At 44.5% G+C, this 72,089-nt stretch overlaps 2 protein-coding genes across 4 annotated transcripts; one reads left to right on the top strand and one right to left on the bottom strand.

Moving 5' to 3' along the window:
* Window positions 1-15,463: 15,463 nt before the first annotated feature.
* Window positions 15,464-54,786, bottom strand: LOC147616584 (FKBP-like peptidyl-prolyl cis-trans isomerase family protein). Of its 3 annotated transcripts, none has more exons than XM_086777653.1 (6): window positions 54,386-54,786; window positions 33,852-33,922; window positions 33,659-33,745; window positions 18,532-18,681; window positions 18,315-18,374; window positions 15,464-15,678 (listed from the first exon to the last, which is right to left on the bottom strand). In XM_086777653.1, exons 1-6 carry the CDS (start codon window positions 54,714-54,716, stop codon window positions 15,616-15,618), a joined length of 762 nt encoding a protein of 253 aa, XP_086633779.1. In that variant the 5' UTR covers window positions 54,717-54,786; the 3' UTR covers window positions 15,464-15,615. The 3 variants fall into 3 exon arrangements, with proteins under 3 accessions (XP_086633779.1, XP_086633782.1, XP_086633780.1); XM_086777656.1 differs by having other exon boundaries at window positions 18,315-18,369; XM_086777654.1 differs by having other exon boundaries at window positions 18,544-18,681.
* On the top strand, window positions 46,406-47,809 carry LOC147616585 (uncharacterized). Its single transcript, XM_086777125.1, has 2 exons — window positions 46,406-47,116; window positions 47,220-47,809. The coding sequence occupies exons 1-2, from the start codon at window positions 46,821-46,823 to the stop codon at window positions 47,581-47,583; spliced, it is 660 nt and encodes a 219-aa protein (XP_086633251.1). The 5' UTR covers window positions 46,406-46,820; the 3' UTR covers window positions 47,584-47,809.
* Window positions 54,787-72,089: the final 17,303 nt, after the last annotated feature.

Below are 72,089 nucleotides of genomic sequence, written 5' to 3'. Positions count from 1 at the left end.
GTAGAATGTAAGCTTGCATGTTGAGCAAATTGTAAACATGCTTTATAGCACTGGTGGAGAAATGGACATGTTGTGGAGGGTGAGTTGCCATCGATGGAAACATGGCTTGCATGGTGGGAAGTGCGTGCAGCAATGCATTAGAGTTCTTATTTTTTGACATAAGAAAAAGATGGTCCTTTCTTGCCGACCACAAACCTTGCTGAAAACAAGCACTCTAGTATGAGAGCAGCTGTCGGTTATAAGAAACAATTGTCTTTGTATGAGGCTGCTACTGTTGAACCTTTCAATATGTGTTGTAGAGTACAAATAGTAATGCCTACTTGGTGGGTGGTTATACTAGGACTGGGACCGAGACTGCAAGAAATGAGGAAAAAATCCCTTTGATTTGACCCTTCGTATTCCATCTTCCATTCCTATGTTTCGCTTCTTAATGTCTTTCACATACCACAACACGCAGGTTGAGTACTAGGATGATACTACTTATGATATTGCAATGGAAAATGCCCACTCTAGGTGCCTCATTCATTTCATGCATCTCTTTTTCCAAGAATTCATCGCTCTTAATAATGCAATTGAAAGTAATTGTTTGCAAAGTAACCTTCACCAATCCCTTACAATTTTCAAGAAAGAGATGTCGCTTTGCGTTAACAACTTTAGTGTGTTAGAGCCAAGGTGGTCCATGTAGAAGGTGGATTTATGCTAGAGGAGGAATCACCATAAACACTTGGGGAGCTTAGAGAGAAAATCTTATTTAGTCAAGCCTTTAAAAGCTATGTACAATTGCTTTATCAAAGCAATTCATCTCAATAACCTTGGGATCACAATACCCTAGAGCAACATAAAGTTGTCCTAAGAGTCTCAGGCACTCCCAAAGATAGAAGCAAACGTAACAAATCTCAACCACAACAAGAAACCTCAAACGGTGAATCTTAACTTCTATTGAAGAAACACCCTGACAACAACAAGAAACCTTAAACTAGGAAACCCCCAACAATGAATTTTTAACATACTAGCCTTTAAAAAATAGTATTGAGCAACACGGGATCAAATATAAGGGTATTCTATATAGATACAGAAAGTACGACATTTCTAGATCCAAAACCCAAAAATAGAACTCAAACAGTTAATGCTACGCATGTTCTCCTCCCAAGACCAAAATGCAAGTGACCAAATACATTTTCCCTACCTTTGTAGCAACCCAAAATCTATGAATGCATATTCAGGCATCCCACAATGCCTAATGGCATTGCTACATTTGCATGGTAGCGGGAACCAAACAATGCTTGAAACATCTCCACTTTTGTCAAAGCCTGCTCTGGTGCATAAACTCATGCACGACCACATCAAGATTTAGCACTTGTAAAAAAATATAATACATATGTTTGCAAGGGAGGTATGTCTCAGGCTTGATTCTCTCTTTTGGAAATTTGGAGAAGAGCAGCTCAGACACATTCACCACACATAATTCACTCCAGCTGCACACAACCCCTCTGTGCTCACATAAAACATGTGCAATTCATTGTACAAAAAAAATTCTTCTCAAACAATGTAAGCTGAAATCGAATGACCTTTATGTACATTCGCTTGGAATTCTTTAGTGAGCCTCTTGCGCCAACGAACAACCTTACCAGCCCGATATCTAGGTCTGCATGAGCTTGCAACTATTTGTGATAGGCTGCACCTACTGTCGATGTTGGATTCTGAGGGATGGTGCTACCTGTCTCCAATAGAAACCCTACTCTCTCCAGATCGACCACCTCCTCCATAATGAGTTTTGTACCTTCAACTGGCCAAACATGTGGAGCGGGTCCAGGTGGTGCAATCACCCACTTGGTGTCCACATGCTAGCAATGTGTATTTACAGTAGAACCATACAAATCCCTCTCGAATGCCACCCAAGGCACCATCATGTCTCGGGTAAGTATGTCATCCCAAATAACAAGGCACAGGCACACCACCTTATTATGCTCCACCCTATGGATTAATTAGGGTACCACAATGCTGCTTTGTATCTTGCAGAAATCCAAAGAAGCATGTAACTTGAGACTTAGGTTCTGCCCGTCTTATCCCCCCCATAGTGCTTTCACTAGTGTCTTCTCTTAAATGGAGGGAAACATGGATTTTGGGGAAGTCGGAATAGTAGGTCCTTTTTTGTTAACTGTCATAGTGTCTGGCCTATGGCTATTATTCTCAAGCACAACACTTGGAGATGCCAAGATAGGTCTTTCATTGAATAGATTTTTGCTCTTGCTCCACTTTTGGGTAAGAAATCTTACGATAATGAGTAGATTTAAACTCTTATCCATCACATGTTAGCCATCGCAAAGGTCATCTGTCAAAGAGGGCCACTGCTAGAAGATTTCTAGAAAACCATAGTGGATTGCATCCACCATGTTGTACTTATATTGAAGGGAGTGCTACAAGACACCTAGCAAACATAACCAAGCAAACCCCAAACTTAAGCAACTGCAAAAACCCTATAGTACTCTAGGTGATGGATCCATCCGTACATCTAAACCACTAGGTCTTGTAGTAGCTTTTGAATATATTAACACGTATTGTCATTTAAGACTTCTCAAATCAACATGCAATCATAAAAGGCAAATCACGCAACATACTCAGAGTACTGAAATGATTACAAAAATACACGAAACAATCAATGCTTCCTCACCCTACAACCATGTGGTTTTCAAGCATTGATTCATATTGTCAATATATCAATACATGCGAGAGACATGAACCTAATAAAAACCAAATGGAATTCAAAGTGTACATCTCAGGACATCAAAGATAGCAAGAGTATTCATTCGAGAGGATGGTTGTTAGCACACTATCTAACCCTCCTCACACTCATCATCCACATAAAAGCACAATGCTTGATGATGTACTCATGACATCCTTTCATACTTCTTATCAACAAACCATTCTTTGAGTTGTAGCCTCTGCATAAGAGGGAAATACAATACAATGACAACAAAAGAACAAATGTGTCAACAATACAAAGCCTGCATTGAATCGCAAAGGGTTAATTCGATCAACCCGTCCGTAAATTCTCGGAATCTTTTGGAACTTGAAAATACACTATCATTCCTTCAAAGAACTGGATGGGTGAACGATGTCTATTAGAATAAAATATGTCTCTGTCTTGAGCACTTCTAATATATTCCTTCGCAACTTGTAACATTTCTTGCATATCTTGTAAAAAACTATGCGCTGCATCATGCTGAAGTCCTAAAAATCCCATGGTAACAAGTGATCTAGGTTGAAATCCATACATAAGCATAAAAGGACTAAAACCTATACTCGTGTGCTTAGTACTGTTATATGCAAATTCTAACATAGGAAGATAATCTTCCCATAAACTTGTCTTTTGGAGACATATGCACGAAGCTTTGAGAAGCATAACTTCATCTATAGGTGGCAGGCTCTATAGTTCAAGAATTGTGTCTCTAGCTTCCCAAGTGGTACAGTGGTCTCAGTTATTGCCAAGTTTTCTCAGAAAGACTCTTTTAAAGAGCAACATGAGATTAAGTCAATATACTAGCACTCAAGCTAGGTGACCATACTGCTTCACATCTCATATTCCCTGGGGTTAGGTGATGTGAAGAAGACTATACATTTCTTTGTCAGATGATAGACAACATGATACCTTATTTGTATAGCACTACTTTCTACTCCATGATAGGTGGTTGATGGAGTAAGGCTTTGTATTGAAGCGGCATTGGGTATGGTCCGATGAAGCTATATCTCAATTCAAGGCAAAGAGGCCTTTTTACTTTGTTACAAGATTCTACAATCTCATAGGACTAGAGATGTAATGGAGTTTTTTTTTGGTTCAAGCCATGGGAAAGGGGATCATGATGGAGCCAGCGCAGTCATCAAGAGGGCTCTTATCCACCATGAGCCCCATTTAAAATGTGTAGCTGATGTGGTGGAGTTTTTGAGGGTTCAATTCAACCAGGAATCCCACATTGGCATCTCAGCTAAAACCGTTTGATAAAAATGGCTAGATTTTTACCTACACGAAAGACTGTCTACACAATTAGCAAGGCAATTTATCGAGAAATTGTTTAGATTGTATGGTTTACCGTAGGACATAGTCAGTGATAAGGGCTCTAAGTTTACAAGTTACTTTTGGAGGCTTGTTTTTGAGAAGTTGAAAAAAAGTTTGAATCTGAGTTCCTCAGATCATCCTCAATCTGATGGCCAGACTAAAAGGCACAAATGTTTTCTAAATAAGCAAGTTAGTTCCATGCAGGTCATATTCTTCATAATAAGATCCTTCCTTTTCTTTTTATTTCCATCATCAACTTTTCCAATCTCTATATCCTTAAACACCTTGATGGAAACTTGCTTCTCCTTCTCCCCATGCTCAAGTGGACAGAATACCACCATATTGTCAATTGCACACTGACCACACTTTCCCATCAAACACTAATGTGCATGAAAAATTGAGTTTGTAGGCTTAGAGCACAGTATGGATTCCCACATAGCTGTAACACTATTGCAAGGAAAAATGTGCATGAAACATGGAGTTTGCAGGCTTAGAGCACAGTATAGATTCCTACATAGCTGTAACACTATTGCAAGGATCTTCAACAGTTGTGCAAGAAAGTGTTCCTGACACCTTGCATATTGAACAAGTACATGTGCATACTTGCCCATGGATCCTACGGCACATTAGATTAATTGTATCCTTTAAAGACATCATATGTACATACCAAATGTACATACCAAGCACAACAAGTATATTGATACCAAATGTACATACCAAGCACAACAAGTACATACTTGCCCATGGATCCTACGGCACATTAGATTAATTGCTCGGTGTGTACATACCAAATGTACATACCAAGCACAAGAAGTATATTGATCTTTCACCTTCCACACAAAATATGGCTTCACCCCTCGAAACTTCGTAGAGAGGTATTAAGCTCTAGATATTCCTCTTAGAATCTTCTATAGAGCTTAACCTGTGTGATAGATGTTACAAAAAAAGAAAGATCAAATCATGAAAGTTTCTAACTGCTTTAAAGCAGTGAGAAGCACTGAAAAGTAATTTAAAGCAGTGACAAGCACTAAAAAGTAGTTTAAAGCAGTCACAAGCACTGCAAAGTAGTTAAAAGCGGTGACAAGAGTTGCATAGTAATTTAAGGCAATCAAAAGCTGTCAAAAGTAATTTGAAATACCAAAAATCACATAAAAGTAGTCAATTGATTTAAAGCAATTCAAAGTACCAAAATACATAAAAGCAAAAACTACTTTTAAGCTTTGGACAAGCACTAAAAAGCAGTTTTAAAAGCACCAAAGTAACAAGCACTACAAAGCGATTAAAAGCACATTAAAAACATTTGAAAGTAAAGCACTTAAAAGAACATGAAAAGCACTTGAAAGTAGCCAACTACTTTAAAGTAGTGGCAAGCACTGCACACAAAAGTATGCAACTGCTTAACAACAGTTTAAAGCACATAAAAGCACTTAAAAGAACATGAAAAAGCACTTGAAAAAATCCAACTGCTTTTTTAAAGTAGTTGGCTGCTTTAAAGTAGTGGTAAGAACTGCAAAGCAGTTAACACCACATAAAAAAAGGCAACCACTTCAAAGCACTTGAAAATAGCCAACTGATTTAAAGTAAGGGTAAGCACTGTAAAGGAGTTAAAAGAATATGAAAGTAGGTAACCACTTTAAAGCAGTTTAAAAATAGCCAACTGTTTTAAAGCAGTGGTAAGTACTACAAAGAAGTTAAAAGAGTATGAAAGTAGGTAACCACTTTAAAGCAGTTAAAATCACATAAGAAGCACTTCAAAGTAGCCAACTACTTTGAAGTGGTGACAAGCATTGCAAAGTAGTTAAAAGCACATGATAATAGCCAAATGCTCTAAAGCAATTTTAAGCACCTCAAATTAGTTAAAAGCATATGAAAATAACTTGAAAGTAGCCAACTACTTTCTTAAAGCAATTTAAAGCACATGAAAGACACTTAAAAGCAACTAGTTTCTTTGAAGCAATGAGAAGCATTGCAAAGCACTTTAAAGCACATAAAAGTAACCAACTGCTTTAAGGTAATTTTAAGCACTTCAAAGTAGTTAAAAGCACTTAAAAGTAGCCAATTGCAAAGGTAAGAACTGCAAAGCAGTTTTACAAGCACATGGAGCAAAGATGAAGCATGTGCAAAGAGAGGGATGAACAATCAAGCCATGACTATGGTGGATAGAGGATAGCCATGTTACACATGGGGGGAGAAAGAAAGAGCGATGTGATAGCTAGCACAAGAGAAATGTGGCTAAGGTGGGGCTCTGATACCATGGTAGCATTCATGGAGCCAAGATGGAGCATGTGCAAAGAGAGGGATGATCAATCAAGCCTTGACTATGGTGGATAGAGAATAACCATGTTGAGTGCACGCGAGGAGAACACGCTTGTAAATTAAAGAACCTACCCCGTACATGCTTTTATAGGCATCAAACCTTATGTTATGACCTAGATTTCAATAACAGTTGTTCACACCAACTAACTCTAAAATACCCAATAGTAAACATGTAACATCTTTTTGGTCTTCTAGTACAGCGAGCTAAGATCTACTTCCTCGAACTCTGTTGCCACCCCCCCTCGCCATTGCCCCCCCTTCGTCTTGTTCTTTGCAGCCCTCCACCTGAGTCTCTCCCCATCTACACACTCCTGCTGCCTCCCCCTCCTCTCCCCACGTGCTACCCACCCACCCCCTCGCCGTTGCCCCCCTTTCAACTTATTCTTTGATAGCACCCTAACCCCCCTTGAAACACATCCACCAACAAGAGATTATCTCGTAAACCACAACTGTCGTGGGAATCTTTCCAATGGCGGAGCTTACAACCCTTGAGATCTCCAAGCTCTACAACTCCTTGAGAAGCAATTCCACCACACCTCGCGAGCGTTGTCACACCACCATGTTGCACTACGGGTACTCATCTCTCCTCTCACCTCACTTCACTCACACACACTCACTAGCATACATTAGAGAGAGATTAGCAAGAGCAAGACTCTATTGCACAATGGGAGAGAATCCTTCTATTATAGGAGATATTCACTTATATATATAGCCATAGGTGTTCACACTCACTTAAACTATGACATGTTGGGCAGTTTAGGCTCATAAGAGGCCTAATACTATTACAATGACTACTCTCATACTATATCCACTAATCTTTCCCTCTTTTAGACTAATCAAAAGCTCTAATTAATCACTAATTAATTCACACAATTGAGCACATCATTGGATAGAACAAAGAATTGCTAAGCTATGTACATCAACTAATGTGTAAATTAATGTATAATTAGATATTAATCACTCTTAATTTTGATCTCTTCTTTTAAAGCAAAATTAAGCAAAAGAAAGTCAAATGTTTCTTAATGATGAAGATATTGATGTAATTAGGTGTTTTGATACATATAGATGCTTTCAAAACACTCAAAAATATTAATTTCGACTACTTACGTGCGCAATTTGGATCCCAAAAAACACATGTTCTTAATTTTTTACCTCTTGAATAACATTAATCATTCTTAATGATAAAAATCAATCAATTAAGAGAGATTAGTCAATTTCAAGAGTTTTTTGATGATTTTAAAAAATTTGTTCAATGATTAAGCTACTCCTAATGCTTGCTAACACTCTATTGCATATAATTCCAATAAAAAACACACAAATTAAGCTAAAATTAATGATTCTAGTTCTATGTTTAACTCTAAAGAGAGCTAAAAACCACTAAAAATTACATACTATTGTATTGTTTGATATAATGGATGCAAACTAAACCTAATACCATCTATGTACAAGCTCTAGGAACATTAAAAATAACATTATCAATAACAAAAACAATAAATTAAGCTAGAAATTAAGCAAAAAGACATTCTTTAAAGAGAGCTATTTCTCACAAATCTCCATCAAATCCACATCTTTTTCATGGGAAACCATTAATCAAGACAATGGACAATGAGTAATGCGTAGATTAGAGAAAAACGATGGAAAAAGCCAAGGAATAACTCCCGATAATGGTGCCAAAAATTGTATGACTCACTCTAAACCCCCTTGAAAGACATTCAACAAGAGATTACCTGGTGAACCGCAACTGTCGTTGAGGATCTTTCCAATGGCCGAGCTCGTAACCCTTAAGGTCTCCAAGCTCTACAACTCCTTGAGAAGTGATTCCACACCTCCCGCGAGCATTTTCACACCACCGCGTTGCACTACGGATACTCGTCTCTCCTCTCACCTCACTTTACTCACATACACTCAACTCACTTAAACTGTGGCCGACCGGGCACTTTAGGCTCATAAAAGACCTAATGCTACTATAATGACTACTCTCATAATATATCCATGAAGTACATCACTTAGAACTTCATCCTAACTTACTACCACATGCTCTTGAAGCAAGAATCACCATAAGTATTCTGTCACACCATTACGGGCGCCCGTCCAAGTTGTAGCTTTGGACACCATTGCTTCATATCTTAAATGTATGACCTTTTGGTGTATCTACCTTGACTCTTTGATGTAAGATAATGGTAGTAGCTCTTGTTAATCCTAGGACTAGGTTAACATTCCCTTCGCATCTGTGACATCTCGCCAAAGCTTGCTCTCAGCGCCAGTCCAGGAGACCGCCTCAAGTGGGTCTCCCGCGACCCTAGCAAATCATCACCAAGGGACAGGAAGAGAGGCAGGCTCTCAGGCAGCCGAGCGCCAGCACCCAACTACGAACAACTCTGTTGTGCTGTCAGAAAGTGGCAGACCATTGGCCCGTGCCAAGACCACCAACCGACCTCCACCAGAGCTAAGCGTTGCCGCCATGCGCACCCCGGCTAGCAGAGTACAAGAGGATTCAGTTATGTCATAGAGCCGTTTTGAGCATTTATCGCAACACCCACCCGTTGGCGATGGCCCCCTCCAGTCACTGTGAGGGTCCCACCTCCAACCCCTTTGATTTGGCAGCTATTACCTCGCCGAGACGACTCCTCCGGTTCTCAGATTCTAGTGAGGCCAGCTAGCCCCACTGAATCCCCGGCGAGCCCCTCCCTTCACCCTCCCTCTCCGATGGATCTCTCCCAGCAACAACTCTTATCTCCCTCTTATCCACCTCCTCTCCCCCCCTCCTCTTATCTCCCTCTTATCCGCCTCCTCTCCCCCCTCCTCATCATCCACCATCCTCATCTCTGACTCTTCCCGTGCAACAATTCCCCCTGCCCTGTCCTCTTCCTTTGAGCCCACACTTCCCCCTCCCTCTATCTCTCTTGAGCACTAGTGCCCGACCCAGAGTAGAGGCAGTTGGCGAGCTCCATCCGCCATTTGATTCATTGATTCTGAGAGCGACAATTGAGATGACCATCGCCACTTCCGATGAGGGCTCTCCTGCCAGAGTCCCTAGGTGGGCTCCCCAGGATCTAGGGACTACCTGTGGATTACAGTTTCTTCCAATGTCTTTTAGTGGAAGGAACTGATATTTTTGAGGTGAGAGTGGCTCCCATTCGGATCTGTGTGGTGTTTCATCATTCCAAACCATCTACGCCAGAGAGTGGCATGAAGATCTTCTCCTTTCCCTTGAGTGCAACCCCCAGGGATGGATTGTATTCAGAGTCGGTGGGTGCCGCCATCTAGGGGCAAGCAGTAGAGCTCTTACAAAATCTTCATGATATTATGCACATCACCAACGTGCTCACCCATCTATGGGCCCTGGCTCATATGGAGCTGGGAGGCTCATGCCATAGAGATGAGGTGGTGTCTTCTAGCCTGGAGGTGCTGATCTTTGTGTTCCTTCATATCTCAGTTGCAGTACCCCTTCCCCCCTCTTACAAATACCTTCATTGTGACCGGTGGAGTTCAGAGTATGCCTACCCTCACGCTCGGACAAAATGGCGACACATGGAGGATAGGATCTGCGCCCACTTGCGTGTCTTCGCACCAGGACTGATTGTGATTACTCTCTATTGAAACCCACACGCAAAACTCTTCGAGTGAAGGGCAATTCCGATAGTTCCGCCTCCCACAGAGATTGATATGTGACTAGTCTCATGGAACATTCAAGGTTTAGGGGGGCCTCAGTTCTTTCAAAGGTGAGGCGTCCTCATAGGAGAGTTTCATAGAGCTACAGTTGGGGGACCCAGCGACATTCTCTTCCTCCATGAGCACCATCTTTTCGAGGGACGTATCCATCTTTGCGGGAAGATTTTACCAGGCAAGAGCCACACTTTCTGGTCTCGCTCTATTGGCCCCTTGGGGACACAAGGAGAGCAGCTCTTGCCGACAGTGAAAAGCTCAGGTGTCATAGTTTCTGGGTGACCAAAGTGGGTTAGCATTAGGATTGGAGAGGACTGTGTGGGTTAGCATTAGGATTGGAGAGGGCTATGTGGGCTTCCTCAATGTTTATGCCCCGAACGCTGCACCAGGTGTAGAGCCATCTATTCGAGTACAGTCTACCAGGCCCTTCCTCAAGCTGACTTTTGGTACATGGGTGGAGACTTTAACATGGTCGAGTGAGCAAAAACAGACTAGGAGCAAGCACAGCTGCAGTCTCAGGCGCAGAGTACTCTCCATGGGGGAGGAGTTAATCCTGGCACTCAAGGGACGGGACCCTTGGCATTTACAAGAGTTTGGGCGCAGCCCCGGGAGCCTGTGCTTCTCGCATTTCGATAGGAGCACCAGTCCCAACCTCTTCTGGCTTGATAGATTCTATGTGGATGAGTGGACTTGCGGTTGCGGGGGCATGATTGGCATCTTGGCAGGCACCACTTTCTCTGATCATGCTCCAGTTATTTTGTCCTTGGAGGCAGGACAGACATGCGAGCACTAGGATTTCGGACAGTCTCATACGTGACCCTAAGATCTGCCAATAGGATAGAGCAAATATGGGCGGGACTAGATTTTATCCCAGGTTTTGCCGCCACGTGCACCTTGGATGTGGGCCTGGGTGAGATCAACAGATTTTTGCAAGAGGCAACACTGAGCAGATTGGAGGGATTTCATGAGCAGGAGAGGAGCCTGAGGAGGGGCCTTACTTCTCCACGTCGTCTTCAAGAGAGTTCCCCCGATAGCCCATACATTGAGAGTCAGCTTGTTGCCGCCCGTTGTCGTGATGTGGCACGTCTATGCAGTGAAAGCATGTTCATGGAACAACTTATGTGGAATCTGGGCCCTGAGCAGCAAGGACAGAAATGGAAGGTATCCACTCAGATACAATGGCATCGTGGGTTGCATTTGAAGGTGCGTGGAAGGCATGGGGAGCAATTAATGGTTAAAGGGCCAGTGTTGCCTTAGATTGGTGTGAAATGGAATGTTTGGTGGCCATCCATTAGGCCTTAGAAAAAAATAATAAAGTATATACACATGGCCAATAATTTTAATGGCCACATGGAGGCGTGAGTGGCGGCGGCCAGCGCATATTCCAGAAGGAAACAAAATCCAGAAGCTGGCGAGTCGGGGCAGCTGTCTAAAAAACAGATAAGGTGAGAAGGTCGCCCTGGCAGAGGGCGGGCTGCAGACAAGAAGGCGGAGACGCTATGTTGTTTGGGGGCTTCTTGGACGCTGAAGCGCTGGGGCTTCTTGGACGCTGAAGCGCTGGGGCACAGAGTGATGGGTATGCAAGGCAAGTTGCTGGCGAGCCATGAAGATTGCCTGGGCGTGTTAGGAAGCTGCTGTTCGACGAGAACGGGCTGGTAAAAAAGAGGTCGAGAGGGGCGCTCGTGGATTCTGCAGGCTGGCGAGTCGTGGAACAGTGGTGTTGCCGCTTTGCAGAGAGTCGCTCTGGGCGTGTGCCGCCACAGGCGCAGGCAACGTGTGGGTGATGCGCAGCTGGCGAGCTGGCGCAGAGTATGGTGGCCTTGTACGTGTAGAGGCGGGGAGAAGCTTCTCCAGCGGCAGCAGCCACAAGGGCTGGGAGTTTGATACAGTGCAGTGGCAAAGGAGCGAAGGGGAATCACCTTGCTGAAAGTCATCAGTGAGCAGAAGGAGAAAGGCCAGCCGCTTTGTGTGTGGGGGAACCGCCTAGGGAAGTGGGTTTGGGGATTCTGCATACGGGGGGGGAAGCTCTTGGGTGTATGTGCAGGAAAAAGGACGCCAGGTTGGTGATCCAGGGGGGGCGCTGCTGATAACCAGAGTGTGAAGTGTGGGGACTCTCTAGATAGACGTGGATCGTGTTATCACCAGAGAGAGAGGAGAGCCAGAGATTACAGTCGAGCAGGCTCGTGCAGGTCAATTCAGTTATTGCAGGTGCACTGTTTTTCTTGGTTTACAGTGAAGGACAGCGTAGCGTGGGATTTGATCGAATTCAGAGCGGAAAGAGTACCTTTGTTAGATACTTGATCAACTGTAGTTGTTTTGCTCTTTTATCAGTCGTGTGCAATTTTGATGTAAGAGAGGCCTATTTTGATCGACTGTACCTGCTCTTATATCGATCGTGTGCTGTTTTGATGTAAGAGAGCCCTCTCATGTGTGACAGAGAATCAAGGTTTTGAAGCTGTGATGCTGTGGTTTACCAGAGGAGGGGAACCCTTGAGAGTTTTCTTTTGTATTTTCTTTTGATGCTGATGCCCGTGTCTCAGGGCTGTTGAGACACTGCTATGTTTTGCCTATCTAAAGAATCTAGAGAGATTGGCTTGCAAAAAAAAATATGGTTCCAGCTTCTGCAGGTGATGCCCCTTGAAGAGATATATCAAAACGACTCTCACAGCTAGAAGTCTCGCACTTTCCCAGCGATACCGCCCGCGTCACGACACCGTACAGATATCAAATCCATTGAGGAGAGGAGGATGGAGCAGCTTCCTTCTAGACCCAGGCTTGAGATAGTTACTAGGGACTTCTTCGAGATTGCACGCCTCCATAGGCGGAGAGATGGTATTTGCAAGTTGCGTGGCCAGGATGGAGCTATTGTTTCTGGCCCCTCCTCCCCCATGTGAGAGCCATTGCCACTGATTTTTTTTGATCCCTCCTCACGGACGCCCCATTATCCCCATAGGTGGTGGACGCGTACGAGAGGGTCTGGCGACACACGAGAGAGGTAGTTCCCCCCGCTCTCCGGACCTTCTTATTGATCCATTTCACATCAGAAGAGCTGGCAGAGGCATTGACAGCGCTCCCTAGGGGAAAATGCCCAAGGGCGGACGGGCTCCCAGCCTCCTTTCTTCGCTACTGGGATCTCATGGAAGGCGGCCTTCGAGCAGCCTTCAATGAGATTATGATCATAGGTGCCTTGCTAGAGATTCTTTTAGAGGGATTGATTCACCAGATTCCTAAGGAGGGTTGTGACAGATTGGCGATCTGGCAGTGGAGACCCATCACCCTCCTTGGGACCACCTACAAGATTTTGGCCAAGGCCATCAGCCCACAGACTTCAGCCTTTCCTCCTTCACTTGATCCATGACACGCAGACATGTTTTGTTGAGGATCACAGCATTCTGGACAACATCTTCACTTTCTGGGAGGCGACGGCTTCGGCCAGGATGCGACAACATGACCTCATTGTGCTCCTAGACTTTGAGAAAGCTTATGATAGAGTAGACTGGAGCTTTCTGGAGGGCACGATGTACCGGATGGGGTTCCTAGAGGAGTGGATCCGTGGTGTCTCGGGACTTTACTCAGCCTCTTATAGTCAGGTTCTCATCCAAGGAGCCCGAGGTGCAGATTCCCCCTTTCTCTCTCGGTCCGTCAAGGATTACGTCTCCGCATTCGTACTCAGGAGGAGCTTCTGCACTTACGAATTTGCAGATGACATAGCAGCATACCTTTTCGGAGATGTGGGGAATCTCTAGAGATTCGCAAAGGTGATCGAGATATTTTGTCACGCATAAAGAGTGCAAATCAACTGGAACAAGTCATGTGATTTTTGGGTAGGCTTTGCACTAGCCCCGACTTAAACCCGCTTTCCAGTGGATCTCGAGGGGCACTCCAGTCCGCTATTTGGGATGCCAGGTGGGCATCGATATCTCCCCAGAGCAACAACTCGCCTCTCTTCTTCTGAGCATTCAGAAGAAGCTCTTGTCCTAGAGTTCTGTGAGGCTCTCCTTAGCCGGCCATGTGGTTGTCGCGAACCAAGTCCTTCTCGCAACCATGTGGTATATTACTTCTTGGAGGCGTTGAGCATAGGACTTGCCAGCTCCCTTGAAGATTCGTTGACACCACACAGTCAGCTTCCCCTAGACGCTCAGGAAAGAGGGCCGACTAGGATCCGAGGTAGAGACAGACTCAACCTCAACATCGACTCTGGTATTCCCCAGGAGTTGCTGACCCCTATCCCAAACCCGACAACCCCGCAATAGCTAGGCGTGTTTAGTAGGCATGATATTCTCTTGGTAGTCCATGGCACGAATGAGGGCTATGGCTTGCTCACTTTTTCTATTAGTCCCCATGGCAGATTAGAGAGATCGAAGCCTCCTTTGGATGACTTCAATGGCTGCACCTTACAGAGGGTGAGGATGATCGAATTGCAGGCACATAGACCCCCCGCCGGTCAAGGTGGTCAAAGAGAGAATTCGACGGTTATGGATTTGGGAGAGCCGACCATTGTGGAGTATTTCGAAGTCCCTGTGTGTGTACCCATCGTGTACATGTACTCATGTTTGTGTATCGCTTGTGTTTGAGTGTGAACAACCCTTCTATGTGTGTGTGAACACACTTATGTGAGTTAGTACATGTGAACGACCTCTTATAGCCACTACGTGTTTGTGTGTAAGCGCTGATGTCACTGGTATAACCAATTCTCACTGCCCTAATGAGTAGAGTGTTGAGAAAGATAAGGCACTCAAACTATAAAAGCATGTACTTGATGTTCGCTTTTAATATATCAATCATCGGAGTATTGAGTCATGCAAACATTCTCTCTTAAGCATTGTTGCATATTACTCTCTCTCTCTCTCTCTCTCTTTCTCAACTCGTTTTCTCTCCCCCTTTCACCATGGAGTTCCACCTGCTATAGCTCTACAACAAAACCCTATTTTTTATCCTTAAAGATATATACCAACATGACATACTTCCATCACATAGGCATGATCTTCCGTCCTCTATCGAATCCTCCATCAGATCAATTCTAGACGATGCAAGTATCGTCATTAGTTGATCATGATATATCTCACTCTACATAAGATCATTTGTTGATTATATGTTCATACACTAGTGTTGTATGTTTTCTATTTACTTTTTTTCTCAGTTCTCCATGGCTCAATATACCATGGTACGTTTGTATCACTTTTGGTCTCATAGACCCTTGGGGTCATTCATAGACGTTAATATTAATTTCTTTCTTTCTCTCTCATGGGAGACCTGTTTCGTTTGTTTTCTATGGCATATTTTAATATAATTATATTCTTAAAAAATGGAATCCTCTAGTTGCGAAAAAATTCGTTGAGAGAATGAAATAACACATTAATGAAGGAATAGACTAGGGAAACACTTGCAACCAGAATTGGGAAACCCTTGCAAGAAGACAAGTCGATATGCACAAAAGAATGGATTCTAATTGCAATGGAATAGGTTAAGAAGATGCCACAAATCCAACTCCCATTTCTAAGCAACTCACAAGGTGTAAGTATATACTCTCTCCAAAACTAGACAGCCAGCATAACAATTAAGCTGCAACACAAATACTGCTAGTTTGAAGCACCATTTTTTATTTCAAGGAGCTCCACATCCAATTGAAATGTTGCACCTGGCTGCAAGAAATAAAGATATAAAGATAAAGCGTAAAACTACAAATAGACAGCAACTCTCTCTCTAAACCACAAAGATAAGACATAAAACCTACAAATAGACAGTAACTCTGTCTCTCTCTCCATAGGTTGTATGATGATGATGGTCCCACTTAGTATCATATGGCTCAGATTTCACATTCCCAACTCATAGCTCTAGTCTTTGTTTTCTTTTGTACCATGATGAGACTACATGGGACGTTATTGTATCACTTTTGGTCTCATACACCCACTGGGTCTTTTGAAGAGTCTCATCATGGAGTACATGAGAATATGAAGCACGTGGGGCACGTCATCCTCCAGTAGAGGGTAACACCTCTCTCAAGTACATCGAGCATGGGGTTACTGAGTATGGCCGAGAGGTCCCCTTCTGTTGTCACATGCACCCTGCACTCCGGTGCTATGTGACACATTGGCTTAGCATTCAATATAACTTGTTACATCATTAGTACCCTTTTTAAGACCATTTGTTGTATGCCGTAGCCCCATTGTGAGCCCAGTCCGGGACATGTTAGGCACGAGCTACGTAGCTCAGTCTCTCAGCCTTAGGTGTCAGGGTCAGTCCCTTAACCCACTTGGAGAACAAGCATATAAGTCATTTGGGGCCAGGCATGGTTAAGTCAGTAGTTGCTTAAGCATATTAAAGCATGTCAAATGGGCCACCCCATTGGCAGCATTTCCAAAACCCTAATAACCAGTCGGCGAGCATAACCAACCATAAAACAGCAGTCAGCCTTCATTAATGGCAGTCGTCTCACATGTGTGAAAGGCACCAGATTATAGCAGCATTTAATGCTTATTTATCAAGTCGTGGGACTTTTTCTCCCGGTGACAACAGACAATCTCAGCCAACCAGCAGCATATAGTTCCTATATAAGTGGCCCTTGTACTAGTGCTTATACCCCATGTACCTCCCCATGATGATCATTGTAGCAGCCTCAACTTTCAGAGAGCTATGTTAGTTGTACTTACATTCAGCATGTATACTCCCTGGATAGACACCGACTTCCTCAGCTAGCACTAGAGGGAGAGCGAACGGAAGAGACAGGCCAGACTGCCCTCCATCTCAGAGAAGACGACTACCACCCTTACCGAAGCAGGTATGGTACTGGAGGTAGTTGAATGGTTTCATGCACATGGATTGCAAATGGATTGCCTCCCCCCATTTCAGTACAACCTAGACTCTCCACACCTCAACCACACATGACAGGAGATCAACCAGATCATCCAGTGGCCAACACATGCGAGACTTGGGTGGGATCATCAGAGATTGGGATGAAAGATGAGTTCTACAGAGCTCATCAGCAGGGATGGATTCTTTGACCGAGGTACATGCAGATCCACATGTCACATGCTATGCGCATCGCGATTGGTATGCTCAGAGCATCCTCCCAGAGTTTCCAAGCAGAACTGGAGAACGAAACATCACAGCAGAGGAGCGGATGTGGAGAGTATGCACCATAGGGAAGATAGAGGACGAAGCCCACTATATGTCCAGATGACCATCATATTATGAGATACGGCGGAGGCTTCACTGCCTCTTCTGGGAGGGGTTCGGGCCACTGGCATGGGTAATGCAGTGTAAGGACAAGAGATGTCATGGAATATACCTAGTAGAGCTCAGAGGACATAGGGATAGAATATTGAGAGGACTCGCTCGGACGACATAGGCCATATTCGTGTCCCAAATGAGCCTTGAGTGGGCAGGCCTGCTCCATTTTATATGACAGGCACTGCCGACCCAGAGCACACCAAGGATCTCCACCACACAGACAAATCCATGAGATTCTCTCATGACATGACATGCCCTGACGAGTCACCATAGCCACATCTGCCATCAGGACGCTTATAGAGTCATGTTTCATTTTTCATGTTCTTTTTTATTTTTTCCATGGCACTGTATGCCCATGGTCTCATAGGCCCTTCAGGCCTTTTGTAGAGTTTAATATATCTTTCTTTCCCCCGCCCCCGCCCCCCCCCCCCCCCCCCCCCAAGCAGCACTCTGAGAGAAAGAGAGAGACTCAGCAGGACTCATCTCACACTATCATCACAGGTTTTTTTTGACATACGCCCCCATACCTAGACCAAAACTCACACACACAAGCCCTCAGTCCCATCCACCCGCGGGGGGGGGGGGGGGGGGGGGGGTGTTCCCGAGTGAGAGGGGTCGATCTATACTGCCAGCGAGACATCCCCCGCCCTGAGCATCACGATCCTCCACCCACCAAATGCAGATCCAAGATGCTCTCTGACGCCATGCCAGACTCCCATCAAAGAGGCAAGACATCCTTTCAGCCATCAGATCTGTACTGGCCGAGAAAGGTATCACCATCAGCTGATCGTTTGTGAGGCTCCCTCTCACACAATGACAGGCACTCATACCACAGGCATTGGCAGCGGTTGTTTTTTTCTTACAGTCCTTTTCTTTCCATGGCTTAGTATTTCCATGGCACTTTTGTATTGCCTTTTGATTGTATAGACCCTTTGGGTCTTTCATAGTCATTTTTTCCTTTTTTCTTTTCTCCCTCTCTATAAAACAGTGTCACACACACATATAAACACCCCCCCAAAAAAAAACCGAATTGAATTGGGCAGCTCACCGGTATTTCATTTGAGCCCTTGTTCCCATAGCCTAGTTCAGGTGGGACAAGAACTCTGCGCTGCAGTAACATGAAACTCAGATGTCACTTAGTGATCAAAATATGGTATCCTTGACAACATTTACATAACATCAGGCAGGATTGATGTCTCCTAACATGGGAAAACACAAACATGGGAATGCATGCATTACTCAATGTACATTTGCAAAAGCCTTACCCTGCCACCTACACGCATACCCTCTGTCACTGAGTAAAGAGCTGGAGGAGGCTTGGGTGCAGATTGTGCCGAAAAAAGTCCATTCGCATTTTCAGTAAACTCGCGCTTCCTTTCTTTGCCAGGTACTGAACCTACAGTAAACTCATATGGCTAAAAATAGAGGAGTTTAATAAGAATCAGTACAAATATCAGTAGCACAAACTATCTGAATCACTGCCAAGATTTGGAAAGACATAACTGAAATACCATCATCACAAGAATGGCTTCAAAATAGTTGGCAACTTTGCAATCCTTTTGTGACCAAAAGACTTCTGAAGAAAGTCATAACTTGCCATGGCTCTAGAGTAGGGATGAAGAGGCACTCTCACACATACAAATGGGAACCAGTGTAGGTTGTGGATGTTCACTTCACATGGTGGTCACATGCTGTGCAAAAGAAGAGCGGAGCAGATATAAGAGAGAGAGAGAGAGAGAGAGAGAGAGAGAGAGAGAGAGAGAGATATGAAGCGTCTACTAAAGACCCAATGGGTCTATGAGACCAAAGTGATACAATAATGTCCATGGCATATCTCATCATGGAATGGAAAGTAAAATAGAAACAAAAACATAGCTCTCTCAGCAGTGTGATACAAAACTGTCCATGGCAACTCATCAAGGAACATACAAACACGAGAGGAGCATTAGCCCACAGTAGATGGTATACCACTCTCCAAAATATCAAGCATGGGGCTTATGAGTATGGCCGAGAGGTACGTCACGTGGAAAGGTAGCTCGATGGCAGCGGAGCATGTCTTGGATTTGGAGCTAATGAGGGGATCGTGGCAGGAGCCGGGGGCATCAGGCATGCTGGAATGCAGAGGCCCAGTCCAAGGTAACTCCTCTTGGGCGAGGTGGGTCCGGCACAGCCCGAGGTGGGTCCACAAGATCCCCTATATGGGTGTCCACCTCCTGGGTCCAGAAGAAACTAGTGATGGATGGCTAGCGAAGGAGGGGTTGGGGTGGCTGGAGCCGACGCTCTCTCAAGAAAGTGTCCGTGTGTCTGCAAGCTCAAGCAAGAAGAGCCCTAGGCATGGTCCAGGAAGTCAATGATCCTCGAGAGTGGACCAAATCCCTCACGAAACAGACTCATAGTATACTGGACAACGGCATATGTAATGCTCCTCCATCTCAACCTCTGTGTGGCATAATTGGCAGATCCTCTCCTCTCAGGGTCTCCATATGAGCTCCCCGGCTCTGAAGACGCGCTCAGCTCTACCTATCTAAGCCGGTTGGATGAAAGAGAGAGCTATGGTGACTATAGAGAAAATATGACAAAACTCAAGAGAAGATATTGCACGACTCAATGATGGTTTTTTTTATTGATGATTAAACCCTTCACAAGTACATGCTTTTGTAGGCTAGTAGCCGTATCTTTCCATAGAAATCACACACACTATACTAATGATATGTGGCACACTTATCCTATCTTCTGATAAGAGCGTGTTCACACCATAAGAGTTTGTTCACACACACTCAGCTCCGAATCCTAACAAACCCCCCTTCGGAGCGAAGGTGGAGATGCTTGAAAAACCCTCAATAGTCACCATGGTTTGGACTCTAGACTGCACCAGGTGCTCAACGGAGACACCATGGCACCAACACCCAAACTCTCATGTCAGGCTTGATATAAGAGCTTGACCACAAATGACAACCTACATCAGTCTATCAAGACAACCTCCCCTCGATATAAACAGGGGTTTGTAGAGAGAACCAAAGTCTTTTATAAGATTCTATCAAAATGAGCAACGGAAATGAGACAAAGTATGGAGAGAAATGCAAGAGAGGAGAAGGCTGTATAAACTCTACTATATACACTTGAATCCGGTACCAAAACAAGTGGGGGGGGGGGGGCAAGGCCCACATATATATGGGCTGGGGCTGCTGGTCGGCCTATATGACAGCCCCCGAAGAGCCCACGACTGCAGAATACCCAATCAGCCAGCAAAAATACAAGTTGGCCAACAGAAAATGCAAGTCGGCCATCAATCAGCAAGTGGCCAGCAGAAAAAGTAAAGGCCCCACCTGCAGCCAGCAAAAATACAAGTCAGCCAACAGAAAATACAAGTCGGCCATCAACCAGCAAGTCAACCAGCGGAAAAAGTAACAGCCCCACCTGACCAGCCACACCTACAGGCTGACAGGGAAAAATAGCACCCCCACAACTAGGAAAATGGACAATAGGAAAAATGGAGAAAACTCATCTACAGGCGGGCACACCCACAACACTGGCCCTCACTCCCTAATGTGTAATATGGTACAAACAGGAGATGACTGCTAACACATTCAAGGCATACTACAAAGAAGGAACACACACATAGAAGGAAAGACTAAAAACTCACACAACATTTATTACAATCAATTTTGGGGGACCATCAAGGAAGAGAACCCATGACTAATCTTCCTCTTTTAGGGAAAGATTTAGTGGCTCCATGTTCTACTGTTGAGGATGCTTTTGCTTCATGGACTTCTTCCCTGCCCGTCCAGCCTTAGGCCACCGTACTGCTGCCCGTACAGTCTTTTGCCGCCTCCTCGCCAGATTCGCTGCTATGTGCTGTCGTACAGAGCCGTACATTGCAGTCGTGGCACCTGCGTGGCTGCTGTACCTGCTGCCGTACAGTGCTGACATGTACATAGCTGCCGTTTGTACCACTTGCGGTTGTAGATTTGGGGTTTTGGTACCTACTGCACACACATTCACTGCATTCTCAAACTGATTCCCGCACGCGTACCTGCACACTGCAAAATTTGGGGCTTTGAAAAATTTCAGCCCATACAGGTTATATATGTTACAGATTGTATGCAAAATTTTGGGGATTTGGCAGAATTTGAGATCTATGGACATTTTACCGACAAAATTTCCTCCTGCAAATTTCTTTTGCACATACCATTTTTCGAAATTCACACATTGGTCACATTTTGTCTGTTAAAATTTGGGGCTTTTTGCATAATCTGCAAAATTTACACCCAAAATCACAGATTTTGCTCAAATTTGTGCCTATTTCACAAGCATTGACAGGTCTATGTAAGAAATTTTGGGGATTTCTCTCAGATTTAAAGAGTTGTACAAGTTTATGCGCATTTGCTTTCTTGAGGGTGCTGTTTTACCCAACATCAATGACATTTCCTTGTTTGTGCTGCAAATTTACTGGCTTGGACATTTGTGCTACTCTGATTCAGCTGCAGTACTTGCTTGTATCGGACTTGCTTCAGTTTGCGCTATCTTGCTATGCATAATGTCTGGAAACACGAGTGATTTGTTTGGGACGTTGTCCATCGAGGAAAATTTAGATGGTACCAACTATCCCATGTGGGCATACATGATGAAGCATGTATTGGTTGCAAGAATTTATGGGTATATGTATCTAGTGCTAAGTTAATACCTGCTGGTCTTGCACCTGCAGCCATCACATAGGGGGGGTCCACTATTGGGACTAGTGATTCTAGTTCTAGTGGGAGTGCACCGCCTCCACCTGTCCCCATAGTTCATAACATACGTTTAGCAAACGCATATGCATTCGGATATGTAAGAATGTTTCGAGTATGTTTCAATCCCGGGCCGAGTAACATACGTGACCAATATAATACCTCATAGAAAGGACGAGATTTAGACAAATAGATACAAATATACATTGTAAACTCAAGCTCTCCAAGTTCCATTATAAAAACTTACAAAGTTACAACTTACAAGTTACATAAATGCTCATTGCGTGGACCGATTTTCGATTAAAAAAATGTGGCAACTTTCAAAAAACGTAAAACCTTAGAAAAGAAATTTTTTTTAAAAGCAAGTATGAAAGACAAGTTTCAAACGCATATGTTGCAAACGTTTGCTTCATGAAGCAAACGCGAATGTTATGAACTATGCCTGTCCCTTCTACACAAGAACAACTCAGATGGGATGCTAAAGATGCACACGCTCATGCATTGATCTGTCATGTGCATGAATATGCCATGGACATTCTCAGAGATTATCTAGAAGAGGGCAGCCAAAAAAAGAATGATATGAACCAGATGATGGAGCACAGAGCACTTTTGGCAGTATGGACTTGGAGATAGATGGAAGGATGTCCTATCAGCTGCGTTAGATACAAAGGAGGACAGTCGACTGCAGATGGTTTGTCGGCTGGACACGATCAGAGGCGGTGGTTGCACTACAGGAGGCTGTCGGCTGCACTACATGGCACATGAAGAAGCCCAGTCGGGCAGTACTTAAAGGCATTTAGTGAACTGTTGACTAGCCGACCAGCAGTCAGCCAGTTTGCCAAGTCTTGATGAAGGCCTATAAATAGGCATAAAGGCTCCTCATTCTATTCATTCAACTCTCTAGGAGTTGGGTCCTTAGGGTCCTTAGTCTAGGACAGATTTTGGGTGTTTCCCACCTTTTTATGAAGGTGGCCAAGGGCTGTAGGACTTGGGTCATAGGTAGGAGTACAAGTGACCTTTTTCAAGGGAAGCTAAGCTTCCAACATGGCATTGTAACAAACGACAAGTATATGAATAAGATTTTGTGCAGATTTAGGTACCTTTTTGTACCATCAGAATATACTGAATTTCCAGCATTTCTCTCTCTCTCTACTCTCTCTTCATGTCTGCGTTTTGCATCAGCATCTGTCCAGTAGTGATTAGGGCTGAAAGAAGACTCCCAGAGCTTCCGTGTGTTACATGATCGCTCCCTCATGTAGACAACAAGTCATTCCTCATATCTGTTCATGTACTTCTACCAAGGGATATACTTGCCTCGTTGTATCAAATCCGCAATGAAGCTTGTGTAGCTTATCTATGGAAGAAGCTTGACACGGAGCATATGATTGAGGGTGATTCTATGGATGTAATCATCACCCGTGTTAAGGACTTGCGAGAGCAGTTAATCAATATCGATAAGGTGATACCTAACAATTCACTTGTTTCTACAGTTATCAATGGTTTGCCTCAATCCTATCAAGGATTTGCTACCACTTTTCGGCTCTTGATGAAGAGAAATTCAGATTTGTACACATTTGATGGCTTGGTAGCTCTCTGTTGGGGTAAAGGCATTATGCCCACCCTTATAGTGTGTACAAGCCCATAAGTTATAGTACATAGTACACTTAGTACATTTAATGTACTAAGTGCACTATGTGTACTAGTGCAATATACATGTGTGATAGGGGAGTCACACACTCATATCATGAGTTGACTTATCCCCACAACTCTCTCTCCCTCCCTTCTTCTCTCTGTGTATGTCTCCCACATGAATAACCCTAATTCTTCTCCCATTCAACTGGTATCAGAGCTTAGGCTACAGGAGATCCCTGTGGTAGAGAGTCGGTTTGTTAGGTTTTGTGCAGTGTGCAGCGACTGTGTGTCCCTGCATTGAACCATTCGTCGCAGGCAGGTGGGCTAAAAGAGAAGGAGTCGAGGGCAGCCATTTCTCCTTCAGCAGATAGGCGGAGGCGGCGAAGGCAGCAACGCGTTGGGCAAGCAGGCGTGTGCTGTCTGTGTGAGCGTTGAACGCTGGGCGTCCATACTCAGGCGAACACACAAGGCGTGAACAAAGCACTCAAGCGGACACGTAAAAGCATCAAGAAGTAGGCGGCGAAGAGCTACTGTGTTCAGAACACGGCAAACCAATTCGTTGGAGACAGCGCGCAAGGAAGCTTAGCAGCACGTCATCATCGCCACGCGTTAGACGCCTGGCCACAAGGCGTAAAATCTATCAACGGGCAGATAGGAGGAAGTCCCGTCGCGTGTAGCTGTGGCCACGGCGGAGGCTGTTCCGGCACTTCTGCTGACTGCGCCCTACCCTGCCCCCTACGCCCACGCCTGGTAGCTCTGGTTGGCTCGCTTTTCAGCCAGCCCTCGGCATTTTTCCCTTCGAGGCCTTCCAACTCCTCGGCATTTCTCGCCCAGCCTCCTCAGTCGCATGCAACTGCACTCCTCTGCGCCACAAGAGCTCCTCAGCTATCGCCCACCTGCACAGCAACAGCTTCTTCATAAGTCATCAAATTTGACACCCCCCTTTTCCTGCATCAGAAATCAGAAATTTACGAGGTACATGCTTCAATTTTTTTTTTTGGGATTTGCAATTGAGCAGGTACAATTATCAATTGAGCATGTACAGGTGCCAAATTGCTCAATTTTTGAGCAAAATTGGCAAAATTGGGTGACATTGGTCACAATCAGAGTCAATTTGCAGGAAATTAAATGTCAAAATTTGGGGCTTTTGATGTATTTGTGCAATTGGGCATTCATACATGCTGTATGATGTGAGAAATCGCACATTCGGGCAAAATTGCAGCAAATTGCAGTGCAAATCAAGGGGCTTTTGTGCCGATTGGATTGATTTGCATGCAGGCACTCGCATTTGATGCTTTGGGCAATGTGTTGATGCCTGTCAAGCACTCAATGTGCCTGTAAATCAAGGGGCTTTTATGTACTGGATGTATATGTGGCCAGGGGGAAGCATTGTGAAGACTCTGGATGCCTTCATGTGCGTCAATGTACCATGTATGATCAGCAATTGATCTTAAATCAAGGGGCTTTTCAAGATTTTATGCTTGTTGAGCTTGGCAAAGCAGCAGGCAAGACTTGTATGCCTTGAATCCTCAGAAATCAGCTTGCAGTCAAGGGGCTTTTGCCCAATTTCTGTTCGGGACTGTTGTATGCAGTGATAGGGACTGTAAAAGTCTGATTTTCACTCATTTGGACAGCCAGGAGAGCATTTATTGCTACTGTACCTGCTGGTACAGATTTGGTACAGCTCTGTACAAGTTTTGGCATGGCTGCACATTGATTTGAGTGACCAAAAGGCTCAATTTCAGCTGCTGTACTTGCCGGTACAGGTTTGGTACATCATTGGTGAGCACTTAGTGCTGCTGTACAGTACTTTGGAAGGGCAACAGAGCACATTTAAGGTGCTGTCCTAAATCTGCAGCAACCAGATTTTGGTGATTTTATCACATACAGTGGGAGTAGAGTTGCATTTGTGCTTCCGCAATGGGAGAAAAAGCTTGGGAGAACAACTGTGAGCACTTTGTGTGCTTTTGGTGCAGTGTTTGCACATTTTGCAGGGAGTCAGGCATTGACAGGTTGCATATTGCTATGGCAACCACAGGTGAGAGCTCTTCATTGCTTCACATCAAGAAGCTTGAAGGCTCACATAACTATGATATTTGGCAAACCCAGTGCTATAATGTGTTGCTCCAGAAGAAGAAGCACAAGCCTATCATTAAAGGGGTGTAATGCCCGCTTCTCTTACTGCTGAAGAGTGGGAAGATATGGATGAGCTGGCAAGATCCACCATCATGTTGTCTGTGTCAGACACTTTACTTTTCAGCATTCGTGAAGAGAAGACAGCTTGGGGAATGTGGCAGAGATTGCAGGACTTGTATGCCCAGCAAAGTGCCTCAAGCAAAGTGTATTGGTTGAAGAAACTCATAGGTCTTCAAATGAAGGAAGGGGCGTCTATGACAGCCCATCTAAATGAGTTTAATGGTATTGTCAACCACGTCATTAATCAAAAGTTGGCAATGGACGATGAGTTCAAAGCCACTTTTCTCTTAAGCACTTTGCCAGAGAGTTGGGACACATTCAGGACAGCCACTAGCAATTCGAATGCTATGCTGTCATATGCAGATGTTGAGGGTGCTCTTCTTCAAGAAGAGATGAACAGGAAAAACAACTCTGTTGGAAAGTCCAATGCAATGAATGCACCTGGGAGATCCCAGCAAAGGGGTAAAAGCCAAGAACGGGGAAGGAGCAAGTCCCGCTCCAAAAAGAACTTGGAATGCCATTATTGTGGCAAGAAGGGACACATCAAAAAGCAATGCTACAAATGGAAGAATGATCAAAAGGAAAAGGGAAAAGGCAAAGACAAAGACAAAGATGAAGCCAAAGATGTAAAGCCAAAGGGCAAAAGTGGAGTCAAGATTGAAGAAATCAATGTGTCACATGCAGGTGACAGTGAGGATGAGGTCCTATTCACGTCTTCACTTGATGCCCATTCACTTCTTACAGGAGATGGTCATGGTATGCACTCATGGATCATTGATTCAGGTGCCTCCTTTCATGTCACAGGTTGCAGAGACTTGTTTGTCAGGTATACTGCTGGCAATGAAGGAGTAGTTTATTTGGGTGACAACCATGCATGCAAGATTCTTGGCAGAGGTGATGTGAGGCTTGTGTTTTCAGATGGCTCACAGCTTATGCTCCATGATGTCAGGCATGTGCCTGAGATCAAGAAGAACCTGCTTTCTACTGGACAGCTTGATGATGCTGATTATGTTACCACATTTGGTCGTGGAAAGTGGAAGATTAGTAAGGGCTCACTGGTTGTTGCCAGAGGCTCTAAGGTGGACACTCTTTACTTCATGCATGCAGGTGTTTGTCACCATGCTAATGTAAATGCAACCGAGCTGCCGGAAATTTCTATGTGGCATAGCCGGTTGGGACACATGAGTGTCAAAGGAATGGAGCAATTGTCTCGTTTGGGTTACTTGCCTTCTCTAAAGTTTTCAAGTTTTCAGTTTTGTGAGCATTGTATATATGGCAGGCAACTCCAGTGCCCCCACAAGAAAGCTCTTGGACAGAAAGATGCTCAGTTAGAGCTTGTGCATACAGATGTATGTGAGATGCCTCAGCTTTCTTTGGGAGGGGCAAAATATTTTGTGTCTTTTATTGATGATGCCACACGCAAGGTGTGGGTTTATCCTCTTCGTTTGAAGAGTGATACATTCTCAGTGTTTGAGAAGTTTGTTGCTCTTGTTGAGAATCAAACTGGCAAAACACTGAAGGCTTTGCGTTCCGACAATGGTGGAGAGTATATGTCCAAACAGTTTCAGGACTTTTGTGATGCTAAAGGCATCAAGAGGGAGCTCTCTACTCCTTATGATCCTCCACAAAACGGGACAGCAGAGAGGATGAACAGGACCATTCAAGAGAAGGTCCGTTTTATGTTGTCACATGCTGCGTTACCTCATGGTTTTTGGGCTGAAGCTGTTATGACAGCCGTTCATCTTATAAACAGGTCACCTAACACGAGGCTTGGTGGGAAAGTGCCAGAAGAAGTATGGACAGGGAAGCCTCCGTCATACAAGCACTTGAGAGTGTTTGGTTGCGTTGCGTACGTGCACATACGCAGGGAAATGCGCACCAAACTTGATCCTAAGTCTCACAAATGCATATTCCTAGGATATGGTGACAGAGGTGAAATGGGGTATAGACTTTGGGATCCAGTGAATAGAAAGATTATACGCAGCAATGATGTCATTTTTTATGAAACATGCATGTATAAGGAGCCTGCAAGGCAACAGGAGCCTGGCAGAGTCATCTTTGATGATGATGGACATCATGGACAACAACCAAGGGCTGTAAATCAGCCATTACAGCAGCAAAACCAACCCTTAAATGGTGCTGAAAATGGTCCAAATGGACAGCCAGAGATGGCAGAAGATATCCCTATGGATATCCCACAGTTAGAGGAGATACCGGGCATGATTTTTCAGCCTTATGGCATGGAACAGGAGCCACCAATAGGTGATATGCAGGCTGGACAGCAACCTGCAAATGATGGTCATTGGGTACGGAGGTCCACAAGATCCTCCAGAGCCCTGACAGGTTTGTTCCAGGGGTTGACTACTTGATGCTCACTGACTGTGGGGAGCCCTCATGTTATAAGGGGGTTTTACAGAGGGCAGACAAGGCTCTTTGGGAGCGTGCCATGAAGTCACAGATGGATTCTCTGCACAAAAATGGTACATGGAAGTTGGTGCATTTGCCTACAGGCAAGAAGGTTTTGCCATGCAAGTGGGTTTACAAGCTCAAAGTTGCACCTGATGCAAAGCCAAGATACAAAGCCAGGTTAGTGGCTAAGGGCTTCAAGCAGGAATATGGTGTGGACTTTGATGAGATCTTCTCTCCAGTGGTCAAAATGACCACACTTAGAGCTGTATTAGCTTTGGTTGCTCATGATGATCTAGATTTGATTCAGATGGATGTGAAGACTGCTTTTCTTCACGGTGATCTCCATGAGGAGATATATATGCAACAGCCAGAGGGTTATGCAGTAAATGGAAAGGAGAAGCTTGTATGCAAGCTGAAAGAGAGTCTTTATGGGCTCAAACAGGTACCAAGGGAATGGTATCATAAATTTGATACATTCATGAAATCCCAGGATTTCAGGAGAAGTGACATAGATCACTGCTTGTACACCAAGAAAGCTTTGGATGGCAGTCTATTGATCCTCATCTTGTATGTTGATGATATGTTGATTGCCGGGAAATCTCGTAAGGAGATGGATGCCTTGAAGAAGAGACTGCATCAGACCTTTGATATGAAGGATTTGGGTGATACAAATCACATTTTGGGTATGTGGATACTTCGGGACAGAAATCAGCATGTGTTGTATTTGTCTCAGAAGGAATACATTGGCAAAGTTTTGCAGAGGTTCAATATGGACGGGGGGAAGAAGACTAGTACTCCTTTGCCTCCATATGTGAAACTCAGTGCTATGGACAGCCCACAGTCAGATAGTGGCAGGGCTGATATGGCCAAGATTCCGTATGCTTCAGCTTGTGGCAGTCTCATGTATGCCATGGTTGCTACTAGGCCGGACATTGCATTTGCAGTGGGAGTGGTTAGTAGATACATGGCCAACCCTGGCAAGAAGCATTGGAAAGCAGTGAAAGGTGTCATGAGATACCTGAAGGGCACACAGGATATGTGCATTTGTTTTGGCAAACAGGATGTATTAGTGCATGGTTACACGGATTCGGATTATGCCGGTCATCCAGATAACCGGAAGTCTACTACCGGTTATGTGTTTACATTCACAGGAGGTGCTGTGTCATGGATATTCAGGATGCAGACGTGCACTGCCTTATCTACTACAGAGGCCGAGTATATTGCAGCCACAGAGGCTTGCAAGAAGGCATTATGGCTATATCGGTTAGTGGTTGATTTGGGTTATACAGGGGATATTCCATTGTTGCATTGTGACAGTCAGAGTGCCATCCAATTGGCAAAGAACCCTGTCTTTCATGCAAAGACGAAGCATGTGGATGTGAAGTATCACTTCATCAGAGAGGTGATAGAGAACAAGCAAATTCAGCTTGTTAAGATTCATACGGATGACAACCCGGCTGATCTGTTGACAAAGAGTTTGCCTCCGGAGCGGTTTGCTCATTGCAGACACTTGATGGGCATTGGATGAGGCCAGTTTCAGCCTTAATATGGCCTTGTATATTATCATGTACATGCTGATTTTTTCTTTTCCTTCATTTAAGGGCACTTTGTCTTTAAGTGGGAGGTTGTTGGGGTAAAGGCATTATGCCCACCCTTATAGTGTGTACAAGCCCATAAGTTATAGTACATAGTACACTTAGTACATTTAATGTACTAAGTGCACTATGTGTACTAGTGCAATATACATGTGTGATAGGGGAGTCACACACTCATATCATGAGTTGACTTATCCCCACAACTCTCTCTCTCTCCCTTCTTCTCTCTGTGTATGTCTCCCACATGAATAACCCTAATTCTTCTCCCATTCACTCTCTTGTTACAGGAAGAGCAATCTCGGTCAAACTAGAACAACATGATTGCTACAGTTCAAGCATTTTGCTTCCTCTTTTCGTGGCGAAGGAAAATCTGGGAAATCTTCTAGTGCTAAGCCTAAGGGCAAGACACTTGCCCGTTCAGATCCTCCTGTGTCAAGAGAGGGTGGGGACAAGAAGAAACAGTGTAACTATTGCAGAAAACCTCGACATGTCATTGAAGAATGCAAACAGCATATTGTGACTGAGCATAAGAAAAAGCAACAAGGTTTGGCTGCTACCATGGATGACACTAAGGAAGAGGCAAACTTGGCCCATGATGGCTATGCATTGATTGTCACATGTAGTAACTCGTTTATGCCTTCTTCTTGTAGGTCAATTTCAGATGTTGATTGGTATTTTGATAACGGTCCTACAAAGCACATCACTTCATGTATGATGTTGTTTGCCACTTTGCAGAATGCACCTAAAGGTTGTACAATGATGTGTGCTAATAATGCATCGTATGCGGGTATTGGGAATGTAGATTTGACATCATGCAATGGTGACATTTTCACTTTACATGACACATTGTATATACTTGGAATTTGTAAAAATCCCATCTCTATGTCTGCTCTTTGCTAAAATTGGGTTTAAAGTTCAGTTTTTTTTATCATTGTTGCTCACTTCATGACCGTTGAGATGTAGCTTCTATTGTCATGTCTAGTACATTGTGCAATGATTTGTACAAGGTAGATATGTATGACAAGATACAAGAGTCTCATGATGCTATGGCTGTCTCTACCCCTACAGCTCTACGTGACACTGGGTTGTGACATGCTCGGTTTGGTTACCTAAATTTCCCCTCTTATGAGGTTGCAAAAGCATAACATGGTTCATGAGTTGCCTCCTTTGCAGCTTCCTGTTAAGCATGTATGCAAGGGTTGTTTACTGTCAACATTCTTTTCCCAAGGATGGCACTGTGCGAGCTACTCGATCATTGCAGCTTGTGCATAGTGATGTTTGTGGAGTGATGCGGGCTCCATCTCTAGGGAGACATCTACATTTTGTCACTTTCATTGATGATTACATTGGATCAGATGTTGTCCATCGTATTGCAGCAGCCTGGCAATGGTTGAGCTGGCAGAAGTAGGAGAGTAGCCTGCTCTAATACTAAATGATGGTTTAGGGTTAGACAAGTGAGCTGCTAAAGTGGTTGGTGGACAGCCATGTTGTATGAGTGGTGATAGAGAGAGAGACGATACTCAAAAGAGAGAGAGAGATATATGTTGCACGACTCAATGACGTTGATTGATGTTATTTAGCTTACACCAAGTACATGCTTTTATAGCCTTAGAGGCTCATCTCAGTGACATCACACCTTCTGCCAAACAAGTATATAATATCTAGCTATTATTCTAACCACTCTAAGAGTGTGCTGCGATGTAAGTGGGGAAGAATGTGACATATCTCACCCATAGATACACATGGACAACAGCGAGGGTGTGCAGAAGTCAGTTAATATGTGCAAGACATGCGAGCAGGCAAACGCAAGTGCCACGTGGCAATTGACAAGTAGACATGGCAAGTCATAAACAGGCCGATATGTGTTTATATTGGTCGATAAGTAGTAGTCGAGGGCATATAAACGTGAATAGAGAAATCATCATAATCATATGCATTCATCATCGATCAGAGCCTACAAAGCGTCTCTCTGCAGTACAAGTTGGTTAAGGAGATCTTAGGCAATGTGAGAGGAGAACTTACATCTTCATTCTCAGTCATCTTTTGTACTCCTAGTAAAGTTGTAACACTTCAGTAGTTTAGGACTCATGTGCATTGAATGTGTGATCGCCCCACACTCTTTTCTATCTCTGAAAAAACATAACAAACAGGCACAAGTAATCTACAAGTTGTGCGCAGAACGAGGCACGGCTGCACACAATGGAGGAAGTAGAGGAGAAAGCGAAGGACCATCCCCCCACGGAGGGAGAGCTAGGGAAGCTCGAACTCTCCATCAATGCGCTTGATGGTTAATACAGCACCCTCTCAAGATTTTTTTTATATTTTTTTTCCAATGGTAGATCCTTCATTGGTTACATTACTGCCCACCCGAAAGCGGGCTACCTAAGTGGTGAGAAGATCTGCCCTGGCGATGGGTGCCTCCGGGGAGCCTAGTTCAGTCCAATCCACAGAGACTCCGGGAATAGTACCACTACCAAACCAAATCCAAAACTCGCCACTTGCACACCAAGTTGGCCAAAAGTACCTTGGTGAAGAGGTGGGCTCAAGTTTCAGATTCTCTTCACAATCTGCAAGAAAGCACTCCACGTTCTCCTTGCAAAGTTACAAGGGCAAGGATGTACATATAACCAATGCAACAATCTTCTTGCACAAAAAGAATACTGCGATCTCGCATAACTCAAAATATACTTAGCTCTTTATGTTTGGAGTCAAATATTCCTTGTCCTTCAATACAAAGAGGAGGTCCCCTTGCCAGAGATCCAAAGTTGGATTTCTCTCATAGGTGGTCCTTTTTCCAAGCCAGTAGCCGTATGGTTCTCAAACCAGGTTTGTGCATAACTTGCACAAATAGTCGACTCGGAAGAAGAAATTTCCCTAAGTCTTCTGCCGAAATCTCCTAAAATCTGGTAGATGCCTGGTTAGTACATTCGTAGGCCTTCGACTTAATCCACACTATTAGCCTGGCAAACTCTCTGGTCAGAACCATTTTACTTAGTTTAAAGGAGAGTTGTGCTATGATACCAATGTAACTAATCCGAGAGTTCACACATGACTATTAATGCGAGTAAACACTTCAAGAAAAGACAGTTTATCCACTTAAAACCACGGGGACACTAAATACCAGACACCACACTGGACCGGAATGGACCCCCACCCCGAATTTATGTCATATTACCAAGGAGTATTTCTCTATTACAAGCTTTCGGGGCCATCATGTTCCCACACAAGGAACAGGCCAAGTTATTCCAAAATACCAAGTACAAAGTTTCAAAAGATATCACATGTCCATGGATTCCCATGAACTCATGGAATCCATTAAAGCATAGAAGCTTGTCTTCAATCTAAATCATGGAGCCTATGCAAAGTGCAAGAAGGGGCGGAAGAGCAAAGGCTTCATTCGCGCACAACAGGAGTCCTGGGAAGGGAGGGGGAAAGGAAGGGAGGGTGGTGGGGGGTGGGTTCTGCTTGGGCTAGCAAGAGCCTCAGCACTCACATGTGCTAAGATACCCTGTTTCTCCACAATCCTCCTCTTTTTCTTATACCTCCTCTCTTTTCCCTTCTCTTTTTTCACTTGCTCTCCTTCTCCTCTCTCCTTTCCTCCTGCTTTCTTCTTTCATCCCCTCCAATTTCTAATTTACATCTTCAATTTCTATATGATAAATATTTGTATGTATGTTCAGTTCTACATGATACCTGTGTTGCTTCTACCCCCATGTCCGCAATCACAACAAGAACCCTTTGTGAAAAAAAATTGATGTGACACCTTTAAAGAGGAACATCATACTTAACAATGTAACTAGAGCAAAGTGTGTGCAGTGAAGTCAAATAGACACCTGTGCTATAATTCGATTGCCACCCAAAATCTTGGATTCACGGCTGGAGACGGCATCAATGCCACGGAACATGCAGTCAAAGTGTACCTGCATGAAGCAGTTTGGCATATACAAACAAACATGTGAGAAAAATTTCCCAATCTAGTTGCCATAAAATCCTCAACTTCTTCATGAAAGAAGGCCATGGAATCACCAGCACAGTTTGGCCTTTCTCTGCCACTGCACCTTTCCCTTCAGTGTAATCATAATATTTCAGACCTTGACCTGCCATTTACAATCAAAAAAATGTTGAAAATTTTCACTCCGAATACTTTTACAGATTTGATTGCAAGAAAATACATGGAAAAGAACCCCTTTCGTCTCTCTCTCTCTCTCTCCCCCTTGATGCACTTCGCTGCCCGCGCCTGCGCCCTCTGCCCGTTTCACACCTGTGCGCTGTGCTGCGCGCACCCGGCTCCCTCTGCCTGTGCAAGAAAATACACGGAAAAGAACCCCTCTCCCCTCTTATTACTTTCTTTGATTTTTATTTTTAGTACCCATAATGATGTATTTCATGGACGTGATGTAACCTTTTGGTCTCATAATCATTTTGGCCTTTTGTAGACGTTAATACAGCTCTCTCTCTCTCTCTCTCTCTCTCTCTCTCCCCCCCCCCCCTGCTGCACTGCGCTGCCCGCGCTCCTTGACCGTTTCACACCTGTGCACTACGCTGCGCGCACCCGGCTTCACTGCCCGCATCCCTTGCTGCACTGCGGGCCTGCGCCCCCTCTGCCCTTTTCACACCTGCCCTAAAAAAACGAACTGCAAGAAGGTTTAGTAGCCACAAACAAGGAGATGGAGAAAGGGTGGGCTGCAGTGGTTAAGCAAGAAGTAGAGAACGAATGGACAAAGGTGGTGAGAAAACACCCCACACCCACACCCACCATACATGATATGTTGGAAGACCAGAAGAAGAGGAGGAAGGTCTGCGCTCTTCATGTGAGGGTGACAGGCCTAGAGGAGGGGGAATCTCCCAAGGCTGATGGTCTAGCCCTATGCAAGAAACTCAAAATGGAAGGGACCCCTTATGTGGACACATGGCATGTGGGACGAGATACCTCACAGGAGCGCCCCCTCATCTTGAAATTCTCGGACCTTGCTAGCGAGAAAGAGAATGACTGAGGATTGACTTTTTACTATAGATAAGCCAAACGCAAGATCTCTGAAAGACCAAGAGTCGGGCTGAACTATACATGGCTGAAGAAGCACCAATGATGACCGATCTAAAGCCTATGCACTCTTCAAATGGAATGTAGGAAGGCTGCAAATCTGAGATTGAGAGATGGGGCTGATTGGGACTGTTCAGACTGTTCTAGGCTGTGAATGAATGCTGAAAATGATTGTATAAATGCGTTTTTACCTTCACCAGAAGGGCTGTAGTAAAACGATGAATGAATGAATGCTGAAAACTGTGTATATGCTGAAAACGTTGAGTTCTGAAGTGGCTGAATGCTGAATGGTGCTGCGTTTTGATGATGAGGGGCTGGATGCTCAATCATTGATGCTCCTTGTGCTGAAGGATGTAATGCTTGAAGGCAAATGGCTGAATGATTATGGAATGAGCAAGTGATGCTATTAATATGCTCTTCATGAGCGACCGCTTCATGTCTTGCATTAAATGAATAATGGTGATAATAACATGGAAAAATGCCAGATAAATGATATAAAATATGGGAAAAAATACTGGATGATATTCTGAGTGTTCTACAATGATCTAGATGGTCTATATGCATATGAATGATATGCAAAATGCAAAACATGTCCTGATGTAAACTCTAAAGCTTCTATGACTTCTATATGCATGAATGATTCTCTCCAAGTGCGTTGAGGGACTTTGACTGACTGACTGACTCTCTAAGGCTGAGGAATGACCTACGTAGCTCATGCCTGACATATCCTGGACTGAGGATTACAATGGGGTCACGGCGTATGACAAATATCAAATCCTAAAGGGTTTTACTGCTGTACCGTTGTACAGTGTTGCACTGATGATGAGCCATCTTGTCACCATGCACTGCAGTGTAGAGTGCATGTGACAAACGGAAGAAGGCCAACATGACATCTTGTTGAAGATGGCTAAGTCATGTGTAGTCCCCAGCAAAAGGAACTCTCTCCCTAATGTTGTAATATCCCCTCTGTCCTGTGATGCTGTCACATGCACTCTGCACTGAAGTGCATGGTGACAAACTGGCTCATCATCATCAGTGCAACATTGTACAGTATTAGTACCATTCAAGATGCTATTTGTCGTACGCCGTGACCCCATTGTAATCCTCAATCCAAGATAAGTCAGGCACGAGCGTCATTCTCAGCCATAGCAAGTCAGTCAGTCAGTCTAAGTCCCTTAACCCACTTAAAGAGACGCATTCATGCATATACAGTCAGTAGAAACCTTAGAGTTTGCATCAGAAAGCATCTTGCATATTGCACATCATTCATGCATAGCATCTAGACCATTGCAGGAACCCCAGATATCATCCAATATTTATCAAGATATTTACTAGGATTTTTCTGGTATTTTTCCAAGCATTTTATACACATTTATGCATTATTCATTGGACATGAGCTGTGCACATTGAAACCATATCGTTTCATGTGGGGAAAAAGGTTGTGATTTTGTGTGCTTTTTAGCTTTTATAATTCTTTCTCTTTCCTTCTTTCATCCTATTTGTTCTTTTCTCTTCTCTTTTGTATGTCTTCTTTGTTTACTGATGATAAATATGCTAATATCATCTTATAACTATTGGCCAATACCTTCACATTTTATGTATATGATCGTTTTGGTCCAATGTTTCATTGTTCACCTACCTGGTGTTGAAACGTTTTGTTCCAAAATAAATCGTTTCAACTTCGTTTCGTTTCGATAGTGAAACGTTTCGCGGCGACCTTGATCCAAAGAGTACATTTTTCGAAAAAAAAACGTCTACAGGCGACTGGGAAACTGATTGAAGGAGTTCCTGCCTTGCACAAATCAGCTCCTCCCGTAATTCCGAGGTTTCGTGCCCGCCAACTCTCAGGTTGGTTGTGCTGATTTGTGCTTTTTTTCTTCGATTTTGTAAAAAACACAGATTTTAAAATTTGGGGGTTTTCATGCCAGGGTGCCAATCCAGCCCTGCTTTTGTCAAGATGCCTCGCACTAAGGATGCCATGTGGGCCCATGTCACTCCTGTATCTAAATATGGTGGTTCAGGCACGCAAAAGTGGAAATGCAATTTTTGCGGAGTTTGCTCAATCCGTGTTAAGGCCCATTTCACAGGTTCAACCGCGAAAGGCATTGGTGCATGCAAACTTGTGCCTACAAACATCAAAGCCGAGCTACAAGAATGGAAAAGACAGCAACTGGCAGGACGCAGTTGTGGGCCTGTGCTTGAGGATATTGCGGCTAGTGAGGATACATATGAGGCATCAAAGAGAACACAGTTGGGTTCAGAAGAAGATGCACAAAGCCAAGCAGGATTTGGGGGTGCTGGTAGTTCCACTTCCACGGCAACACGAACCCCTTTGCTCGCAGCACCCAACGCCTCTCTAAAGAGAGCAAGCATATTCAAGCAAGCATATTCAAGCAAGCAATTAAAGATGCAACTAGGGAACTCACTACTTTGTCTTTTCACATTGTGTGTAGGCATATGCTCACTTATGGTAGTGCTATGTGTGAACAGGGCTTAACCAAGGGCACTTTTTCCCATGTGGTTTTTCCCCTTGGATATCAAGTGTGAAAGGACACTACATATAATATTTTGTACTTCTATATTATATGGATGTGACACACATGCAAGGGTTGACTTGCATTTTGTGGCTACCACACTTTTGGCTCTCTCTCTCTCTCTCTCTCTCTCTCTCTCTCTCTCTCTCTCTCTCTCTCTCTCTCGGGTGGCCTCTTTGATTCAGAAGAGCCTTCTTCTTATGAAGAAGCACATGAGAATGAGCATTGGGTGCAACCTATGCAAGCTGAAATCTCTTCTATCATGAAGAACAATACTTGGGATCTTGTGGAATTGCCTAAAGGCAAGCATGTCATTGGTACAAAGTGGGTGTACAAAGTCAAAAGGAAGTCTGATGGTACTATTGACAGGTACAAAGCAAGACTTGTAGCTAAAGGCTACTCCCAGAAAAAGGGAATAGATTATGAGGAGACTTTTGCTCCTACTTCGAGAATGACCACAATAAGATCAGTGATTGCTGTCATGTGCATGACATGCTCATGTACATTCTCAGGGCTAATCCAAAAGGGGCAGCCAAGAAAAACAGTATTAGAACTAGGACACGGAGCACAGAGTGCTATTGACAGTGTGGACTTGGAGGAACAAGACCTAGAGGACTTGGAGGAACTTAAGAGGGCTCAGTAAGAAAAAGGGGTCGGCTGTACCAGAAGGTGTCGGCTGCAGCAAGCGCTTCAAGTCGTGGAGAGGCGTAGCCCGACCAGAGTTTATGGAAGTCCAAAGCCAATCAGCTGGTCCGACAACAGTCGGCCAGCTCATCCTTGGGTCAAGAGGGCTATAAAAGGCCACATGTGTTGTTCATTGGATTCATTCATTCCTTTATGGAGTGGATCCATAGGGTCCAAGAAGGGACTAGACTTTTGGGTGTTTATCACCTTTTTTACAATGCAACCTAGGGCTGTGGATTGAGTACCTTTCTGTACCATATTAATATACTAAATTTCCAGCTTATCTCTCTCTCTCTCTCTCTACTCTCTCTTCATGTCTGCATTTTGCATCAGATTGTTTCCAGTGGTGTTTAGGGCTGAAAGAAGAACCCCCCAGAGCTTCCGCATGTTATTATTGCATTGGCTGCACATAAAGGATGGAAAGTGCATCAATTGGACATCAAAACTGCATTCTTAAATGGGGATTTACAGGAGGAAGTATATGTAAATCAGCCCATTGGTTTTGTAGTTCCTGGTGAGGAACATAAAGTATGCAGGTTACACAAAGCATTGTATGGGTTAAAGCAAGCTCCAAGAGCTTGGTATGATAAAATACATGCTCATCTAACCAGCCAAGGTTATATGAATAGTCCAACTGAAAGCACATTGTATGTGAAGAAAACCGGTGCCGATATTCTCATAGTCATCTTGTATGTAGATGACATGCTCATTACAGGTACTAGCAAAGCACAAATTTCAGATTTCAAAGCTGAATTTGATATGTTAGATTTGGGGCCTTTACACTACTATCTCGGCATACAGTTTATGCATACAGATGATGGCATTGTTATGCAGCAAACTACGTACATAAAAAGTTTGCTAAAAAGGTTTCACATGGCTGAATGTAAGTCCATTTCTACTCCAGTAGAACCAGGTTTACGGCTTACTATGCATGATATTGGAGAGCCTTTTGACGCCGACATTTACAGCCAAGCAGTGGGATGCCTCATTTACTTGTGTAACACTAGGCCAGACATATCTTTTGGGGTGTCTGTTGAGCAAATTCATGCACAGCCCAGGCACAAAGCATTGGCAAGCAATCAAACGCATTTTTCGTTATCTTCAGGGTACCCTGGATCTTGGTTTGTTCTATCCCAGGGGGGGCAGCTTGCAGCTTTATGCATACAGTGATTCAGATTGGGCTGGTGATTATGATACCAGGGAATCCACCAGTGGGAATTGTTTTTTTCTTGGCAGTTCATGCATATCTTGGCTGAGCAAAAAGCAACCCACTATTGCCACATCTACTTGTGAGGCTAAGTACAGGGCAGTCTTCACAGCTACAGTAGATTGTGTATGGTTGAGGAGATTATTGGCTGATCTTCGTGAGTGTCAACAAACACTCACCACCATTCTCACTGATAGCCAGTGAGCTATGGCCGTGGACGAAATCGAGTATTTCATGCACGTACCAAGCACATTGAGATTCACTATCACTATGTCAGAGAGAGAGGTTACATGCAAGGGAGATCAGTTTATCTTACTGCCCTACACAGGATAATGTTGCAGATCTATTCACAAAGGCTTTACCTCGAGAAAAGTTCGAAGCTTTCCGCAAAGCTTTGGGCTTACTCTCATACAGAGAGTGATCTGCTACCTTGTACAGGTTCACACTTTCACTACAGGGGAGATTTGTAGGCATATGCTCACTTATGGTAGTGCTATGTGTGAATAGAGCTTAACCAAGGACACTTTTTCCCATGTGGTTTTTCCCCTTGGATATCAAGTGTGAAAGGACACTCTACATATAATATTTTGTACTTCTATATTATATGGATGTGACACACATCCAAGGGTTGACTTGCATTTTGTGGCTACCACACTTTTGATGGGAAGAGGGTCGAATAGCGCCATCTGGCCTATGAGACACGGAGGAAACAACATGAGGACAAAGAGATACACATAGCAATCTGGAACTGTAATGGAGTCCTATGGACACATCCAGGGAGACTTGAGGAGGTGATGGAGGGCCGGGATATCATCTTGATGACAGAGACACATGAGAGTCCGGAGAGGGGCTTACCACGGGTTGAGGGTTATCAGTGGGAGTCAGCTCACCGACAGGGGATGAGACACGCCACCTCCCGAGGTTCAGGAGGTATTGCAGTGCTTTTCAGGCATGGGTTACATGAGCATGTTCGAGTCGTAGCACGAGACTCGGAGGCGAGATACATGTGGATTAGCTTACGCCTCTCGAAGACCAGATGGATTTATATCGCCCTTTGCTACTTTCCTCCGAAGGGGTCGCGGTTTGCCACCACCGAGGAGCCGGGTGGAGGAGAGGCTAGTGAGTCTCCATACTCTGTCTTATCTGAGGAGATCTTACACTATTCGACACTGGGAGAAGTCTTCTTGATAGGGACTTCAATGCACGGACTCAGAGCAGACAGTGCGAGATCTATGACTTTGAGGATCCTCTGAGACTAGAGCCGCTAGCTACAGAGGATACAGGGACCACTCGGATCTCCGCTGATGGAGGAGCTGACAGCACTGGATATGGGCAACATTTGCTGGAGCTTGGGGCCCGACACCATCTCGTTATTTATAATGGGATGACTCAGTGGCCAGATTCAGGTGGGTTGACTTGCTTTCCAGTGGGAGGAGGCAGTAGTACAGTGGATTATGTGATGGGATCCCGGGAGGCAGCAGATATGATGTCTCACTTCACCGTACCACCATGCCCCTTTGGGGCGGATCATACATACATATCCCTCACTTTCACGAGCTTATTGGAGACCCACCCACCCATCATACAGCCACCACGCACTATTTTTCACTTCACTCAGGACCTAGCCGAGGTGTACGACTATCATGTTCATGATCAGCTATTTGCCTTAGATCCATTGGCACCCATGGCCATGCTCACCTCCCAGCTATCACATGTACTGCACTCCGCAGCCACGAGGAGTTTCCCATACCACATACAGACAGGACGGCCACCTACATATGGGAGCATGCCCCAGAACCGATGGTATGATGATGAGTGCAGAAACCTTTACCGCAGTCTCCGAGTGCAGAGGGCTCGCAGGGAGATCACCAGAGGCAAGCAGGCAGGCAGGAGGATGCATACTCTCACCCGCCGTAAGCGGCGAGCTTATGAGGAGGCTCAGTACTGGGACACACATCACATGCTCATGAGCAAAGATGCTGCTGCGGCTTGGAGGAGACTCAGAGAGCCCCGTCCTCCCACACCTATTGCCGATCCTCAGACCTGGCAGACATATGCAGAGAGACTTTATGATGTGCCTGCACAGCCCCCTATACCACAGCCCACAGAGCCATGCTCCACAGTCTCCACCTTCTTCACCCCACCTATGGTTAGGAGGGCCATATGCCGACTCCAACATGGACGGGCGACAGATCATACAGGATTACAGGGAGAGCATCTCATCTATGCTATTGATACATTGGCACCATTTCTTGCTCATCTCTTCAACAGAGCCCTGTCAGAGTGGTTTCCGGCTGAGTGGACGATGCACACTATTGTACCGATCCATAAAGCGGGAGATGTACTAGACCCCCGGAACTACAGGACCATCATGATTGGCCATATATTGGCCAAACTATACGGGGCAGTTTTGGAGGCAGAGCTGAGCACTCATGCAGAGGTTGGGGGATTGAGAGCAGCAGGCCAGGCAGGCTTCCGTCGAGCCTTCTCGACCATCGACCACATTTTTACATTGAGGTGCCTGATTGATCAAGCCAAGGCACGGAGGCAACGGCTCTATTGTTGCTTTGTGGATTTCCGCAAGGCATTTGATACTGTGCCCAGAGAGCGCCTCTTTGGGCGACTACAGACACTAGGCATACCTTCAGACATGATGTGGGGCATATACAGGCTATATGAGCAGGTCTTTGGGAGAGTCCGATGCACAGGAGGCTTGTCCGACACAGTTGCTAGCACCATTGGTGTGAAGCAGGGGTGCCCGCTCTCCCCCACGCTCTTTGGGCTCTATATTGATGAGGTGGTCGATTACATCACACAGGGAGGAGGCTCTGGGGTTGAGCTATCAGGTATTACTGTCCATGTTATGCTTTATGCTGATGACATCGTCTTGGTATCCGACACGCAGGTTGGGCTTCAAAGACACCTTGTGGCTCTTGATGACTTCTGCGTACAGCAGGGGCTCACAGTGAACCTTGGGAAAACCAAGGTTATGATCTTCCACACTTCACCCGCAGTCAGGAGCCACACTACTCTCACATTAGCAGGAGGGCGGGTCGAGGTGGTGAGCTCTTATGTTTACCTTGGCATCACATTTACTAGCTCAGCTAGATGCTTCTCCATGGCTCAGGCAGTCCGAGACAGAGTGACTCGGGGGTATGCAGCTCTTGCTGGCCTTGAGCGTCAGTGTCATCAGGCACATTTTCAGGAACCCCGCACGAAGGGGTGGCTCTTTGATACATTAGTGACACCAGCCTTGATGTATGCAGCAGCGGTTTGGGCACCAAGGCTTGCAGCCTCCACATGGGTACAGCTGGAGAGACCACAGATCTTGATGCTCTCGAGGATGATACGCAGCAAACCATCCGTCCCGCACGACATTGTTTGAGCTGAGTTTGCTGCACCACCTATGGCAGTGGAGGCATTGTTCCAGACGATCTCCTTTATATACAGGATGAGGGAGATGCCCATGGAGAGATTATCCCGCCGAGCTTTTGAGGCATCCAGACAGCTGGCCGAGGCTGGACACACTGGATCTTGGTATGCACAGATGCTACAGTGGTTCTCACATCATGGTATAGACATTGAGCGGTTGCCACCTTTTCAGTATGATCAGTCTGCTCCACGGGGTTACCTCTCTCTCAATGAGAGGAACAGAGTGATGAGACAGGACATATGGCAGCACTACATACATACATACAGGAGACATGGACAGCACCAGAGCGCCCACTACCACCGAAGATGCTGTACTACAGAGACCACTTTATGAGCATCTCAGGGGATGGGTTTATACATCGACCGCGGTACATGGATGTATACATGCCACACAGCTCTCGCGTTGCTATTGGACAGCTACGAGTCTCATCACATCAGCTAGAGATAGAGGCTGGGAGAGCGGCACGGATTCCTAGAGCTGAGCGGATATGCAGATTGTGCCGCGAGGAGGTGGAGACTGAGGATCACTTTGTATGTAGATGTAGAGCCCACCAGGGGGTCAGAGATAGATATGCAGGATTGTTTGAGGAGCACTCTTCACTACATCAATTGATGGAGGCCTCGGACCAACGACAGCTTGGCAGACTACTACTAGAGCTTCATAGTTCTCGAGAGAGACTCCTCCAGACACCCGCTCCCACTAGGGGTGGGAGACAGTCCCAGCTCACAGATTTCTTCCAGAGAGCTATGCCAGTGCCAGCTGATGTACCACGTGGGGTGACCGCACAGAGAGCAGAGGAATTGAGCGCCAGGAGGAGACCTAGATAGACTGGACATAGAGCACCCCGACTCCGTCACCGAGAGATAGCAGCTATCCGAATGAGACACCAGATGGAGACACAGGAGAGGCTAGCTCGCTTTCATTCAGACTCAGGGTACATGTTCATGCCATTGACAGCCTCAGCATCGGCGATGTATGATATCTTATATCCCTCTTATGGCACTGGATGGAGTTAGACATAGATCTGCATAGCATGCTTGTACTACCCCTTCAGCATATAGAGATGCATCTTGCCTTAGCACTCCATCCACATCCCCACCCCCCTTATATTGTTTGTATATGGGCTCCACCGATCCATGATGATTCACAGTTGTATCCAGACACATGCACACTTTTTCGTTTGTTTTTTTTCTTCCGATGACCGGAAGAACACACTTGTATTATTTTTTGTCTCATAGGCCGACTTTGGCCTCTCGTAGACGTTAATATATCTTTCTTTCTTCTTTCTTTCTCTCTCTCTCTCTCTCTCGCTGCCCCCCTACGCCCCCCCTGCGCCCCCTCCCGCTGCTTGCCTGCGCCCCCCCTACGCCCACCCCTCCCGCTGCCCGCTTCGCTGCTTGCCTGCGCCCCCCCTACGCCCACCCCTCCCGCTGCCCACTTCGCTGCCTGCCTGCACCCCTCCCGCTTCACTCTGCGCCCACCCCTCCCGCTGCTCGCTTCGCTCTGCGCCCACCCCTCCCGCTGCTTGCCTGCGCCCCACCTCGCCCACCCCTCCCGCTGCCCGCTTCACTGCGTGCCTGCACCCCTCCCGCTTCGCTCTGCGCCCACCCCTCCCGCTGCTCCCTTCGCTCTTCGCTCTCCCCTCCCGTTGCCTGCCTACGCCCCCCATCTCTCTCTCTCTCTCTCTCTCTCTCTCTCTCTCTCTCTCTCTCTCTCTCTCTCTCTCTCTCTCTCTCTCTCTCCATCACACCTGTTCACCTGCATTCGCCCCCTCTGTTGTGTGTAGCCCGTCTTGCTCCGCGCGCCGAAGTTGTCAGGCGTTTTTCTGAGAGGTGTTTTGGGCTTGTGTACATATGGATGCATGGCATGTGTGAAGGCTTTGCTATGGAATGCGCTGGCGGGTGTACAGGGTGGAAAGGCCGCCTTGTAGAGAGCTGGGGGGCTTCTTTGGCGAAGAGGAAGCACCGCAGGCGCTGTGGCGAGAGGGCGCCCTGGTCATTCTGCAGAGAAGAAGGCGAAGGGAGCTGCCGCCTTTGAAGCTGGTGTGGAGGCGCAAGGGGCCCGTCAGAGGAGCTGAAGCCGGCAGAGAGCTGGTGATAGCAGCAGAGGGAAGCGTGGCTGCGGGCGTCGACTGTATCAGAGAGGGAGGCGGTTTGTGACGGCCTCAGGGCACGCACATGAGGCTGCGCAGAGCTGCTGGGGAGCCGCTTCGAAGGTAGAGAGTCGCCTACGAGACAGCTGGAGCAGCCGCACGCGCACACAGAGGGGAGGCCGCCTTTGAGGTGTTGGCACAACAGAGGGTGCAGCTGGATGCGCAGAGGCTACCTTAGGTGAAGCAGGATGTGGAAGCAAAGGCAGGTGCTGAAGACCGGAAGCTGATCGTGGCTGGCACGTGAGCATGCGGGGTTGATGAGCAGAGAAGCTGTGGCGACTGAGAGGAGGTCGCCTAGGAGACAGAGGTGTGGACAAGCGAAGAGCAGGGGCTGGATGTGAGACAAGCTTGACGTGGAAGCTGTACAGAGACAGGTGTTGCTGCTTGGCTGGTGGGGCCGGTAGCACTGCAGAGAAGCTGCCTGTGGCAGAGGAAGTGAGGATGTGAGGCTGGCAGAGGATCAGCACAGAGAGAGAGAGAGAGAGAGAGAGAGAGAGATGTTGGTGTAGCTGCTGCTGGCGACACACACAGAAGTGATGGGCTGCAGAGAGAGTTGAGGGTTAGCTGGTGGGGCGCCCTCTGAAGAGAGAGAAGTGGCCGGGTTCTTTCTGGTGTGGTTGGCATAGCTTGCAGGCGAGAGGTTCGCGGCGATTGGAAAAGCCGACTGTGGGCAGAGGCAGTGGATCATGTGCCGATTGAGGATGTGGTGTATCCTTGGCAGTGACAGGTCGAAGTGTTGATGTGTTTGTGGTTGAAGAGGCTTGGTCGTCAGACGCAAGGTTGTAATTCCAGAGGCGGTGTGGCCGTGGTCGAACTCCCTTGGCAGTAAATCCAGGCCGGAGTGTTTGTATGGTTGTGTGAGTAAGGCTTCTGTGTCGGGAGAAGCTTGTATACAGTTTTGATTGGGAATATATTGCTAGGTGTTTATCTCGGTCTATGGTGTCCCTGTTTTGTGCTGTCTTTTTGGTGTGGGTGGTGTGGTGAACGGAGAGAGAAGTGTTCCAGCCGGTGGCTGGTGGTGCCCCCGTTGGTGTTAGTGTTTCCAAAGTTGGGAGGTGAAGGGCTATAGAGGCATGGTCTTTTTTTCTTGTTTTCACCTCACATCTTTCTGGTGCCCCCACTGAGGAGAGCTCTGGTGTTGTTCTTTGCCTAGAAGGGTGTATGTCCCACTGAGGAGAGCTCAGGTATTGTTGCAGATTTTCATGATGTGGTAGGTTCTACCTCTGCTCCTTGTGCCCACAGGTCTTCCTTGCCCATTAGGCCTCGTTTTCAGAAAGCACCAGTTGCTGAGGCCACCCGTGAATTGACAAGGTTGTTTATTCAGTGTGCTTTGTCATTTCACATTGTGCGCACTCCAAGATGGAAGAAGACCATGAGAGCCATTAGCCGCATTGGGTATGAGTGGGAGGGTCCCAAATATGACTCCTTACGCAAGAAGCACTTGAGAGATGAGAAAGATCTTGTACAGCTTGAGATGGAGCCTTTGAAGGCAACATGGCATAAATATGGATGCACCATATTATATATGCGGAAAAGGAATGTTTATAACATTTTGGTGTCCTCCTGCAAGGGCGTAATGTTTATGCGTGCCATTGATGCTTCAGTTCCAGGGACGGTGGTGACAGGAGCCTTTATATGGCAACACATACGCCAGACAATGTTAGAGATTGGTGCTCAGCATGTGGTGCAGGTGATTACTGACAATGGCTCTAATTGTGTGTCCATGGGCAGAATGTTAGAGGATGAGTTCCCAGAGATAGTGTGGACTCCTTGTGCAGCACATAGTCTTGACCTCATGATAGAGGATGTTGCTAAAATCCCTTGGATTTCTGAGATCTTTGCTATAGCTCGGAGCATGGTGAGGTTTGTTACCAAGAGGCTAAAAGTCCTCTACATGTACTGTGCCCATAGTGATCTAGAGTTGCTCAAGCCCTCAAAGCGTACATGTTCATTGTGATTGAGAGGCTAGTGAGAGTCCAGCAAGGGCTACTCCGCACAGTTGTGTCACGAGAGTGGATGGCATGGGAGGATCGAGAGCAGCCCAAGGCAGTGGCATTTGTGCGTGCTGTGATGCGAGAGAGTTGGTGGGATGATGTCAAAGCACTTGTGAAGGCCACTCAGCCTCTTTACAGTGTCCTTCGCATCACAGACATGGAGGGCAGCACTCTTGGTCTCCTTTACGAGTTCATGGACCGTATTGGAGAAGCCCTGAATCGGTGCACCATTCTATCAGCAGAGAGGTATGTAATATGCAATATGCATGTCTTTCCAGCTTTGTACTTGTCGGGTTTATTTGGCTTTGGTTGTTGGTGAATCGTTATTCGTGACTTGGTCTATGAATAGGGTCCAGGACATCAGGGAGGTTTGGAACCGTAGATGGAATTGGTTTCATAGACCAATCCATTCGGTTGCCCATATACTGCATCCTCTATGGCGTAATGAGGAGCAGTTCAACAACGAGGAGTTGGAAGAAGGGTGGCAACAGTACATCCAGAGGTGGACAGGAGGTGATATTAATCTCTTGAGAAAATTGGAGGATGAGCTCTTGGTATATCGCAATGGGAGCCGTGTTTGGAAGACCCACCGCACTACTAAGAGAGACACAGCTACAGCCAGTCTCATGGTGGGAGAAATATGGGATTGGTACTCCATTACTGGTAAGTGTTTAGTATTCAAATGTTACATCAATAATAGCCATGAATCATGATGCAATGGGAGGTTAGTGCTTTATCATGACTACTTACAAAGTTTTATGGCCTTTCTATGACAGAAACGCCTTGCATTGCGAGTCCTCTCACAAGATTGCAGCTCTGGGCCTTGTGATAGGAACTGGAGCACATGGGCTCTCTTCCACACAAAGAAGAGGAACAAATTGAGCAGTGCTCAATTAGAACGGTTGGTTTATTGTCATTGCAACCTCCGTCTAATTGAGCAACAAGGCAATCCAGTCGAGCCGCGCCAAGTGAATGTCGACAAGATTGACATAGAGTTGGTGAAAGATGTACCGGATATTCCTCAGGAGGAGTGACATCTATGCTATGCTTTACGAGGAGTTGATGGCACCAGCTCGTATCACACGAGTGCATGCATCTAGAGATGGAGCTTCTACGAGTGCTACGGCTACAGAACCTGAGATTTATGAAGCTGAGGCAGAGTCTTCTTCCGGCACACAGTCAGAGACATCAGAGGATGGAGATGACCATGAGGAGTCGTCGTCGTCTCTGTCTGAGGAGGATGACTCCTGAGTCCTGACTCCTGATTCTATTTTCTACTTTATTTTGTACTATGTACTGTGTGTCACATGTGACACGGATTGTGTTTGACTATTTACTATTGACTCTTGAGCTTACTTATGATGAGCATTTACCATTGAGACTCTGTGTCATGTGATTTGTCTATTTTGTATTATCTATGATTGTTGATTCATGAATCATGATTGAAACCTGCAGGCTGCAGCCTGCAACCTTTGAAGTTAAAGTCTGGCATTTGAACTTTGTAGTTTGTACATATTCAGCATACACCATGGCTCATTTCTTTCTTGCATTGTTTTTATCTAGGATTGAAGTTTGAAACTTTGAGTTTGAAGTTTGAACATGGATGACTGCCTTGGCATATTTGGCATTTGCTATCCCATGGGCCATGGGCCCATTATGCATAGATGATCGTACATACTTATTACTAAATCCTGATACATCATACAAGCATGCATATATTCAACATATTATCATTTTATCAATGCTATCAATGATCCCATATATTCTGGCATATAAATATCATATATGGTATTGATTTTTCACATGCCAAGATGGGAAAGTTTGAAACGCGTTTCAAACTTCTGGGAAAGGTTTGAAACGTTTCCAAAACGTTTCAAACGCGTTTTTGAAACGCGTTTTTTGAAATGTGTCGCTACTATGGCTGAGATGCTAAAGGCAAAGTCCATGGAGGACAAGGATTCAGAACCAGCTGAGCTATATGGTTGTGAAGAGATGCCTGAATTACAAGAGCTCGAAGTGCTTGTGGACACTACTGCTGGAAAGGATCTGGATTTTTGTCTGCATAAAGGTCAAAATGTTGGAACCTGGCCTTCACTGGTGTTGATGAATTGGATGCTAGATGTTGCAATGCCACAGGTTTTGAAGACGAGGAGGTTTGTTGTGGGTGAAGTGGACGTAAATGATTTGGTGGCACATATGGTTGATGTTTGGTATGTAGTGATACAGCCATGGTTTTTCACAGATGTTGGGAAATGGGATGGTGAGTTACAGATGTTTCCTTTTGATCCTGGTGGATAGCTATTGGAATTTATGCTTTTTGCTGCTGAGCATGAATGCTCTAGCAGATGGGGGGGTTGGCAAAGTATGTCAGGTGTTTTTCTGAGTGGTGTTTTGGGCTTGTGTACATATGGATGCATGACATGTGTGAAGGCTTTGCTATGGAATGCGCTGGCGGGTGTACAGGGTGGATGGTTTTGTTTTAGGCTTGTGCAAGTTGTCCAGAGCGTGGTCTACTGGAGGTCTGCTGGAGATGGTATCAGCCATTCGATGGCCTGAATGTGTACGCGTCCAAAATAAAGTGGGCACTCGTGGGTTGTGTTTGAAGATGTGGAAGCATGAGGGCAATTAAATATCGAAGAGGACCAAGGTCGCATTGAACATGGTGTGAAAAGCATTGGGGTGGCCATCATTGAAGCTCTAAGAAATAAAAATAATATAATATAAACGTGGCCAACCAAAGCAATAGCCACGTAGAGGCTAACCTTGCTGCCAGCACAGACCTCTGGAAGGTTGGCGAAGAGACCAAAAGTATGGAGTTGCCATGGAGTCGTCGCCCTGGGGGTTAGCTGCAGCAGCTGTTGGCGATGGTTGGAGCCGCCTCTGGCAACGGTGTGAGGCAAGATTGGAAAGGCCGCCTTGTAGAGGGCTGGGGGGCTTCTCTGGCGAAGAGGAAGCACCGCAGGCGCTATGGCAAGAGGGCGCCCTGGTCATTCTGCAGAGAAGAAGGCGAAGGGAGTTGCCGCCTTTGAAGCTGGTGTGGAGGCGCAAGGGGCCCGTCAGAGGAGCTGAAGCCGGCAGAGAGCTGGTGATAGCAGCAGAGGGAAGCGTGGCTACGGGCGTCGACTGTATCAGAGAGGGAGGCGGTTTGTGACGGCCTCAGGGCACGCAGGTGAGGCTGCGCAGAGCTGCTGGGGAGCTGCTTCGAAGGTAGAGAGTCGCCTACGAGACAGCTGGAGCAGCCGCACGCACACACAGAGGGGAGGCCGCCTTTGAGGTGTTGGCACAACAGAGGGTGCAGCTGGATGCGCAGAGGCTACCTTTGCTTGGGCTAGGTGAAGCAGGATGTGGAAGCAAAGGCAGGTGCTGAAGACCGGAAGCTGATCGTGGCTGGCACGTGAGCGTGCGGGGTTGATGAGCAGAGAAGCTGTGGCGACTGAGAGGAGGTCGCCTAGGAGACAGAGGTGTGGACAAGCGAAGAGCAGGGGCTGGATGTGAGACAAGCTTGACGTGGAAGCTGTACAGAGACAGGTGTTGTTGCTTGGCTGGTGGGGCCGGTAGCACTGCAGAGAAGCTGCCTGTGGTAGAGGAAGTGAGGATGTGAGGCTAGCAGAGGATCAGCACACAGAGAGAGAGAGAGAGAGATGTTGATGTAGCTGCTCCTGCTGGCGACACACACAGAAGTGATGGGCTGCAGAGAGAGTTGAGGGTTAGCTGGTGGGGCGCCCTCTGAAGAGAGAGAAGTGGCCGGGTTCTTTCTGGTGTGGTTGGCACAGCTTGCAGGCGAGAGGTTCGCGGCGATTGGAAAAGCTGACTGTGGGCAGAGGCAGTGGATCATGTGCCGATTGAGGATGTGGTGTATCCTTGGCAGTGACAGGTCGAAGTGTTGATGTGTTTGTGGTTGAAGAGGCTTGGTCGTCAGACGCAAGGTTGTAATTCCAGAGGCGGTGTGGCCGTGGTCGAATTCCCTTGGCAGTAAATCCAGGCCTGAGTGTTTGTATGGTTGTGTGAGTAAGGCTTCTGTGTCGGGAGAAGCTTGTATACAGTTTTGATTGGGAATATATTGCTGGGTGTTTATCTCGGTCTATGGTGCCCCTGTTTTGTGCTGTCTTTTTGGTGTGGGTGGTGTGGTGAACGGAGAGAGAAGTGTTCCAGCCGATGGCTGGTGGTGCCCCCGTTGGTGTTAGTGTTTCCAAAGTTGGGAGGTGAAGGGCTATAGAGGCATGGTCTTTTTTTCTTGTTTTCACCTCACAGCATTTTCCCACCCACCCTTGCTCAGGTCCCCCAAGGCAGCAACATAATGGGGACTTGAATTTCATCCATTTCTTCTCTTTCTCTCCCACATATTTACCTGCTCCTTTCAAACATTCCCTCCCTCTACAATGGGAGGGTCTGTAGATGACAAAATCAACCAGCTTGATCATATCCTTAGGGATCTTATCAAGGACCAGAAGAAGACATTGGACAGCACCATCACCGCCATCAAGAAGGACTTATTGACGCGCATGGGGAAGCTGGAGGCCGAAGCGGAAATATGGAAGGAAGAGAAGCTTACCATGCAAGAGGAGTGGGAGATTTCCCAACCTTTTGAAGGGCGAAGTGGCATCCTTACGCGATCGTCCACGGGAGGAAGGAGAGACTCTTGAGGTGGACAAAGAGGCGATCAAAGAAGAGATCACCAAAACCCTCACCCACACAATCGAGGGGAAAATGGAGGCGGCCCGCGAAGGATGGGTAGAAGTGATGAAGAAGAACATCGAAAAGGAGGTGCAAGAAGATATACAAGTGATGAAGAAGAACATCAAGAAGGAGGTACAAGAAGATGTACACATGATGCAGTCTACTCTTGATGAAGAGAAGATGCGACGGATCCGGCGCCTCAACATCCGAGTCACAGGGATACCAGAGAGCACTACCTCCACGCCCGAGATTGACGGGCGGAACCTATGTACCAAGCTAGGACTAAAGAAGGATGAGCCGCTCCCATTCACTAGAGTATGGAGGACAACCCCAAAGGACTCCACCAAAGGCAAGGCCTTAGTGCTACACTTCCCGGACGAGGAGAGTAGGATGAGCTTTATGAGAAGACGGGCTATCTTGAGGAGCTTGCCAGGGGACCCCATCTACTTCGATGATGACCTCACATGGATGCAACTGGAGCACAGAAGATTATGCATGCCGAAGATCAAGGCGGCACGCAAAGAAGGGAAGAAGGCACATTATAGGGATGGTCACATCTACATTGATGGGAAGAGGGTCGAATAGCGCCATCTAGCCTATGAGACACGGAGAAAACAACATGAAGACAAAGAGATACACATAGCAATCTAGAACTGTAATGGAGTCCTATGGACACATCCAGGGAGACTTGAGGAGGTGATGGAGGGTCGGGATATCATCTTGATGACAGAGACACATGAGAGCCCGGAGAGGGGCTTACCACGGGTTGAGGGTTATCAGTGGGAGTCAGCTCACCGACAGGGGATGAGACAGGCCACCTCCCGAGGTTCAAGAGGTATTGCAATGCTTTTCAGGCATGGGTTACATGAGCATGTTCGAGTCGTAGCACGAGACTCGGAGGCGAGATACATGTGGATTAGCTTACGCCTCTCGGAGACCAGATGGATTTATATCGCCCTTTGCTACTTTCCTCCGAAGGGGTCGCGGTTTGCCACCACCGAGGAGCCGGGTGGAGGAGAGGCTAGTGAGTCTCCATACTCTGTCTTATCTGAGGAGATCTTACACTATTCGACACTGGGAGAAGTCTTCTTGATGGGGGACTTCAATGCACGGACTCAGAGCAGACAGTGCGAGATCTATGACTTTGAGGATCCTCTGAGACTAGAGCCGCTAGCTACAGAGGATACAGGGACCACTCGGATCTCCGCTGATGGAGGAGCTGATAGCACTGGATATGGGCAACATTTCCTGGAGCTTGGGGCCCGACACCATCTCGTTATTTATAACGGGATGACTCAGTGGCCAGATTCAGGTGGGTTGACTTGCTTTCCAGTGGGAGGCGGCAGTAGTACAGTGGATTATGTGATGGGATCCCGGGAGGCAGCAGATATGGTGTCTCACTTCACCGTACCACCATGCCCCTTTGGGGCGGATCATACATACCTATCCCTCACTTTCAGGAGCTTATTGGAGACCCACCCACCCATCATACAGCCACCACGCACTATTTTTCACTTCACTCAGGACCTAGCCGAGGTGTACGACTATCATGTTCATGATCAGCTATTTGCCTTAGATCCATCGGCACCCATGGCCATGCTCACCTCCCAGCTATCACATGTACTGCACTCCGCAGCCACGAGGAGTTTCCCATACCACATACAGACAGGACGGCCACCTACATATGGGAGCATGCCCCAGAACCGATGGTATGATGATGAGTGCAGAAACCTTTACCGCAGTCTCCGAGTGCAGAGGGCTCGCAGGGAGATCACCAGAGGCAAGCAGGCAGGCAGGAGGATGCATACTCTCACCCGCCGTAAGCGGCGAGCTTATGAGGAGGCTCAGTACTGGGACACACATCACATGCTCATGAGCAAAGATGCTGCTGCTGCTTGGAGGAGACTCAGAGAGCCCCGTCCTCCCACACCTATTGCCGATCCTCAGACCTGGCAGACATATGCAGAGAGACTTTATGATGTGCCTGCACAGCCCCCTATACCACAGCCCACAGAGCCATGCTCCACAGTCTCCACCTTCTTCACCCCACCTATGGTTAGGAGGGCCATATGCCGACTCCAACATGGACGGGCGACAGATCATACAGGATTACAGGGAGAGCATCTCATCTATGCTATTGATACATTGGCACCATTTCTTGCTCATCTCTTCAACAGAGCCCTGTCAGAGTGGTTTCCGGCTGAGTGGACGATGCACACTATTGTACCGATCCATAAAGCGGGAGATGTACTGAGGAAAAGCTTTTTTTTCCCAGTCGTGAGCAGACCAACATCATAGAAAACCGACCAGCAGAGGAGGTGCCTATATAAGCGATATTCGGTCGTTGGCATCATTCATCTTATATTCTCTACAAGAGCCAAGGTCCAAGGGCTAAGACAGTCAAGAAAGGGCTAAAGGTAAGGCGGAAAGTGTAGATCAAGGGGGCCATCTTCAGATTGAATGCTCTCTCAGCCAAGTGAAGGTATCCAAGTCAATTCAGTCCAAGTTATTTACAACCAACAGTCTATCAATCTACTCATTCAATAAAGCAAATACACCACACGTAGTGGGAGCCCTTCAGAGAGTATTTGGGACCCAATCCTTGTATTTTGCTGTCCTCTCTCTCTCTCTCTCCACTCTTACTTTCATTACATTGTGCTATACATCATCAAGAACGAAGAGACTGAAAGTATATATCAAAGTATAATCTTTTTCTGTAAGCTTTCCCATGTTACAGTAGGGTAGAGAAAAAGTGACTCAGACAAAAGGATGAAAATGTTTCTTCTTCTTTTTTGGGTTGGGAGGGAAGGAGAGGGGAAGCCGTTTTGGTGCACTTACTGTTTGTTTGATAGTCATCGATGGGTATCTCCTTTTTGTTTCTGCGGTCTCGGGCGTAGGCAGGAAGCGCCAATGATGCAGCAGCGATGGCGCTAGCGACGCTCCAAAACCTTCTAGAGCTATGAAGCTCCTGGTCCTCAGCTGGCTCCAAATCTCCACGAAAGTTCTCGCAGGTTAGCCCCGAGACAGGAAATGCCCTGCATGGTGGAGCAGTTGTTGCTGCTGCTACTGAAGGAGAGAAAACGTTGAGCCTTACCAAATCCGTAGAGGCAGCCGAAGGTACAAACGAAGACCGAGAGAACAATGGGACAACACACAATGAAGATGCCATGCCCAGCCTATCCTTACAACGTAAAGACTGCCATAACGCTTAGGATTACTATCCTCGAGGACATGTATGTGTTAACGCATAATGTGTATGTATGTTGTATATGTAAATATATATGTGTTGTATACTACTTGGGCCCGTTACATATACCCCACCGCCCATGTGTGGGTGGGGGAGATTGCATGTCCATGAATTATGGTATGGCGATGTGTAATGGGCCTTAACGTTAGCCTAACAAGGTTTTTTTTTTCTGTTGATGGACATACATCCAACCACATGCACGTGTGAAACTTACATTCAGCCACGTGTAAGATTACTTCCTTACACCAACTTTTTTAATTGGAGAAGTGTGGTGAGGTAGTATTGCTTTCTATTTTTTTAGCTACATTAGGTTTAGTTTTCTTTTGGAAAACACAAGTAGGTGGCCCGCAACACCCAGAGATTGCTACGACATGAAGTTTTTGCTTGTATGCATACATGCATATATATATGTATGTGCGTATGCAAGTGTATGACTACGTGCATGTGTGTATGCATTTATGTATGTGTATGTATGTGCATGCATGTGTGAGTGTGTGTAGTGTATGTGTGTTTGTGTGTGTAATATATCTATCTATACTATCTATTATATGCACAAGTTTTTGTTGGGAAGGGAGGGGACACATGATGGTTGGAAGAGGGAGGGGAAAGAGAGAAGGGGGTGTGATGGGGGACATGGGGCATAGAGAGAGAGAGAGAGAGAGAGAGAGAATACAAATATATATAATAAAAATATGTAAACATATAATAAGCTAGGATATTAAATATATATATATATATATATATATATATCTATTAAATCTATATATAAATAAGAAAATTAAAGACATGTAAATAGTAAATACATAATATAATATAAATTTATAATTAATAAATAAAAATATATAAAATAAGAAAACTAAAAATATATGTTACAAATATATAATAATATAATATAATAATAGTATATATATAAATATACATGTAGTAAATATATAATATTATTATTTATAAACACATTCACACACACACCAGGTTTTTTTTGCGAGCGCTTTTTGGGGATCGGGCGAGCGGATTCCAAAAAGATACTATCCTTGCATTCAATTGTCTAAATTAGGATACGTTCTCCTACGAGACAAGGCATTGTAGAGCTCAAGGTCGGATAGGATAGGTTGGTGGATGAATATATTCTCACTTTGGCTTAAGCCTAGCACACATAAATAAATGAAGTACAAGTGCTTACTCGTAAGATACGGCTTCTTCTTGGCTTCTTTGTCTGCAAAATCTAGACATGTACAACAAGGTTCGTCTTTCACATGCACATGATATTTTCCCACGTGTGTATCATCCTTATGCGATTCGATCTTGAAAACTTCATACTTGTGCTCCACTCTCTGCACTTCTTCTACCACCATAGCGTTCATTTTCAAAAGCGAGCTTTATTTTTTTGGCCACTTCCTCTAATATCGAGGTGTGATACTTGACTCTTATGCCATTTTGCATGCTTGAGCCACCAGCCTCTATGTTAATAGTGGACCCATATGGCGGATCTTTTAAAGTTGCAATTGTAAAGAACCTTGAAGCCCAACTGCTACGGGATGGGGTGGGCATAACGCCTTCTACATTCTTACTCTCCACCTGGTATCCAATTGTCTACAATGAATATACCTCCTCGTCTGTGAGGTTCGTTCCTATAGCAACTTGCCATATCTTGGGTGGTGGATTGGGCTTTGGGTCTATGTTATTGTCCATAATATAGCACTGAAGCACGTGGTTAGGACAGAACCACATCCATTGTCTAATGAGACCATTAGCGTGCTTGTTGCATGTTCTTTGAAATTGATTTTTCATGGCCTCCCAGCATCCTTGCGGTCTCCTACATGTGTGTTGTACTCTGTTCCATGCGTGGCCTCATCATCAATATCAATTACCACCCTTGACAGTCTCGTGCACTTTCTTTGTCACCAGTGAGAGGGGTAGGTGCCCTATACATGGGTGTTTCTTCAGTTTCCTGATTAACTGTTCATACCACTTGGGTTGGGCTTGTAGAGCACCATTCTTTTAGTTTCTCCAAGCTTGGGCCTCTACCTATGTGCTTGCCTTAAGTGTAAGAGACTGCCTATGTGCTTTGCAAAATTGCATTCGCCATATCGGTAGTACATGCATTGTAAAGGGAAATATTGCGTCTATATTCTTCCCTTGCTAGCCAACTTCCATGCTTGCTTTCTGCTAGGTTTGTTCTTGGGGTATTTGGACCATCATTACTTCTCTCTATCGTTATCATGACTAAACCCCAATGTGTTATGCGCACCTCCCACCAGCTCAACCAAGAGTCCATTGCTGACAAATTCCTATCCATCACATGACCATTACACCACCATTGACATATCAATCGAGCCTCCACTGATGCAGCATCATTGGTAGGAGCCATGCGCCACTTCTCGCACATTGATTTGTGCTCTCCTTGAGATGTAACACACACATACTTTGTTGTGTGGGCAACTATGCTCTGCTCCCAATGAAATAGGCAAGACCTCTCCCTATATGTCAAGACGTTTTTTCCACCATTGAACACATGTCAAATTGCATTCTAGTTAGCCTGAGCCTCTCGTCTGCCTGAAACCATAGAAAATTGCCCTCTCACAACCATGGGTGGCCATAACTTCATTAATGCATTCCCATAACAAACATTGGGCCTCCATATCCTCCTCTTTCATTTCACATGTTGCAATCGTGAGAAGATCTTGCATGCTGCGTGAAAACTCTAGTCATTTAAGAGGTTGTACAATTAGCTATCTCTAACTACCTAAATACTCTACATTGGTAATTTGCTACCTTGGATCATATACATGTCAAGCCATAGTCTGATGTTCGTCGAGTGTGGTCAAACTGTATCCACGCATGTTGTAGGTCACCAGAGCCGGTTCGTCACATTCGATTCACCAAATCCAACCCTGAAGCGGGTCTAATGGTGGACATCTTGAAAACATAGCACTTCTCACCTAAGGACCAATTACCTGAGAACCTGCTTCCGTGGAAGAAGTGTAAGTACACTCTCACTACAGCTTCAGAAGTGCATCCAAGCCAAAGCTCTCCCTTGAAGGCCCTTATCGGATTGTAGTGACATCCGAAACCTAAAAAACAAATTGTTCAAATATCACAATTTACTTATCTAGATTTTAATAACTTTTACACAAACCTAATTGCCCAACCAGATTAGCCTAAACCAGATTAACCTACCAACTGTATTCCACTAGTGGTCCCAACCAGATTAGCCTACCAGCTGTCTTCCACTAGTGGTCCCATTTCCTCTGCAATGTTGACGAACTCTTGTTCCCCAATGAAATGTGAGGAACCACCTTCTTACACTAGTGTTACCATTACGATTTCTTTTGCCACACACATTTGTACCTTCCTTGCCCCAGCATTGTGATCCACCCCTAGCACCCTGGACACCATTTGCCTTGTCCTATTAGTTAGTACCTTTGATGTGCTTGCACGTACATTATGTTGATGGGTGCCGACGTGTATCATTAATCTGTTCATCGTCTTGTCGGAGGGCATCACATAATAGATGTAACAATGCACATCGCCAGAACTATGCATATCGCTGGAACTGCACTCCTCTCTAATGGTTGGTGACTTTAGCATGCTTCCAGTAAAATGTGATGTATTTGACACCTTGTGGTTCTTTAAACGCGGGCAAAGTTCATTAACACACTTCAAACTACCTAGGCAATGGCTTCTCCAAATATGCGAGATGGGTGTGAAAAGAGAGAGATATGTGTGTGAGAGAGGGTTGTGTCTATGTATGTGACAAAGACATAGAGAGAATTCATGTGAGAGAGACACACATATGGAGAGACGGAAAACTCTCTCACTTGTAGCAAGAGTAGTATGATCCACATGTAGCTCAATCCAATGGGATTTGCATCCCTTTCGGAGCTAAGGATTCAACCCGTACCGGTGCACAAAAGCTTATCCAATTGATGGAGAGAATGCTAAGAATACTACTACTATTGACATAGACTTAACACACACACAAGCTCAATCTTGCCATACTCACTCACTCATCATCCCACTCATCCATGCATCCAAACAAGAAGAAAGCTTAGCTATTGCATACACAAGATCAAAGCATTCTTCATTCTCAAATACTCATTTCCCTAGCATGCACACAAGCCTTGAAGCTATCAATAAGAAACATGCACACTAGAGAATTGACATGAGAAGAGACAAATATCAACTCATTGCATTGAATTAAAGCATTCTTCATTCTCAAATACTCATTTCCCTAGCATGCACACAAGCCTTGAAGCTATCAATAAGAAACATGCACACTAGAGAATTGACATGAGAAGAGACAAATATCAACTCATTGCATTGAATTAACAAAAATAGAACTTACAACAATGTAGATGGGGAGAGAGAAGAGCTTGCACCTCTATGGGAAAAGAGGGAGAGCTAGTCTCAAGAGAGCTCAAACATGAGTTTGCCCAATGTGTCCATAAGCTCTCAAATGAGCCACTTTTTATACAAAAACTCTAAAACTCCCAAAAGTTCCCATGTGGGATTATTGTCAAACCCACACCCACACTCATCTACAACTTGGAACTCTTTACAAGAGCCCTAAGTATCTTTTTGTTGCATCCTTGCATTGATCTTCACTCGTCACGCAACAACATATATATATGTCTATGTGTGTGAGAGTCATACATATATATATGTCTATGTGTGTGAGAGTCACACATAGACACATGCCCACATGTACACACATACACACGTGCACACAAGCGTATACAAATACACACACACACACATATGTATAGCATATATATGGGTATTTATAAATGTAAATAAAAATACACATACATATATATTTGATTGATTAATATTTATAGTTTTATTGAAATCTACTTTTACTCTCTCTCTCTCTCTCTATCTCTCTCTCTCTCTCTCTCTCTCTCTCTCTCTCGTAATAGAAGATATATTACCAAAAATTACTTTACAAATGGCCACATGGCCGCCATGTGATGTACTAGCTTTCCCTCACTAATTACTCTGAACCACAGGTGCAGCTCGAAGTACCCTCATCTAATACATAGCTATCCGTGTCATTCTCCACCAAATGAGCTGATTGCAAGGAAGAGACTTGCCATAATAGTAGCACTTTTATACGACCTATGTGAGCTGTACTACCAACTTTGCATCAAATATGAAGGCATTCCTAATCAACAAAATATGCCACAAACTTGTCCACCTTAAAAAATGAAAAAAAACTGAATGTTTTGGGTTATTCGGCCTATTCGAAATCTTGCCAAAAATCCAGTATTTAACCTTTACGGGCCTATCTGCCAACATAATCCATATGCGAGAAAGGAAATCCCACACCTTCTTTGCCACCATCGGACATGAAATGAAAAGATGTGGACATGTTTTCAAGCATGTAGTACAAAACACACAATTACCAGAAGCAATCCGCTACTTTCGAAACTAGTCCCCCAATGGTAGGCCTCCAAGTAGCATGTGCCTAGGAACACCTTCCCTTGATATAGAATCACCAGCCTTGTAAGATTACTTCCTTCCACCAGGCCCTACTTTTCCTCTCCTTTTTCTAATGTTCCATACTCTATTGGCCTTCTCAATGATCCAGCGCTTATCTTCCACCATCATATGGTACACTTGATTTGTTGTACACTGGGGACAATGTCCTGAGGCTTTCCAAATGCCCAATCTAACCAAGGTTAATGATCCTCCAATTAAGGAATATCACCAAATGGTGTAAGTTCTGCCCTCACCTTCTCCCATAACTGTACATATCCATGTGGAACCAGAAAATATTGATCGATTTTCGGGAAAAACAATAAGCGGCCTCTACGTGGCAACAAAGCATCCATAAAAATCACTAGTCCCAAACGAGCCATTCGATTGAATTTTGGCCGCTCAACAACTTTGTCACGCCCTAGAGCGACCATATGTAATCTGACATCTAATAGGGCTACCCCTCCACTCCTCTTTGGAGTAGTAACATGTTTCCAAGAAATTCACGTCTGCCCTGGCTTATTTCTTGCTCTTTTCCATAGCATAAATCTAATTGGTTGTTGTATCTGATGCAAAGCTTTGCCCATCCATGGCAATAAAGGCAGGAAAAAAAATATCATGCTAATGATAATGGATTGTGCCACTTTGAGCCAAACATGCATAGGCTAACCCTAAGATTTCCAATACACAAACTTATAGTTTCTTGTGGAAATCCATGCCAACAAAGCTTGTGAATGAACATCAACTCCAATCTGATAACCCAAGTGGCGTGTGATGCATCCCCTTTATATGACTTATCCATTCCATCGCAAACCAAGCAAATTGCTCTTGGTATAACTTATCAGAGTAGATTTCTGCATATTAATGTATAACCCTAAAGCAAGACTAAAAGTATCCCAAATAGTCATAGCCTTCTAAACATTATCTCTTTAAGCCTTAAGTAACATGAAAGAATCATTTGCCAATTTGCGGCCAACCATATGCTCTCCGCTTAGAAGACTAAGACCTACAACTTCACCATCCTCCACTAGCTTATCCAGTCGAGATAAGATTGGATGTGTAACAATTGCAAACAAGAGAGGGCTAAGTGGACTTCCCTGCCTGACCGATCTCGTCAAATGAATGGGCTTAGTCACCTCACAAATGAAAGGGCTTAGTCACCTCACAATTAATTATAAGCCTAGCCATTGCATGTTGGCTAATATTATAAAATCAAAGAAGACACATGAGGGCCAAATCCCATAGCCTACATAAGTTGTGAAAGAAAAGACTAACTAACGTGATCATAAGCCTTTTCAATATCCAGTTGAATCATAACCACCTCTTGCCTCGAAGCCCTTGCATAATCAATTCCAATTTGTACGTTTAGTATATTATGAAAAATATTTCGACCTTTAATAAATCCATATTGCCTTGGATGAATCAAAGTAGAAGAAATCATTGCATTCTGTTGGCCAAGACCTTTGCAAATATCTTATACATGGCAACCATCAATGTGATTGGTCTCCATTAGCATAGATTAACTAGGGATGGAACTTTAGGCAATAAACGTACAAGCCCAATCTTCTAACTCGTAGGAATGATACCTCTATTCCACACCTCCTGAAAAATAGAAGCAAGAGGGACCTTCAACTCATCAACATACTTCGTGAAAAGCTTGGAGCCCATCCCATCTTGGACTTTTCCCTTTAGGAAAATTCTTCAACACATCTTCCACCTCATTCGTAGAAATATCTCTTTCCAATTCATTTGCAAAAACATCTGATACCTGGTGTGACAAACCAAGTGAAACAAAGACTCTAGCTGCAATGACATCAGGAGATATGGCCTCCTATACGGACCCAACAAATGGCGATAAAAGTCCATACACACATCTACAACACAAGTAGGATTAGAATCAATACTCCTTGCTTATCTTGCATCCTGATAATATTTTCATGTGCATGCTTTTGTTGCAAACAAGCAAAGAACATATGTGACTGACAATTAGAATCCATTAGGGCATCCATTTGAGCCATAAGCTTATATCTCACATGTTAATTCTCGTGCAATGCTGCAACAACCTGATGGGAAAACCAATCAATAGCTATCCCAATGTCAGGGCAAGAATCGTCCTCTTGAACCACTTGGTTCAAATCAATCATCAACAGCGATTCTAGGTTCCACAACTTCTCCCTAAAATATGATGCTTTATGAATCCCATACTAGTGCAAGCTTTTGAATATTGAACATATAAGACTCCCAAGCTGACACCAATACTTGCAACATAAACTGATGGAAAACAGTAAGCTCCAAGAAAGTCTGGTTAACCTTAAGAGGAGCCTTTCCCAATAATGGCCTATAAGCATCCACACAATGGCTATGCATCTCCAATACTAAAGGGAAATGATCTAACAAAATATGATTATATTCCACCTGCATGGACAATATCTCTCTGACAGAAACAAATCATGTTGGAAAATATACATTCGGTCTAGACGAGCTCTTGTACCCCTATAATGTTGAGAGGCATATGTAAATCCTCTCTCATGTGGGTGTAGCCAAATGACCACATATCTTGTTTCAAAACTTGATTGGCAAACACATTCCAGCTAAGCCTCTCTGGCCCATCCGTAATAGAGTGAGGTGTAGAAGCATGCTTTGGCAATTCACATGCATTAAGATCGCCCAACACAAATCTAGGCTTAGCGTTGCACAAACACAATAAATTGTCCCAAACTGACGATGTTGTGCAACACCATTAGGTGCATACAGCCCCACAAGCCATAATGTTTCATCCATGAACTCCACTTCCACAACAATGAACCACCCCTAGACATCTTGCATAACCAAAGATGGCTTAAATTGAGATTTCACTGCAATCATGACCCCCAATTGTGTAGTGGGGTGCCCACTATAAAACACACGAAATTTCTTGTAATCATACACTTGTCTAGCTATGGAATGTTGTTTATGCTCCATAGCACAAAACATATCCCATTGACCTTGAAACACAGTATGCCACATGCGATAATTATTGGACGATGAACACACACATTTTACATTCCAAAGAGCAATCTTCATAATCCATCAAAATAGAAATCCAATCAATGAGAGGTACCACCATCAGCCTCTCTTTCCTTAAAATATTGCATAGGATCCTCAATGCCTTCTCTCTCCATATGTTCCCATACTCTTCGCAGCAAAACATCCACCCATTCCTTCTCACCTAAAGTACGGGCATCACCAGGTGATGTATTCTATTTCCACTTGACATCCGGATACTTCTTGTCCCAGGCTGAGACCGTAGCCCCTTTTTTATCAATTAGAAGAGGAAAATTTACATGATTTTCTTTCGTAACTCAAGGTCTCCCCTCACATACACTCTCTCACACATAGAAATGATCTCTCTCTCTCTCTCTCTCTCACACACACACACACACACACACTCTCTCTCTCTCTCTCTCTCCCTCTCTCTCTTTTCTCACACACCCTCTCCCACACATTAGAAACTCTCTCTCTCTCTCTCTCTCTCTCTCTCTCTCTCTCACACACACACACACACACACACACACACTAACACACACACACACACACACATATGTAAATATATATTACATATAATATTTTGTTTTATTATATTTAGACACGTATACCTGTATGTATATATATGCATTCATAGATATAAATAAATTTATATACACACACACACATATAATTTTAATTGATTAAAATTTAATGTAGATTAAATTTAATGGGTGGAGATGCATGGTGAGGTGTGCTCACTCTCAAATAAATGCATCTTACATGTTATCTCTCTCTCTCTCTCTCTCTCTCTCTCTCTCTCTCTCTCTCTCTCTCTCTCTCTCTCTCACGGCACACACACACATAAACACATGTACACACCCACCTTCTTCCTGTCTCCTCACATTCGCTTTTCTTATTCTTTTAATTATATACTAGTTTTCTATATTTCAAAATCTTTAAGCATTTGAGATAGCAAGAAGAAACTGTGTGCAAAATAAATGGTATCAAAACAATGAAGACGAGCCTATGAAAATGTATATACAATGTTCCTTGTTATGCATCACTCTAAAAAATAGTCCATTCTCTATACTTTTCAACATTGGAAGTGATTCTTTAAATAGGGTAAGGGAATGTTTTCCTATGTTTATAAATTTAATAAGAGAATTATCCCACCTCTTAGCCATACCTTATGTATGGTCTTTTTCTTTTCTTTTTTCCCCACACACACACACATACATATAGAAGAAGTGTTGTTATAGTTAAAACAATTAAGTTAATCAAGGATTGATGTTGGTTAACATGGGAGGCTTCTTCTATATTCAACAATCGGAGCATCCTCCTTGTTCCTCACCATAAGTCTCACAATTTTAACAGGTACTTCTCAAAGCATTCTTGTTTTTATGTTGATGATGAGCAATCAAAATAAATTTCCCTTACGTTTCTTCATATTTACACTAAGAATGAATTGTTAACATATTAGTACCTTGCTGTGAATATGGATTGATTTAGCAAATACTTATGTACTTTTTAAACATAATAAAAGTGATCAAATTAATTATAGTAGCTAGGTTAAATGTGATTTCAATATTTTAATGTACATGAGAGACCATCGGGCATAATTGCTCAAGTATTCTAGTTATATAAAATAAATGTTTATACATGTGCATGTGTGTGTGTGTGTGTGTGTGTGTGTGTGTGTACATATTGATATGCCACTAAATGGCTTCTATTGGTGAACAATTCCTATCTCTCGCATGCACTATTTTAGGATATCAATATTAATGTGATTAACGCATTACAGGCTGAAATGTATAAGAACATAGACATTGCATGTTATCATTTTGCTGCCTGTCTTGCAAATACTTATCATTGAATATGGTAAATTGTATTTGGGGGATGAAAGACAATGCATATATTAGTTGAAGAATATGCTACAGTTTCTAGAGGAGATCAATCATACTCTATTTTATCCTAGCTCTCAATGATCACCATCAAAAATTGCAGAAAAAACCCCTTTTGGATAAGGGTTGCTCATCCAAAGCTTTTTTCAAAATCTTACATGTTTCAAGACAAAAAATAATGTAGATCGAGAGTGATGAAAGAGTATGGCAATTAGACACATAACATACACCACCTAGAGCATGGATGTGTTATACATTTTTAACATTTTTTTGTAACATTGCCCCAGATGATTCCTAATATTCGTTGGGCTTGACATGAACTTATATCTCATGTTTCTAACACTGTAGATATGGATGAAGTGGTTGATTTGGAGTCCATGTTTTGAGCTATGGAATTGAGCAGGACAGTAAAGGCACTTTGTAAATGGAAGACTCCAGGATGGGATGGATTGAACTGTGGAGTTCTTTTTGCAATTTTTGCGTATGCTTGAAGAATAAATTTTATGATCAATGAGGCTTAGAATTTGGGCATCATGAATTTGGGCATCATGCCGTCTGCTTGGTAGGAGGGGCTGATAAGACCAGTGCCAAAAAAGAATTTGTGTCAAAAACTTTTTGATTGGAACCCTATTACCGTGATGGCAGTGATTTATAAATTGATAAAGTACTCAAATGAAGACCATATCTGATTCTTCAAACTCTCTCTTTGATCTCTTTTTATCTACATACTGCTTTTGCCTATCTTGGGCTGCCTTAATATCTTTACAGATTGATTGCATTTGCTGGTCCATGTCATCAAGCATTTGTCTGGACATCTCAACTCTAATCAATGGGTCAGACCAAGTCAATGGTGTAAGGCAATCTTGTCCATACTATAGAGCTTTGAAAGGGCTCATCCCAATACTTCGATGATAAGAAGCATTGTAAGCAAATTCAACCAGATGCAAATTCAACCAGATGCAAATGGCTTAACCGCTTCTTGGGTTCCTTGCCCCGCCCCCCCGCAGCATGACCGAAGGATATCTTCTATTACCTCATTCACTCTTTCAGTCTGGCCATCTGTTTCGGGTTATAGGCTATACTAAGATCCTAGAAAGTTCCTATTGCTTCAAAGAATGCAGTCCAGAATTTCGATGTGAACTTGGAATCTCTGTCACTTACTATCCTCCTGGGTAAGCCATGCAATTTGAAGATCTCTTTAAGAAAAACTCTGGCAACATCCACTCCAGTGTATGTTTCTTTCACTGGAATTAGATGGGCAACTTTGGTTAGTCTGTCAACTACCACAAAAATGGAGTTGTAACCTGATTGCACTAAAGGTAATCCAGTGACAAAGTCCATACTGATACATTCCCACTTCATCTGTGGAATGTCTAGAGGCTGCAGTTTCCCTGGCATCTTGACTCTCTCTGCCTTGATTCTCTGACACATTAAGCATTGCCGCACATGATCAAGTACATCCTTTTTGAGTCCTGGCAAGAAGAAGCTTTTATTCACAGACATATAGGTGAACCTCTGTCCCAAAAGATAATGTCTCCACAACTTCAGAGCATAAACTATTGAGAGTAACTCCAAGTCATGGACGGCTTAATTTCTCTCATGTGTTCTGAGTTTTCTGGATTCATAGGCCACTGCATGACCATCCTGCATAAGAGAACCGCCTAAGGCAAACCCACTGGCATCAGTAACTACCTCAAAAGGTTTGGTAAAATCTGGCAATTTAAGGACAAGGTTGGTTACTAAGGCTGTCTTCAGCTTATCAAAGGCACTCTGACACATAGCAGACCACTGAAATAGAGTACTCTTCTTGAGAAGGTTTAAAGGGGATGCTATCTGAGTATACCTAGGTAAAAAGATCCTATACCAATCGGTTAATCCTTGGAATCCTCTGACTTCCTTTACCGTCTTGGGTTCCGGCTAATCTACGACTGCTTGGATTTTTGCGAGGTCAGGAGAAATCCCATCTTTAGACACTATAAATCCCAAGTATTCCACTTGGTCAACAGAGAAAGAACACTTGCTCTTTTTTGCAAAGAGTTGGTGTTTCCTTATGTTTTCTAGGACCTTGCGCACATGATCTTCATGATCTGTAGCATTCTTTGGGTATACCAAGATATCATCAAAGAAGACGAGAACAAAATCATCCAAGTATTCTCTGAGAATATACTGCATAAGACGATTAAACGTCACCGGGGCATTAGTCAATCCAAACGGCATGACTGTGAACTTATAATGCCCATAGCGAGTATTGAATGTTGTCTTCGGGATGTCCTGTTCCTTGATTTTGATCTGGTAGTACCCGGATTTGAGATCTATCTTTGTGAAGATTTGGGTCCCACTTAAGCGATCCAGAAGTTCATCAATCCTAGGGATAGGATACTTATTAAATCCCTGCTCTAATAGTTGTCTTAATTGCTCCTTAAGTTCTATGGCTTCAGGGACTAGCATTTTGTATGCACGCTAGGCTACTGGCTATGCATTTTGTATGCATGCTAGGCTACTGACTGAGCTCCAGGGGTTAGCTCGATCTCATGATCTACTTCGTGAGATGGAGGCATCTCAGTTAGCTCAATTAGGAACACATCTGCATATTCACTTAACCACTCTGGTTCTTTAGCCTTGCATTTTATACCTGCCGGATTCATCTTAACAACATAAATAGTTTGCCTCTTTCTGAGCCCTTTTAACAATTTAGAAGCCTTGACTAATTGCAGCACTGGGGATCCAGAAATTCCAGTTCTTTGAACTTTATTCCCGTGAAGGTCAAGGAAAGAGATGGTTCCATTGTGACAATGAATGCCAGCCTGATTCTTATGGAGCCAATCCATTCCAAGGATTCCATCATAGATTCCCAAAGGTAGGACTCTGAACTAGCACTCTATTACATTCCCATCTAGTCTAAACTGAATAAGGTCTGTCTCAAGGTGTGTGAAAAGAATCTTTCCACTGGCCACAATTCCACTTGCATAGGTTTCCCTAATTTTTGATTTAGGACTAACTTACGCAGACATCTTGGGGGAAATAAAAGAATGAGTATTACCTGAATCAATCAAAAGCTTGAATTGCTTACCTTGGTACTCTGCTAGAGTCTAGAGGACTGAAAATTGATGATTCTTCTCCTGATAATCAATTGCGACATAGATATGTCCTTTTTCTTCCTCCACTTCCTCTGCTATAGTGACGGCTCTAGTTGCTGCAGTCTGAGGTGGAACTCTCTCTCTTTGGTTTCCCTAATTCTGGGAGGGAGTTCAGAGACTGCTTTGCATGGAGGCTGCAGGCTGAGCTGGCACTCTTCTGGGGTTGCCCTGGTTTTGGTGCAAAAAGGGACCCTGATTGGACTGATACGAAGGAGTCTGTCTCTGAATTTTGGGACCCTGGCTCCCTTGGCCCACAGAAGGAGATGGAAAATCCTTGAGCTGGTGACCAAACCCCTGACATCCTAAGCACCTGTTCTCACTTTGAAGCTCTTCCCTCTGCATTCTTGAAAGAGCTGGAGTTCCTTAGAAAGAGCTTTGAGGAAAAGGTCTTCCTTCATTCCTGAAACTTCCAGACTCCAAATTTTGGTTGGGACCTTGGTGTCTCTTTGGAGGCGGAAGGTTGGAAGAACCTCCCAGTGTCTGGAATCTGATGAGGGAGCTGGCTTTGGTGGGACTTTAACGATGAAGGCTTTGGTGAAGTCCTTCGCTATTCTTACAGCTTCAGCCATGGAAACTTGCTTGGCATTCTTGACCAGGGTGTCTAAAGGTTTGTTCATTCCCCGAATGAACTTGGCCATAAGTTGCTCTTCGTCTAGCGGTGGTGAGTACTTGAGGAGAAGAGCAAATGCCTGGTGATATTCTTCAATAGTTTTTCTCCCGTAGTTTAGCTCTAAGAATTCATTCATCTTGGTTTCTAAAAATCTGGGGGGACAAAATCTCTTCCTTAGATAAGCTTTGAGATCATTCGAGGATTGGGTATTCTTATCCAGATGGTTAGTGTCGCAATGGTTTCTCCATGCCACCCTAGCTGTTTCCACAATCTTCAGCCTAGCGAGAGCCATTGTGCTTCTCTCGTTGTATCCAGTAACATCAAAATATTCCTCCATGGCTTCAACCCACTTCTCCACAGCCTCTCACAAGTTCTCCCCTTCACCTTTGAAGGGTCTTGGCTGAGTTCTGTGAAGAGCCTTGCGAACGTCGGGGTCAAGCTCTTCCTCATTAGCAGTGAGAGGATCTGGTTGTCGGCCACGGTTTGCTCGCCTCATGATTATGCCAAAAATGATACATTATTAAAATTTTGAGATCCTAAGACTTAAGAGGTTCGGAAAATAATTGCTTAAACAAGGTAAACGATCTTATTGGAGATCTATGACATATGTGTTTCTTTAATTCATCAAATAATAAACAATCACTTATATAACAGGGAATTTTTCACAAAATATTTCTTTATTCATATAAAGGTTGCAATATGTACATAGAGCATCTCGGCTCCAGAAAGTCAAAACCTCCTCGGGAAATGCATAAGACGGCGATACTGGGCTACAGACATCCCCCGCCGATACAAATGTTCCCTCACTACCAAAGGAGCTACTATCTTACTACTTGGGATAAAACATCTAAGAAGTTTATAAATATGGCAGGAAAGTCTGAAATCTCAAGGCGTGGGGTGATACAGAATAACACCATGAATCACTTTTGTCTCCTCAACAGGACCATGGTCAATGAGATATTCTCCCTCAGCATCATGCACTGATTGCAGGAGGCATGGACATATTGCCCTGCGTGCCACTTGTGCTATTGTCTCTCCACTGGATATAAGGGAAATATAAATCCTTGAAATGGCTTGCGAGTCTGGCTCGGCTCGTTTGAGTCGTATAGCAGAAGAGACGATATGCTCGAAGGTGAAGGCAGTCATATCCTATGACTAGGTGAGATCAGGAATACCGGATAAGTGTGGAACTTCCATCTATAAAACCAAATTCTTTGATCAAAAATCTTTATTAATGAAGCTTAAGGAATGAAAATACAATGCGTAAATGTCTTTCTGAGTTTTTATTATAAATTTCTGATAAGAATTCATTTTTCCTTATTAGTTTTCAACAAGGCTTTGATACCAGCTGTGAGACCCGTGCCCCCTCCGAGGGCGCTAGCAGCAAAAACAGCGTTAGTCTCTCACGCGGGGCAGGAATCCACACTCGGGGCCTCGCCCACGGATATCCGAACAAGAGACTACCCCGACGGTTCCTCCAAAACCAAACCCGAAAAAACTTCCCTCGTCTCGGAAGGCACGGGCAATTCCACCAGAAAAATCATCTAACGGGAGAATTGATCTATCGAGTCAAAGTCTTAACTAACCAAATTGATCCGACTGAACCCGAAAGTCACATGGTCAGATCAAGGAAGAGACTTGCACTTGGTCCATAGAATCACTGCTTTTTTCCTCCTTTAGCGAGGCACAGCCCGCTGATTCCCTCCCACAGGACAAGGGTCTTCCTAGGACTTATTCTAACTAACGTAACTTAATCGTAACTATCTGCATCGCAGAAATCCCCCGATCCAGCCTAACCCCAACCGGCCCATGGGTTAGCCAACCGCCCAACCACTGTATTGGTGGGATTCCTTTATAAAGATTTGGTTCTCTTTTGCCCGAGTACCGAGGAAAAGAGTTCCCAGGCCCCCTAGCCGCGCGGCGTTTCAAGCAAAATTCAAGGTAGTCATACAACTTACACACCCAATATGAAATTGCCATTTTAACAGATTTGGTTGTCTTTATTAAAACAATCTTTCAATGAAATCATAGTATTACTAATCATAATCCTCCAAAATATTGAGTCCATTGTTTTACAAAATATATCATCAGGACTCTTCGTGAAGACCAGCTGGTCAACCAACAAGATCCAATATCAAAATTCCATTCACAAAAGTCATTCTTTCGGTTCATCCATATCTTCCTCGACGTACGCATGGGTGTCCTAGCAACCGCGAGCCCGTGTATCACCTGGTCAGAACCCTCTAGGATCCTACTTAGGTGTCCTAGCACTTCACTCAAGGACCGCTTCGTCGGTCCTTGCCCATTGTACCGGAAGCGCACCATTTTAACCATACCAAGGCTGGTCAAGACCTTGGTAGGTTTTGCCAAATGAGCGACGTCCCTCGACGACTCTCCGCTAGCTGTTGTTGTTGCAAACGAGTCTCTCCTTAGTTAAACACATACCAAATGCTTCCTCCAACATTCTGGCATAAAACAATCCTTTAAAAGAAAACATAGGTTCTATGCAAGTAGAATTCCCAGTTTGAGATTGGTTCCACAAAACCCTTTTCCCTTAATCTAGATTTTCTTAATGAGAATCATTAATGTCTCATCAGGTTAATCTACCCATCATTTGACTAAATTTCCAACTAGATTTGTGGTGATTTTGGTTAAGGGAAAACTATTCTAATTCAACGGTAGTCTATTCTTTGTGTCAAGAATTGGAATTGGTCCCGAGGTTTTTGCTTGATTGAGATTCGAGAGATGGGCAAGTAGTTTACTGGCCGCCCCTCTCGTACTCGTGGTCTAACCAAAATTATTTAGTTTACTTCTAACTTTGATTTCTAAGGATTTTCTTCACATAAAAATCTACTGAACTATTAACCGTAAGGAAAATTCCAGAATATCGATTTTTTTAATATAAAAATACTCTTCTTTCATTAATCTAATTTTGGGTAAATATCAATTTGGTGATTAAACCACCTAAATATCTAAGAATAATCTTTTTACCAATTTAATTATCAACCCTAAGTTTCTAGGTGGAATTATGGTGAAAATTTCACTTTTGTCACCAAAATTTAATTTAAACCTTTCTCTACTTAAAATAACATAAAAATTCTTCTTTTAATTAAATACAAATATCCATTTTTTTGAATATGCTTAAAATTTCTCTTTTTGCATT

Source organism: Cibotium barometz, chromosome 38 (assembly GCF_041138505.1).
Source record: "Cibotium barometz isolate CiBa-2024 chromosome 38, ASM4113850v1, whole genome shotgun sequence".
NCBI lineage: Eukaryota > Viridiplantae > Streptophyta > Polypodiopsida > Cyatheales > Cibotiaceae > Cibotium > Cibotium barometz.
The sequence above is the reverse complement of the archived record's forward strand: the minus strand, read 5'-3'. Positions and strand labels throughout refer to the sequence as shown.

Coding starts and splice junctions, on each gene's coding strand:
- LOC147616585 (XM_086777125.1), top strand. CDS start 46,821: ATGTTCATTGTGATTGAGAGGCTAGTGAGAGTCCAGCAAGGGCTACTC. Junction 47,117..47,219: donor ACCATTCTATCAGCAGAGAG/GTATGTAATATG, acceptor GTCTATGAATAG/GGTCCAGGACATCAGGGAGG.
- LOC147616584 (XM_086777653.1), bottom strand. CDS start 54,716: ATGGCATCTTCATTGTGTGTTGTCCCATTGTTCTCTCGGTCTTCGTTT. Junction 18,375..18,531: donor GTATGCGTGTAGGTGGCAGG/GTAAGGCTTTTG, acceptor ATGTTACTGCAG/CGCAGAGTTCTTGTCCCACC. Junction 15,679..18,314: donor AGGGCTCAAATGAAATACCG/GTGAGCTGCCCA, acceptor TATTTCTTGCAG/CCAGGTGCAACATTTCAATT.